The following is a 62,631-nucleotide window of genomic DNA, read 5'->3' on the forward strand; positions in this document are numbered from 1 at the left end:
GTGACTCCCAGAACAATGTATAGCATATTCCCATTTTTAAATACAATTGCTACTCCTGAAGCATTGCAGAGGTACGTATCTCACAGCCAGTGCTGCTGTCGATTCCTCTCCTAATAACTTTATTTGTTATACTTCACTCATGGCTGTAAAGTTCTTTATTACGTTACTGAATTTTGTGAAGTAGAGATCTCTAATATGTATTTTTGACAGTGAAGGAGAAAGTGCATCTCTGTCTCGATCTGTCCTGTCCTGCAGTGAACGCACACCCTTTGCTCTCTGGGTAACCAGCTTTTTCTGTGGCTAGACTGTGCTCACTGAGCCTGTACTTGGTCAGGATCCGTCTCTGCTTTGTGTCTGACATTTTGGAGATATTCTTCTAATTCATAATTTAAGAGTTCGATAGAATTGTAATTTACATTGTGTTTTACTTTCCTCATCCCAATGTTCCTGATATGTATTTTTAGATCGTTTGAAAATGTGGTTTATTTTGATGTTTGGATGAGAAGCAGTGCTGGTCTGAGACTGGTTAGTGTTAGTAGAGTTAGTCAGGTTAGTAAGTCTCAGAACCAGCTGACTGAGGGACTTTTTTCAGGGTTCAGTTCTTGGGTTTTAGTAATACCACCTCCTGCTTTTTAAAAGCTATTACTTGTCTTGAAAAAGGTAGTTTCTAAAACTCAAAGTTACAGTTAAGTTTTTGTGTATTGGAGGGTCAGCATAGTGTGCATGACGTGGATTTCGTCAGAAGTGGTACTGTATGTGCACCACCGGAGTTTTGAAACCATGCATACTTTGTGCACGCAGGTCGCACATGCGCATTTAATTGTTTTTGCAGTAATTTATCTACTTGGAGGCGTCGATTCACAAGGTAGTCGAAAAACTGCATAGAACAGACCGGAACGCATGCAAGCTACAGCGACACTGGAGGCCTAAGTAGATGAGAGATTGTGCAAAGAATTTAGAAAGTTTCCTCATTTGTACAACTCTAGCATGAAAGAATACAAATATATTTACATGGGTTGTAACCCGTGGTGAGAAATTGCTCAAAACATGACTGTGCACACGAACTAGTCAAATGAAGTATACTTTGCATGGCTGTGCATTCGACTGTACGCATACACTAGGGTACGCGTAAAAAAACAAAGTATACCCAGGGCTTAACAAGTGGCTAAATGGGACTCCAGAGGTCACCAAACAGGTAAACTCATCTACTTACTAGTCACTTTTACAGCCTCATTGTTTTTAATCGTGCTCTTGCATCTTATTCTAACTCAAACTTTCAGAGAAATTTTTTTTTTTTTTTTTTTTTTTAATTAAAGACTGAAAGAGTTGACTGAAGCTTAATGGTGCTGATGTTGAAGTCATGTGACCATGGTGCTCATGTGACCTGTTTAGCTTTTTTACTTCTGCCGTTTGTTAGTCACAGAGCTTATTTTCTGCAACAATCCAGAAGTTATTGGAAAAATTCTATTAGTTTTTTTTTTTTTTTTTTTGGTCAAAAAACTTCTGGGTTGGCCTACAAAAATACATAATCACTGCAGCACTCTATATTTTAATTGAGTTCATTGGAGGGTGCTTAGTGAATCACACTGATTCTCTCCATGTTTGACGCAGTTCGCTATTCAGGTCACACTTTCAGGTGCACATGCTATTGAGTTAGTTACAAACTCTGGATGAAATCCTGAGGTAGTTTATTCCAAGTGTTGTGAGGCCACTGAACCCCATTTAAACCGGGTTTGATTCATCTGGTTTTGTCAACTCAATAACAACAACTTCGTAAAACAGGCTTGTGCAGGCCTAGTGTGGGTTTTTACTCAACAGGGATGTATGTTGATATCTTTATTCTATCTTTACAAGGATAAAAAGTATTTAGGCTAGCTAAAGCTGATCCCGTATCAGAGTTTAAAACCAACCCCCCACCCAAGTTAAGGGAGGGCAGGCCTCTGGGCCGAGCCTGAGCAGTCAAGACAATCACATTAAGACTTGCTGATCCGCAGGAAAGACGCCCGGATCAGAGGTCAGCTGACAATGGAATTCTTCACTGTGGGACTGAGACTGTTTGTGAAGGTTTGGCCCCTTGAGGGAAGTTTAATAAGACAGTCTTAACTGTGCAGTTTCCACCGCGCTCGGGTCCCCGAAGGCCTGCAAAAGCCTGGGGCGAATGTGAAGGGCCGATTCAGGCAGCAGGGCACCCGAAATCCCTCTGATTACCCTCTCATTAGTGTACGGCTCCCAGCCAGGTGAAATTACTGAAGAGTGGGATGGTGGGGAAGTAGAGGAAAAACAGGCCAAATTACCGCAGGTGGACAGAGGGAGGATAGGAAAACAGATTGATGAGGTGGATGTGTGGACAAGGAAGACAGATTGAGGAAGTGAAAACAAATGGAGTGATATGAAAGAGGACAAATAGACTGGGCTTTAAAGCTAAGACAGACTGATTGAAAGAATGATAGAGGTCGGCAAACACTAAACCGTACACAGACTGAGGGAGGCATGGACAGATTGATGGAGAGAAGGAAAGATAACCTCAGGCTGAGAGTGAAGTGAAACAGCTGAGCATGGTCTGCTGTTCTTGAAATGCATGCGGTGTTGGTTTGGACTTGTCCTCTGTGTGTGATGGGCTACTGTGCGATGTAACCACCATAGACACAGGGGGACAAGGTCCTAACAGTAATCAGATGGGACAAATTGTCCTCCCAATATATAATGTTCTTGAAACTGCTGTGCTGCATTAAATTTGCAAAACTCAGTTTGTTGTTAGGATGACAAAACACATTTTAGGATCTCGGTGGTTTATGAGCGCTTGTCAATGTCAAACTGAGATGGCCGATCAAATCAAAGAAGGCTGGGCTTAATGTTCACAGGAGCTAAAGGTGAATTCCAGCATGACAATTCAGTTTTAATGGTGAAAGAGTGCAAGGTGAGATGTAAGTAGCTAAACATTTAGTATTAGCAACTGTTTCATGAAATAAATGTTAAATGACCAACAGTAATATCCAGCGATGCAAAGTATTCAAATTTTGCCTTTTTGAAAGCACACATTTCACAGACTGTGATAAGTTTCCACAGTCATTAACCTCATAAATCTAACAAAGTTTCTTTAAATTTAAATTTTTTTAAAAAATAAAATAATGTACATTTATAACACATTGTACATTGAATGCACTGGTTATCTGACAAATGTAATCAGTCTCTTGGTATTTTTTCCTCTTTTGTAAAGTCAGAGAAACACTCTTGTGGGTTTTTGCTGTAGTTTTCGTTCACAAGTTTACCCTACTATGATGACTTCTACTTCTGAAAATATAAGCCATTATTTACGTGATTCATGTAATACATAATTAAATGTGACGAGACAAGAAATATTCATGGAGCTATTTTAGCATATTAAGCATTCGATTAAGAGTGAACGTGTATATATTTTAAAATAAAAACTTGGTTTGGTTATCCCAATGTTCAAGACGTGCTTACGGCCTCGAGTTGTGGATATGACTTGATATAGCAGCACCTCTGTCCATTACCAGCGAACATTATTTTGACTCGACTCTCAGTTTCTGAAAACGAACTAAAGACGTGTCGCAATAATGCACTTTCGATGGACATCTATCATGCAAGTACAGGAGGGTTTAAAAGTAGAAATGTGCAGTTTATATTTAAATAATGTTAAATAATACTGAAAAGTTGTCTATGAGCTCAAGAGCAAACATCTTTGAACAAAACCAATTTTTTAGATTAGTTTGGAAGTGTGAGTACCATCTCTTGCTTTTCGGACCAAGCATGGACTTTCTTGCCTTCCTCATCACAAAATCATTAATTAATAGGGGTGTAATGGTACATGTATTCATCCCGAACCGTCACAATTCTGTGAATACAGTCAGTCACAGGCGCTCCACTCTCCAAACCAGAAGGGGGTGCATGTGGTAATGCAATGCTGTTTCTTCTTTTACAGATAAAGTGCAAAAGAAGAAGAACAGAATCTATACATAGATATGTTTATATGTGATCTCTCAACCATTGTTTCAACCGCGGAAAGACAGCTTAAAAATAATATCTCATGTAACATTACATTTACCTCAGGCAAGTCATTTAGTGTCCACAGCATGTTAGTTCACTAGAGAAATGAAGCATTTTACTAAATATATGCACTATATTAGCTTATATATTTATTATATTTACTTTACCTGTTATTAATGTCTTAATTATTTATCGCATGCTTAAGTAAATTTGCCATGAAAACAAGTAATTGCAATAACTGTGTAAATGATCCATATTTCAAAAAACTAATTGGAGAAGAAAAACAACTGAAAAATAATTTTAGAATTTGATTTAGAATTTAATGCAAAACCTGCCTTATGTGCAATTGAAAAAGTTAATTCTAACTGAATTTATTTCAAGAGAGATACAGTTTGTTCAATAAACCACTGTTAAAAAGAAGAAAAAGAAGCAATTTTATGTTTAGTTTTCGCCCCCCTGCTGTACTGAACCCATACCGAACCGAACTATCGATTAGTATGCTGAAGTTTACCTGGTCACTTAGCGCTACATACTCTGGGGGACCTTGGAGCCCATGTGGTCAACTCACACTGTTATGGCTTAGGGTCATTTTGTTCAGCTGCCTTTGGCAGTCTCGGCAGAGAGGTTTGAGACTTTGTTGGATCCTGGCAGTGTGAAAGCTTGGGGCACTTTTTCAAGTAGGACTACTTCTCTAGGTAGATTAATTATTGACTATATATTAACAACATGGTGAACTTTTCTCTGTATTACACAGCAACATTGTACATAAATTACAAGTTGCAATTGTTTCTGTGTCAGTCAACAGTGTCACAGATGCTGTCCACAAAGCTTAACTTGTATTCAAACCGGAACATTATTTTAATCCTTATAATGACCAACAAATACCCCTAAAGCATGGAATGTTAATAATGCACAGACCATTCAAACACACACACACACACACACACACACACCTTATGGAGTGTCTGGCTTTATATCACTCTTATCTATGCCCCCTCTCCAGTCAGGTCCACCCATATGCTTCACTGCACACAAGAATGAACTAGACATAAAGAGCTGAGTGTTCACACACACACACAGCTCTCTAATAGGACAGACCTCTGTCCTTATCTTCCCCGTCATTCTATAATGGATGGCCATTCACACAAAGGTCACATACACACTCTGTCAACACTCAGGCACCAGAGACGTCCCTCTGACAAGTGTGTCACACACAGAAGTATACACTAAATACACACTAAAGCACAAAAGAATGACCTCCTATAAAACAGAGCAATAAAACAAAGAGATTTCAAAAACACTATTACAGCTCTTCAGTTTGTTTGTCAACGAGAATGCTTTTTTAGTCACATTTTGATGTGAAAAAATGGATTTGCTACGTTTGGAGGATATAAAAGGCTTAAAACTGCAAAACAGAGTTATCTGTCATTATGTAAAGAACATAGAGTTTGTCCAATTATGTGAAAACTTTATTTAAAAAAATAGTGATATTATATAAAAAGTAATCTACTCAATTTACAAAAGTGTGCTTGGCAAAGAAACTGGTACTTCCCAATCATCTTATTTTTGTGTATGAGCAAGGAATTTTTGAGAATGATTTCAATTCCATTAGCTTTCTAGTTTGAGCCACAATACTCCTGTTAAAGACCTGAACCTGAAATGGTTTGGGGAATACAATTTTCTTTCCTGTGTTGATGTAGTCAGGGTCAAAGCACCAAAAGTGCGTAGCCCCTATAGCATCCGGTTGTTTTCTTCTTCTTCTTTCCCTGTCATGTGAGTCTATGGGACCTATTAGAACCGCTTGTATGAAAATTATGAAATTTGGCACACTTAATGGGGTGGACATGAATAAACCCCTGGCCAACTTTAGCATCTCTAGAACAAACTCTACAGCGCCACCATCAGTTTAAATATTCACCTTTCTTTTGATTTTAACTTTTCAACCCTTTGAAAAAAAATTAAAACTTGGTATCTTGGAGTCATTCGAACCATGATTTGAGGGCACATTTGACGACAGCGTCACCTACATGTCAATAAATCTGAAAAATCTGCTATTTTTGCTTAATTTATAGTTTGCCAGAAAATGTGAATTCCTTGGGTCATGCTAAATCTCTTGATACCAATTTTGCCAGAACTGGTCTTAAACATTTTATGTAAATATTGATTTATTTTAAACACTTTGACATACTGGCACGAAATGTGGTATGGATCATCAACAGCATGACCTGAAGGTACCTGAGAAGTTCAATGTCAGCGTCACCTAGTGTTCCAAAGATATAAGGCTTTTTCCTCAACCCTTCAAAATATTGTCCATAATTTGTTTTCTTGGTGTTGACATGTTTCTTGGCTCCTGTATGGATTATTTTGAAGAACAACTGTCATTGTCATTGATCATAACAAGAAGTTTGTGAATAGCAAACCATATATTTTTGTATTTGAGCAAGGAATTTTTGAGAATGATTTTAGTTTCTAGTTTGAGCCACACTAGTCCTATTAAAGACCTGAACCTGAACCTGAAATGGTTTGGGAATACAATTTTCTTTCCTGTGTTGATGTAGTCAGGGTCAAAGCACCAAAAGTGCGTAGCCCCTATTGCATCCGGTAGTTTTCTTCTTCTTCTTCCTCTGCCATATGTGTCAATGTCAGGTCTTATAATCAATTGTAGGAAAACAATGAAATTTGGCACACTTAATAGGGTGGACATGAATAAACTCTTGGCCAACTTTAGGGTCTCTAGAACAAACTCTATAGCGCCACCATCAGTTTAAATATTCACTTTTCTTTTGGTTATAACTTTTCAACTCTTTGTCCTAAAATTAAAAACTTGGTATGCTTCGTTAGTACCATGATTTGAGGGCACATGCTAAATTTGACGACAGCACCACCTTCATGAAAATGGCGATTTTTGCTTATAGCTTGTGAAATGTTTGCCAGTAAATGTGAATTCCTTGGGTTATGCTGAATCTGTTGATACCAATTTTGCCAGAACTGGTCAAATCCATCCACCATTTAAACATTTTATGTAAATATTGATTTATTTTAAACGCTTTGACATACTGGCAAGAAATGTGGTAGGGATCATCAACAGCATGACCTGAAGGTATCTGAGAAGTACAAGCTCAGCGCCACCTAGTGTTCCAAAGATATAAGGCTTTTTACCACAACGCTTCAAAATATTGTCCATAATTTGTTTACTTGGTGTTGAAATGTTCCTTAGCTCCTGTATAGATTATTTTGGAGAACTACAACTATGTCATTGTCATTGATCATAACAATAACTTTGTAAATAACAAACCATCCACCAGTAAGACTTTAAAGCATACCTTTATGAATGCTGCTTTCATAATCTCAGAAAACAATAAAGATGAGCCTTATGAAATCTAATCACTCATTTTTACACTTAAACCATGTCTTTCGGTTTCATACACTGACCATTATACCAAGCTTACCTAACTAATAAATGACTTCAAACTTCAAGCAACAAAAGCCACACAATTCTAATTTAATTTTGAAGGCTTCATGTTTTTTCCTAGCCTACAGTCTCTCATCTGAAATTGACAATGTATTACTGTCCCTTTTTAAATGTATTTTGGCAAATAAAACATACTTGATTGCTTATTGTTTTAACATGAGAGTTAAGAACACAACCTTATACACAGACACTTCATCTGGACAGCTTATTAAAGATGGGATGTTCAGCTTTTTGGCTTGAGTAATGACTGAGAAAGATGATAAATCCATATGTGAAGGAAGAGAGGAGTGTGCTGACTTCTGTCTTTTGTCCTGCAAAGGGATGCATGGTAAGAGAAGAGGCTGGCAGGCATTGTTTAAAGACAAAGATTGGAGTAGGGGGTGGGGTGGGACACTTGAGGAATGTGCTTTGTGTTCTTCCTCAAAAGATAAAGGCTCCTGGAGCAAACAGACATACAACTAAGACAGACAATCATACACCCCAAAAACTCAGCACAGCAACATATAATTTACTGAAGCATTCAGAAGACCTTAGCACAATAAGGACAATCATAATCTCTTAACCACTCTCCCGCCCTAATAATACGGACCCAACATTAAATCTATTTGTTTTTGACAATAGCTTCTAATGTATGCTCCTTGTTTCAGTTTCTTACAGAAGAACGACTTGGACCACATAAGTTTCAAACGCAGCCTCAAAAATGCTATTTAATGTCAAAAATGCTGTCAGAAGTCATATTTCATTCCAAAATCAAAATAAGAAAATAACATAATTTTCATGGCAACTACCCAACCCCCATCTTATTAATGTGATGCAATATATATATAAATAAATAAACTGATATATATAAAAAGTGTGAATATCATTTGAAAAAAGATTCAGCTAATTATTGGTGTGTGTTTAGTCAGGACACAATGATTTTCATTATTCTATTTTAGTAACGAGAGTCTAAGGATAGTTATCTTTGAGAACGGAGATACCTATGAAAATCAGAAAGTAAAACATTAAGGCAAATAATAGAATTTCGGGGGAAATGCTTATAATTGTCTATAAAAATATGTAAGCAATCTTAACTGTTCTAAATTACTACATATTGACTTTATGCAAAATTTAGTATCTTTTGATTCTAGGAATAAAAAGTGTACCTGGACACGAGTTTTACCAAATACCACTGCATCCCAGATGAGTTTGCAAAGATGAGATAGATAAACTTACAAACAGACATGGAAGGAAACTGCAAGATGGGAGGAAAAAGAGAGGAGGCGAAGTCAAAAGAAGGTTTAAGTCAAGGACGTTTTCAAGGAGTCTTGGGAAAGAACTGGTTCTTTCTTCTGAAGGGATTGGGGACAAGAGATCCATTGGTGAAGAGACACAGACGGGGGGGAGGGGAACTCTAAGCCCCATTCCCAAATCTCACTCGCACCTCTGCCGAGCAGAGAAGGTCATTGTATCTTCAGGGAGGAATGCTTAAAACAAGAATGTCCAAGAAATCGGATCACCCTAAAACAATTATGGAAATATGCATCCAGCAGGTGTGTGCGGACCGCAGCATAGTCAGTCACAGATAAAAGGATCAAGAAGGATCCCGGGAGAACGGGAAGACTGGAAGAAAGCAAGAATTAAAAGGGTCATATACATTTATTATTTATTTAGATTTTTCTCTGAGGTCGACTTATAATGTTTATGTGCCAAAAACAGGCATATTTAGTTTGTCACGACCATTTTCCACAGTCTCTCTGAACCTTAGAATTAAACAGGCTTCTTAAGTCAAGTTTATTTTTCTGCCGTGCCTTGAAAACATATGTAAATGTGCTCTTCAACTTCACCTTGAGTTTGCTGCAGAGTCCCAAATAGCGTTGGCCCATCTTTCAATTTTTTACTATATAGTGACTATTAATTTGGAGGAAGAGAAACTGGGGGAGTGACTTTATTCCGTTGGATGTGTCAGTGTCACTTTGCTCACATCCGATTGGTTTGAGATCTCTTAAGCAGAACAAAACTTGCCCCGGAGAAGGTTAGCCATAGAGCGTAAGTTACTATTGTGATGAACACTGCTAAAAGCCAAGTCGTTTTCATGGCACCTAAAAAAACAGGATCGGCGCAAACTAATCTGAAACTTGTGTTTTAATCTGTCTCTTTTGTCCAATTTCAACCACTTCTGTCCTGATTTCTTTGAGGGGAGAGTCTATGGGTGGGTAAATGTATGTTTTTTTCAGATCTTTCAATCTAATGGACAAAATAAGCTAATGCAATTTACATATGAACATGATTGGAGATGATGGAAAAACAGATGGGATCATCAGCTTTAGTTTCTGCTCTGACAGCCACAAGACCGGCTGAAGGCAGTGAGTGTGTGTTAGAAATCAGGAATGGTGAGAGAACATTGTGCTTGGTACATTTTCATCTTCAAACTGAACTTGGGTCTTCATCCAACAAAGTTTAAATCCCTTCTGGCAAGTGCGCTTCCCATAATGTTTACGCATTAGGTCAGTAGGAGGAGAGTAGACGGTCTTTTATGACTGTTCGAATGCATTTGACCACATGAGCGTCTACACTACAAAAGCAATCTGGTCAAATGTATTTTCGACCAGCTCTGGAAGTGGTCGAAAGTGGACAAGCTCAAAACATTTTCGTTCACTTGTGATTTGATCGACCAAAACGCATCGTAACAGGGCCTTAATGAACTCTTTCTTAAACAAGAGAAATTCGATTCCTTGTCTAATTAAAAGAGAAGCAAGCAAGAAAGAAATTTTAAAACTAGACTAAATGTATACTTTTTATTGTAACAGAAACACAGATTACACTGACAAAGAAAATGAATCTTTTTACATAAATCAAGATATATTTATACAAAAAAACAAAAAAAGAGGCAACAGAATAAAAGTCCCTGGTTTGTTCTTGTGGATCTCCAATGTGAAGACCACATCCTCCTACCCCTAAACCCACTCGTGGTATGAAAGGGTGGCTTTTGAATCTTGTGGTTTAGTTGATGATGAACACCAGCTTCAAGTTGGTGAGTCAAACCAGCACAACATTCCCGTAATAAACAAAACAGTATGGCACACGTTCAAAGGTTGTTTCGAGTCTTTCAGCCACTCATAAAACAACAGAGTGTCTTTTATTTGGTCTCTTTTTAGTGCCAGTCAAGTGTTGCAGATCTCTACATGTGTATGTGTGCGTGTGTTTGTATAAGCATGTATGTTTCGCATATTTAGTTCACCAATGGAAACTCTGCTTCATTCATGTCTTTCTCCTCTGAAAAAAGTGCTAAGACTTTTGTGCTAATTTTCTTATTGCTGCTCACACACACACACACACAGAGTGCATCATTTAAAAACAATACCTTTTTTTTTTTTAGCACTTTAGCCACGTAATGTGTATCTGACCGTTTGTGCACAACGCATCCTTAAAATGAAGGATGAAGAAGTTGTCATTAATAATCTGATACTTGTATCCACATTCTTGCATTATAAAGGTCTTACGCTCAATCCTCTTCAGTGCGAAAGTCTCCTTTAGAAAAATACTCTGCAAAAATGGAAATACTTCAATGTCTTTGCATTACGATGTCAGAGTAAGTCTTTCCTTCTGGATTACATCATGTGGCTCCCCGAAATGTGGAAAAGGGTGAAGTAACATCCCTATGAGACCCGTTTGATATCACAAATGAAGCTTTGTAATATTAGTAGTATTACGTTGAAGTTTCCGACATGTTCCTGGACTGGTCCACTTTAGGTAGTCTTGGAAGCAAATAAGCAATCTTGATCCTCAAGTGACCCAGTAAAAAGGAAGTAGAAATGTTCCTGATTGTGAGTGGATAGGTTACATGAAGGTTCTCTGGCAAACTCAACAAGCGTTTGCATGTGTGTGAGTGTGTACGGTTCACTCAGTAGAGCACATTCCCCGGAGTTTTGTTTTGAATCCCAAGAGCCTCAATGCTGGACAGAATCTTCTTCTGATGACCAGCCAGAGTTATTCCCAAACGCAGCAGATCCCTGAGACACGGAAACAGAGAGAGAGAAAGAATTAGACCTTAGCTTTTAATATAATAGCAGACATGAACATAGAAAAGATTATATTATGTTGTTTGCATATGTAAAAAAAATATTTATATATAAAATGTACATTACAGTGACACTGAAGACTGGAGTAATGCTGCTAGAAAACAGGTATTTTAAATTGTAATTACATTTTATAATATTTCTGCTTTTACTGTATTTTTAAACAAATGCAGCCTTGTTGAACATAAGAAACTTATTTCAAAAACACTGTACCAACTTTAAACTTTTGAACAGAATATTATATTATATTATATATTATTTTATATTATAATAAAATATAATATAAAATTATATAATATAAATTAATATTAAATAATATAATTAGTCATTTTATTAAGTTTCTTTGTTTCTATTTAGTAACACTTATTTTATTTTTTATAAATGATTGTGACTTCAATTATTTACTTTTTACTAAAGACAAGTTTTTAATCTTCCTTGTAATTCAGTTTTATTTCAGAATTTGCTGTCTATTATATAAAATTAATATAGTATAATATAATATAATATAGTTTTTTTGTTTCTATTATTTATTTTTATAAATTTTTATAATTTTTTTATAAATGATTTTGAATTTAATTATATACCTTTTACCAAAGACAAGTTTTTAATCTTTCTTGTAATTCAGTTGTATTTCAGAATTTGCTGTCTATAATATAATATAATATAATATAATATAATATAATATAATATAATATAATATAATATAATATAATATAATATAATTAATATAATATAATATAATATAATATAATATAATATAATATAATATAATATAATATAATATAATATAATATAATAATATAATATAATATAATATAATATAATATAATATAATATAATATAATATAATATAATATAATATAATTAATTAGTCCTTTTATTTAGTTTCTTTGTTTCTATTTAGTTACACTTATTATTAATTCTTATAAATTTGATTGTGAACTCAATTATTTATTCTTCAAAGAAGACAAGTTTTTAATCTTCCTTGTAATTCAGTTGTATCTCAGAATTTGCTGTCTATTATACCTGGAATTCAGTATATTGTTGACTGAAGGTGATATTATCTTTACTCACTCTGTGTTGATGTGGGCGAGTAGCTGCATGGACGTGTAACCAGCCTGTAGAAAACTCTCCTCGTAACGCTCCATCTTGATGGCCCTGAGCCATTCGCCCACCGTCCCACAGGATGAGGGCGTCAGTGGGGAACGCTGGTCCAACAGAGGGTGAGAGGGTCTGAGGAGGACGAGAGGGAAGTGTTAAAATGCATGTAATTGCCCATATTAAGGATGATGTCATGAGTCAGCCTGCAGCGACACAAATCTAGAAAGGCTGCCAAAGAGAGGAAGACTCGAACAGCTTTCCCTGGAGGGGAGGGGGAGGGTAGAGGCGAACATGTGACAGACAGATATGTGCTCATACTGAGACTTGATTGACAGACTGACAGGCCAACATGCCGAGAGGGGAGGGGCAAGACTAACATACAAGAGGCCATACTGTGTGGATGAGAGCCAAGCTAATGAAATGATGGACGGAATGAGAGTGACTAAACCTAAAACAGGAACCTCTATGTTCTTGATTGACAAGCATTGTTGGGCTAAATGCATTACTGTAATCACATTACGTCTCCTGTGAAGAAGGAACTATTTTTCTGCCCAACATTAATTGTTTTAGTCAACACGGCAACATAAAACCAATAGAAATACAATTGAAATATGGGTTACACTTTATTTTGATAGTCCACTTTAGACATTCTACTAACTATAAGTAACTACATGTCAACTAGCAGTCATTAGAGTATTAGTAGACTGTCTGCTTAATATCTGCTAATATTTTATTTTGATGCTCCCCAACAGGCATTCTATTGACTATAAGTAACTTTGCAACTACATGTCAACTTATTATACTAACCTAAACCCAAAAAATCTACTAACAGTCTAAAGAAAGTTTGTTGACATGTATGTTACTTATAGTTAGTAGAATGTCTAAAGTAGACTATCAAAATAAAGTGTAACTGAAATATAAGTGTCCCAGAATTTATTTGATCCTAAAAATCAAGAAATCAGTGGGCAATTTGATGCATGCTTTCCACAGTAATTCTGTGTAAAAACAGAAATTGTTTATAAGCTTTAAAAAAGGTCTTTGTGGTTCTTTTGCTGTGTTAGGCTGCAATGCTCTTTGAAATAACTGGAATAATAATGTTATAGAACTGTAACGGATGTGAAACTTACCCTGCCCCCTCTTGGGCGGTGATTTTAAGTGAGGCGGGGTTGCGAATTAGCTTGTCGAGCGCCGAGACAATGTTGGAAAAGCGTGGCCGTGCCGTCCGCTCCTTCTGCCAGCAGTCCAACATCAGCTGGTGCAGGTATGTGGGACAGTCAGGGGGAGGCGGCAGCCGGTAATCCTGCTCAATGGCATTGATCACCTGATTGGGTAAAACAGGTTATGTTAATGAGGGGGGGATGAAACTCAGAAAGTGAACTGACAATGTTTTAGGGACGAAGGATGTATTAGTGAAGATATATGTATAATGACAATATTAGCACTTCTAAGATGTTATTTTTAGTTTCGGCCAGATATTGGAAATATCTTTTGTAATGTACACTATCATTCAAGTAAGTTTTTTTTTTTTTTTTTAAAATATGCTCACCAAGGCTGCATTTATTTGATCAAAAATACAGTAAAAACAGTAATATTGTAAAATATTGCTACAATTTAAAATAACTTTTTTTGGAAGCTTGTTTACGCCATTGAATAAAAAAAATATAATTGCAACTCTTTTATCTCACAATTGACTTTTTTTTCTCATTTTTTCTTAATTGCGTGATATAAACTTGCAATTGTGAGTTATAAAGTCAGAATTGTGAGATATAAACTCGCGATTCTGAGGAAAAAGTCTTTATAGCTTGCAATTGCGAGTTTATATCTCAGTTGCGAGAAAACAAGTCAGAATTGCAAGGAAAAAAGACAGAATCGCAAGTTTTTATCATGAGTTGTGAGATAATTACCTTCTTTTTTTTATTATTCAGTTGCGGAAACAAGCTTCCATAGTTTTTTTATTTGAATATATAGTAAACTGTAATTTATTCCTGTGATCAAAGCTGAATTTTCAGCATCATTACTCATACATGATCTTTCAGAAATCATTCTAATATGATGATTTGCTGCTCAAGAAACATTTCTGGTTATTGTCAATGTTGAAAACAGTTGTGCTGCTCCATATTTTTATGGACACTGCTTTTTTCAGGATTCTTTGATGAACCAAAGTTCAAAAGAACAGCATTTATTTAAAATATGAATCTTTTGTAACATTACTAATGTCTTTACTGTTACTTTTGATCAGTTTAATGCATCCTTGCTTAATAAAAGTATTAATTTCTTAAAAAAAATAAAATAAATCATACTGTTCAAACTTTTGAACAGTAGTGTAACCTAAAGCAATATCTGAAAGCAACATTTTGACTATTGGCAAAACAAAAAAAACTGTCACAATGTTAAACAAAATAAAATGTCAAACATCGCAAAAACTTACATCCTGGTTGCTCATGTCCCAGTATGGTCGCTCTCCAAACGACATCACTTCCCACATGACTATTCCGTAACTCCATACATCAGATGCGGAAGTAAATTTACGGAATGCAATGGCCTCGGGAGCCGTCCAACGGATTGGAATTTTTCCACCCTGAAAGAAGCAGATCAGTTATGTTCTGATAAATAATGGAGATTAAGATCATGATACATGAGTTGAAAATAATACTTGGTTGCATTTTTTCCCTTAAAAATATTGAGTGCGTGTGAAGTGCCGAAGCATTTGCTCTTACCAGTGAGCTGGTGTATGTAGGATCAGACGAATTCTCTTGCAGGAATCTAGACAGACCGAAGTCGGACACCTTGCAGACCAGGTTACTGTTGACAAGAATGTTCCGTGCGGCAAGATCCCGATGTACGTAACTCATTTCGGAGAGATATTTCATTCCCGATGCGATGCCGCGCAGCATCCCGACTAACTGTATTGGAGTAAACTGGCCATCGTTGAGCTGCAGAGAGAGAAGGGTCTATGTCAGAGAGTCCTTGAGATGGTTATGTCAACAAACATGCACCACTAGATCCTACGCATACTTACTCTCAGGAACGAGTCCAGAGCTCCATTCTCCATGAACTCTGTGAGGATCATGACGGGGCAGCTGGCTGTAATTATGCCTTCCAGGTGAATAATGTTGGGGTGCTGGAACTGGCCCATGATTGAGGCCTCGGACAGGAAGTCCCGCCTTTGCTTGTCTGTGTATCCACCCTTAAGGGTCTTGATGGCAACATAGTTCTCCTTCTTACCAGGAATCCTCAGCCTTCCCCGACAGACTTCGCCAAATTCGCCTAAAATGGCAAAATAAAGCACTCAAGTTTTAACCATTTTTTTAACCAGGTTGTGACTGTATTAAGTGATAAGCATCAAGAAAAAACTTAGTGGTATGTTAAATATCAAAGACAAATGACTGAAACCGAATATGTGACTGCACCGTCTAAAAATAAATTATGTGTCCAAAAGAAATAAATGTTGTGAGGGAGGAAGACTTGCCTGCTCCAATAACCTCTTCGATTTTGACAAATGAGACATCAATCTCCTTAGCAAACTCTCTCACGGCCTCATTAGGGTCTTCGTAAGTGAATGGATCGATGTAAACTTTCACTCCTTGGAGAGAAAAAATGTCAGTTACTCCACTAATCAAAGAAGCCACAACTTAACCAGAATGCATAATTTAATAAGATGTTGCAGTGCTCACCTTGACCCATGAGATACTGGCCATTTTTGTCACTCAGTTCTGGATCTTTGAAATGATTTTGCTTCCTGTGAACAGAAAAGGGACAGTGAAAGTGAATAAGTATATTTTGCCAGAGTAGGTCTTCTTTCAATGATAAGATTGGTAAACCACGGGTGAACAGTGTAATATGCACAAACAACAAAACATGTTTGAGGTTTTTAGACATCAATGCCCTGCAAAACTGTAATTACATTTTAAAGGATTGGGGAAAATCCCATAGCAGCATGACGCTTCAAGCTATTAGCAATTTCACAGCTGAGTGAGTTAAAGTTTGACTTTAAGTGTTTAGCTTTTCAGTTCAGTCTTTATCCACATCCCAAGTCACCAATTGCCCAGCGCTTCATGTTAACTGCTGGTTTGCTACTAATTTAGCGGATTGAACATGTTGTTGGCCACTTAGTAAGGTATATTTTTGGCTGCTTGACCACAGACGTCTAGCTGGTTGAGCTAGTTAACAAGCACTAGCATCCAAAACATCCAAAACATATGCTTGTCTCTTCAGCAAAATTGTAGAAGTTTGATAACTTTACACTAAAAAATGTTGGCTTGAAAGTTGGGTTGAAAATGGACAAACCCAGCGGTTGGGTTAAATGTTTTCCCAATGTGCTGTGTAGTTATATTTAACCCAACTATTGTTTAAAAATTACTGTATGGCTGACTTAAAATGAACCCAAATAATTCCTAAAATGGACAAACCCAGAGATTGGGTTAAATGTTTTATTTAACTCAATTATTGTTTAAAAATGACTGTATTGCTTGCTTAAAATGATCCCAAAATATGTTGGAAATTAACATTTATTACACTCTAAAAAATGTTGGGTTGAAATGGACAAACCCAGCAATTGGGTTGTTTTAACCTAGTGGTTGGGTTAAATGTTTGCCCAACCTGCTGGGTAGTTTTATTTAACCCAACTACTGATTAAAAATGACTATATGTCTGGCTTAAAATGAATCCAAAATAGGTGAGAAATAAAAATCAGACACATAATTACTAGAGGCAACAATAATAATCAGAAGGTGTACATTTATTAATAAGCAATTTAATACATATTATTCAATTTAACATTGTTTATTATTCATTATCTTATTAATAAATACTCATTTATTAAACATATTAATAAATGTTAATTTCCAGCATATTTTGGGTTCATTTTAAGCAAGCAATACAGTATTTTTTATACAACAGTTGAGTTAAATAAAACTACCCAGCACGTTGGGCAAATATTTAACCCAACCACTGGGTTAAAACAACCCAATTGCTGGGTTTGTCCATTTTCAACCCAACTTGGGTTGTTTTTTAACCCAGCATTTTTTAGAGTGTAGTACTAATAAAAACTTGAATCAACTTGAATTATTTTAAAAAATAAAAACATTAATTTACTTGCATGTCATGCACCATTAACCACTGTAAGAAAATGCAAGTGTATACAAGGATATATGCAAGTGTGTCGTTAAAATATTGAATTATTAACTTAAAATCTCAGAGGATACGTTGTAAGGGGTTAAAACGTCCTTTCTTTTGGCTAAACTCTAAGACTGGCATGTAAAAAACAGCATGCATAGTGAAAAAGCTTAATCCAAAATGTTAATCAGTTGATAGAAACGTTAATCAAACATATATTTAATTCAATATTAAAACATAAATGTGTTGTTAGCTTAACAGTGTGCTAATGTCAAATTGTTCAATTGTGAGTCAGCGCAAGTTTTTTAGTGAGCTCGCAAAAGTACTTGACACTGGAAACTTGTTGTGTCATGCCTGGTTTGGGCTCGGTGTGAGGCTTTGTGCTTGTTGTGTTTCATGTTTTTGTTTTTCGTCCTGTGTTGTAATATTACTCTGAGCAAAGAATGAACTGAATGCACACTAAATCCCTCTCTCCACCCCACTCTTCCTCTTCCTGTGTCTTTGTCTTTTACCTCAGGCTCTTGTTCCTTATTCAGACATTTTCATTGTGTATTATACTCTAACGCAGTCTTAAATTACTCAAGTCGTTCTCCTTGTTATTCTTGTTATTTTCTTCTCTCTCGTTTTCACTGTATGTCCTTCTCACTGAATGAATGGAGACTTTGCTTAAAAGTCTTTGAAATCTTAAAAGAATTGAGTTTATTTTTTTACCCTAAAGACACTCAAGTCTGTATTCTGACATTTAGAGTCAATGTCAACAAGTTAATATTAACTATTATTATTAACTATAATTATTAACTGTTATATATACTAACATTAAATTGATACTTGGATAAAATCATAACTGAGAACTTCAGAGCTTGGAAATGGCAACTAAATTTTCCAAGTCTATCTTTCTCCCTGATTTCCCAGGACTAAAATAGCCCCGTTAGTCCCACCCAGTGCTGATGGCAGGTCTGGACCGGAGGCTCCCGGTGTGTGTGTGTGTGTGTGAGATTGATTGTAGGGACTCTCCGTTTAACTGGGTGTGAAAGTTTATGTACGTAATGAGTGCAAATGTGAACAATAATGTAAACCTCCATTCGTGCGCGCTCCTTTAATCTTAGCTGTTGGTACGTGGGCACATATACGGCCCGTTTATCAGCAATATCTGAGTTTGCATGTACACTGGAGTGTATGTTCATTGTGTAAACACACTTGCGCTTAAAGAAGTGTGTGTATGTGTGTGCTACCCCAGGGTCACGACTATTGTTCTGCTGATTTGGCCTGTGGAGACTGGGGTGGGACAACTGTATCCTGTCTCCACTTCCCTTTCGCTCTCTCTCTCTCTCTGTTCCCACAAATTCATGCATCTAAAAATGACTGTTAGGAGAGTCTGATCACTTTGGAAAGCTATGTCAGCTCCTTCAGCTCAAACTGGCTGATGTATGCAAAGCCACAGGCACATTAAGACATTGTCACTTAATTAGACCCACACACAATTCATTTTTACCACTTTTTCTGCAATTGTTGTGAGGAATAATCTGTGCAATTCTGCACTGAAGTGATGTAAAGGTGAAGTGTGTCATTTGATGTGTTATTATATTAGTATTTATATACTATTGTAGTATTTATTGATATTTTTAATTAGTTTTTATGAATTGTTTTTCTTATATTTTAGTAATTTTATTATGTGCTTTTGTCACCGTACTTTTTATATTTGTATTTATATTTTTTTTTTCAGTTGTAATTTTCTACTTAAACTTAAACTTAAACAGCTAACTGACATAAAATAATTTTAAGTATTTAATCAAATTTTTATATTTTATTTTTATTTCAGCTTTATTTTACTGAAAATTAATTTTAATAGTTTTAGTCAGTGTTGTTTTAGTATGATTGATATACTATTATAGTTTTTGTTCATATTTTGAATTTGATTTTTAGTGTTCATTTTAATATTTAAGTGTTTATATTTTTATGTGCTTTTGTAAATTTCTATTTAACTTTATTTCTATTTTAGCTGTAGTTTTAGTAATTGTAGTACTTCTACTTAAAATTATTTTATTTCAGTTGCTAACTAAAGTTTTTTAAGTTTAAGCATTTAATCAAATTTTTATTTTGGCTTTATTTTAGTTACTGAAAATGATTTTTAATAGTTTTAGCCAATGTTGTTTTAGTATCATTGATATACTATTATAGTTTTTGTTCATATTTTGAATTACATTTTTTTAAAATATTTTTTAGTATTCAATTTAATATTTAAGTTATGTGCTTTTGTCAATTTTATTTTTTTTTTATACTTCAATTTACCTTTCATTTATTTTTATTTCAGTTTTAGTATTGTAGTGACTGTTTCCGAACAGGTTTCCCAAACACTCCTTCTATATTCAGTGCTCAATAAAACAAGTAGTCCAAAACTTGTACTATTGATTGAATCAGAATTTATGTTGTTTGACCCAACAAACAACCAAACAAAGAGCTTACTTGCTTAAAACTTACATACAGTTGCCTTTTATTAAGCCAGGCCACGAGAAAGTCTCATAACAGCACCTTAAACAGTGCTGAGATTTCTACAGTTTTATTGCTTGCTGATTGGCAGCATTATTAAAAATAGCCAAATTATTTAATAAACAAGCATGCAAGGGACAGGGCATGTGTGAATGACGGCTGTACGAATTGTGTGGAAATCTCTGGAGCTTTCTGCAGGCATGCATGCCCAATTATAACAACCTCACACTCTCTTTTGCTTGTTGGTCTCTTGTTGTACCTTATACAGTAGATTGCAGCGGCAATGACGATGATGAGGAGCAGCATGCCCATGGCTATAAGGATCCCAGTAACAAGCAGCGGAGATGAGGAATCATCTTCTAGGGAAATAGAGAGAGGCAGACAGCCAAAGTAAGAGAGAGAGGGTTTAAAAAAGGCAAAAGGTGTGATACAATCTCAAAAAAATAAATAAATAAATAAATAAATAAATAATGTTTCGATCTGCACAAGGAAAGAAAAAAAAAAAAAAAGTCAATAAAATGCCTTCTCTAGGGCACAAAAAGTTGGGCACTAATAAAGTACCACAACACTAAGCTAGACCTTTTCTTACCGTCGGGCAGAGTTCGAAAGACGATAGCTTGACCGAAGCTGCCATAGCCGGCAAAGGTGCGGGCGCGGACTTGAACCTCGTACTGCGTCGCCCTGCGCAAGTCGCTCAGCACAACCTCATTGACATTGCTCTCCATATAATGACAGGAGTTCTCCTCAAAGCCACGCTCCTTTCAAAAGAACACACACAGATATCTTCCATTAAAATCATTTAGCTGATTCTTCACGTACCATTTCTGAGCTGTTTGAATATATTAATTGTTAATTAGTCTGGCAGGTTTGTAGTGTAAACAGTGAACAGCTGTGCCACAGAGAGAGATCAATATGACACAAGCGGTGAGAAAAATGGAGCAAGTGAGGAGGATGGAGAAAGAGAAATAGGGAGAGGTCATAAAAATAGACTGTCTGTATTTCAAGCTGAGGAGAGCAGAGGAAATGGAGGTATGAAAACAATACTGAATTACAATATGAGGAGAATTCACATTTTCCTGAGCAAAAGCTTTGTGCTCTTATTCACTGTAACCAATGTGAGAAATCCTGAATGTAAGCAAGACAGGTATTACTTTTATACTTTTAAAAAGCGTACTTGTTACGGAAATAATATACTTAAGTGCAAACTGGATGTGACATTTTCAGACACTTAAATGCATGTTTATTGCAATAAAATGAGAATGTATTATAGTTTAATTTGGTTTTAAATAGGGATGCACCGATATGAAAATTTTGGCCAATACGATAACCGATAATTCCTTATATTTGAAAGCTGAAAAAATCAAATTTTTGATGTAATTTTTGAGAGCCTGATTACAAAAACAAAAGTCTCACTATTAAAAGCCATGTCCCAAACACACAATTATAATGTTTTTATATTATAATTTGATGTACCCTATATGACAGACTTGCGCTTCACATGTTGAACTTAACTGTATTTTCCTTTTTGAAGTGATTTCAATCATATTTCAAGCAATTCAAGAGCATAATGGTGAACGGTGTGCATTTGAAGTGTCTCAGCTGAAGGAATTAATCCTTTATTAATCAGCCTTAATTTATCAGCCAAATTTTCTTATCGAGCCGATAACGATGACATTAAAAATAAACATATCGGCCAATACCGATATGGTGGCCAATATATCATGCATCCCTAGAATTAAATTAAATTAGCTGAAATTTAGAGTGCTTTTTGACCCACTTTGGTAGTACATACTTGTACTCACACTTTAGTTTGGGGTTCAATTCTCACTATCAACTATGACTTTTGCCTCGATAAACTCCTAATTACTGCTCATTAATAGATAGTAAGGTAGTTGTTAAGTTTAGGTATAGGATTAAGGGATATAGAATATGGTCATGCATTAATATAAGTCCTAATAAAACAGCCAATACTGGACTGGACCATAAACATTAAGTGTTACCTACATCTTTATATGTAATTCATAATTACTACTAGTATTTTGAATATACGAATATACCAGACTAGTATAGTGTAGTATAGTTTACCTTCTCACAGTAGCGTAGTTGATACTGTAGGATCCTGTAGTGCGAATGGGTCGGTGTGTTCCAGTGCAGCGTCAGGCTGGATTCTGTGGCTGTGCTCTTCCTCAAACCCGACACCAGCACAGGAACTGCTCAACACACACACATACATGAGCAATGAAAACATTCACTGATCACAAGTTTCATTCATAAGCAGCTGCAGTGTCTCTGCGTCTCACCGTTGGGGCTGGTGGTGATGTTGATGGTCTCCCCCGCGGGCCCCTGCAGACTCAGAGAAGAGACCCCGTTGAGGGCCATCACGGTGAAGCTGTAGGTGGTGTGAGGTCGGAGTCCCCAAATGCTCACACGTCGGCCCTGGATCCCAGTTTGGGAGGGCCGATAATTCACACCGTCCCCACATAGTGCACAGGGGCTCCTGGGGGTCAAGCAAATTCGACACTCCACACTGTAGGTGAGGTCCGAGCGGCCCCCGTTGTCTAACGGTTCACTCCATTCCAGCGTGAGAGACGTGTCATTGACCTGAGGAACGGGGCTGCGAGGGGACGAGGGCGGACCTGAACAGGACAACTGTCAATTATTCATCTGTTTGAAATGTCTGCAATACCCAGAATGCAATATAAAAGCCAGAATAGCCAATAGCTATGTTTCCATCCAAAGCTGCGAATTTATCTTTGGAATATCGCATAAAACATTTGAGAATAATGCATTGTTTTCATCCCATGTGTTTAACAGAAAAAAAGAAAAGAAAAAAAAAATCACCACATCCTGGAAAAATATGTGCAAAATAGTTGCTGCAATGGGGGAAGCCACTGTGTCAAAGGAGCACACAGACGAAACGCAATAAACGCTGTCATGTTTCATGACCTAATACATAAACTACGGGAAGACAGACGGGATTTAAACTTTGTGCTTGGTACGTTTTTCATCTTCAAACCAAATTGGGTCTTCAGCCAACAATGTTCTCTCACCATTCCTGATTTCTAACACACACTCTCAGCGCTCGTTGTGGTCTTGCGGGCAAAAATGAAAGCTGATGCTCTCCGTGTGTTTTTCCATCATAGTTTATGTGCATGTCTTCAATTCGGATAAAAAAAAAATAATAATCCACCTCAATTGAGCACTTATGTTTTTATGACTTATGAGCATCTTGCTATTTCTATACAGCGTTTTTTATTCAATATCCGCATAAAATTGGCATAAGAAAAAGTGGATGGAAACATAATGTAGACCAGAATGAAAAGATGAAGGAAAGTGCATATGACCCTGGACCACAAAACCAGCCATAAGGGTCAGTTTATTTTTTGAAATTGAGATTTATCTGAAAGCTGAATAAATAAGCTTTCCATCGTGTATTGTTAGGATAGGACAATATTTGGTCAAGATACAACTATTTGAAAATCTGGAATCTGAAGGTACAAAAAGATCTAAATATTGAGAAAATCACCTCTAAAGTTGTCAATAGCAATAACTCCATTTTGATTGATTTGAGTAAAAAGGTGTTTTCTTTACCAAGAAAGTGGCAAGATGAAAACCACTATTTTCTGTTTCAAACTTTCACATAGCATCTTTTGGTTATAAAAACATAAACATTCAAATCTAAATTTTGATTTTAAAAAGTTTATTATAAAAACATATTATACAGTTTTTTTTTTTTTTCCAAAATGCAATTAATCCATCAATATAAAAGTTATTTTTCAAATTGAAAATACACAACAAAGTAAGTAGATTCACATACATAGAGTCTAAACTTTGCCAATCTTATATACAGGCATTTTACTAAAAATACATTCAGCCGTCGCTCCCATAATGAATTCAACGGATCATCTTGTTAATGTTATAAATTCATTATTTGTTATTACCGATTAAAGAGTATCGGGCGCCACCGCACGGTTAAATGAACACATTTGCCGAGTACATTAATATTAAAAACAGCTTTTTAAAAAAGCCTTCAGTGTTTACAGTGGGTGGAATGGTGCGCTGTGATTGGTTGAGCGGATATATTCAATTTTTTTGAAAATGCCGCTTAACGCGTTTTGGAGCCAAACTCTTCATATATTTACGATAGGAAATTTACAAAATATCTTCATGAAACATGATCTTTACTTAATATCCTAATGATTTTTGGCATAAAAGAAAAGATCATTTTGATCCATACAATGTATAGTTGGCTATTGCTACAGATATACCTGTGCGACTTATGACTAGTTTTGTGCTCCAGGGTCACATATATATCAGTTGAATCTCTCAATAATGTCTTAGTGAGATAATATTTAAATGCTTCGTTTTATGATCAAAGCTCTGTAGTTTTAAAACACATAATTCAATGCAATAGAATGATGACTGAGAGATGAACAAATAAGCCTTCCTCAAAAGCCTGATGTATTATTTTTGATACTGACACTTTAAGATGATTTTTCTAAAAAAAAATGTATGGATAATCATGTTAACCTAAGCTGTTTCAGTCCAGTAAATGTTCATCTTGAAATATCACTATAAATATATGTTATTCTTATGACTTGATAAAAATCAGTCAAGATTTCACAACAAAAAGATACATGTATCATGACCTAAGGGGGATGTTTTTACAATTATATTAAAAGGACTTTTACTTGCTAAAAAAGTGTGGACTATAAATCGGACGGCTTGTAATAGATTGTGTACAACAGTTTTTTTCAGCAGTTTTGATCATGTTGATAATTTAGGCCTTAGAAATTTGCAAATTTGTTACAATATGATTTAGAAGGGATGGGAGGAGCTGTACTCACGTGTGCAGGGTGTATCTGGACTGTCGGTGGGAGCGCGGTGGAAACCAGGGCGACACACGCATGAGGCAGAGCCCGTCTCTCCTGTGTGACTGGAGTCAGGACACGCAGAACACGGACCAGGACCAGAACCCATCTTAAAATGACCCGCAGGACACGCTGGACAGACACAGAGACACAACATTTATATAATCAGCTTTACCCACTAATTTTCCCATGGCTTTGCTGGTTTTCTAGCTAAACCAGCATAAACCAGCCTATTTAGTACAGCAGAGAAACAACATATTTTGAGAAAATAAGCACTGTATGATTAAACAAACATACTTTCCCATCAAATAAACACACACACACACACTCTCTCAAGAACTTGCTGTCTTAAGCACAAACCTCATTTGTCCTTATGTGTCAACATTAAACAATCATTTAGACAACAATCCAAACAAGCGCCGGTGTCTATTTCAGTTGATGCTGCTTTAATTTAGGATTTAAACCGCTTCTGAATCTCTGTGTGGCAAACGTCTGCTGTACGATATGGAAAATGACCATGTTCTTCTACGTGTTTAGCTACTCAATCATTTGATTTATAGCTGTTCGACTGACACGGCAGATAAAACCCACACACATTCAGGCTGCACAAGAAACTTGAGTCATATGTACTCACATCACTACACACATACAGACACACACATGTATACATGAGCAATGCAGAGTCTCATGAGACAGGAAAAGACGGGCCTACAGACCAGTTTCATTTCATAATCAGCTCTCCACAACCCCTGTATTGATGGAAACACATCTGGATTTGATTAACATCAGTTTCACTCAGACCAAAACATATGGTCTGAATTATCCTCCTAGTTAAAGCAGCTTTACACTGGTGGGTGGGTGTGTGTGTTTCATTTGAAACATTTCCATAATGAACGATAAAGATCTTTCTAACTTCAGCCCTCTGGTGGTTTTACAGACATAAAGTTGCCATTACTGTTCACATCTATAGAGATGGACCGATATAGAAATGCATTAATTATGAATCTATACTGTTTTTAAACAAAACATTTTAGCCTATTTTTAAACCGTGAGTAAAATCAGTAATCAAAACATAAGTATACACTTCCCTTTAAAAGTTTGGGAAGTCTCTTCTGCTCACCAAGGCTGCATTTATTTGATCAAAAATACGGAAAAAACAGGAATATTGTGAAATATTTTTACAATTTAAAATAACTGTTCTGTATGTGAATATATTGTAAAGTGTAATTTATTCCTGTGATCAAAGCTGAATTTTCAGCATCATTACTCCAGTCTTCAGTGTCACATGATCCTTCAGAAATCATTCTGATATGCTGATTTGCTGATCAATAAACATTTCTGATTATTAATATCAATGTTGAAAACAGTTGTGCTGCTTCATGCTTTATATTTTTGTGGAAACCGTGATACTTTGATGAATATAAAGTTCGATAGAACAGCATTTATTTGAATCTTTTGTAACATTATAAATGTCTTTACTGTCACTTTTGATCAATCTAATGCATCCTTACTGAATAAAAAACTAATTTCTAAAAAAAAATTAAAAATCTTAACCCCAAACTTTTGAACAGTAGTTTATAACTTTTGAGTACTTTTGACCTGCCACAAGCCCAAGGCATATCTGTGTTTCATAGACACACACTGTGATTTAAATCCCATCTAAATTGAACATGTCTGTTTTTCTCGCACAACCTCAGGAAAAAAAAAATTCTGAGCAAATTACTTATGTTTTTTTCATTCCAGAGGGTCCTTTGAGAAAACTAATCTTGTCCAGATAGGAATCTCTGTGATTGCAGTATGTTATTGTTTTTCACAACTCTTCCCCTCATTTATTTGAAACCTATACTACACTATAACTAAAGCAAATTTCCTTGTTAAACTGCCTGGAGAACCATTTTTTGCCAACTTTCTGGGTTAGAGGTACTGCTGGTGCTGCTGGCATTTCATCCGATGTAAAAACACAATTACATCAATTACACTGCAAGTCTGATCTCAGAAACCTTGCCCACTGTACCAGCAGTGTCAGGTATGATCATTATCTTAATGCATTCTTTCCCTTAATTATATACATAATGATATAATTATAGAATTAATTAATTGGGTTTCGTGATCCGACGGACACTCCCATTTTAGAAACAACCACAAATATTCCAACCCCATCCAACTCTATATCAAAGCTTCCTCAAACATCGAATCCCATTCAAATTGAGCTATAGAAAAGCTATTCCGTTTGAATTAGAAAAATGTCTTATATTATCTGCTTCCATTGTTAGCCTAAAGTGATTATTAAAAACTATTTTAAGGTGACATTTTTACAGTGTAATTATGCAAATAAGTACTGAGTAATATTAATTAGCTAAATGTACTTACAAAAGAGTTATGGTTAGTGTTAGTTAGTTGTAATTATGCACAATTTACTGTTATTACTATAGTAAGTACATGTAGCACGTGTAACTACGTCACCTAATAATATCGTGTCCTAACAAGACGCGATGCGACGCCGCGACGCCGCGACGCCGCGACACGCGAAAAAATTTATCTTTACAATGTTAATCAGAGTTTTTGTCCTAACTAGAGACGATGGCGACATGCGCCGATTTTTATAGAAATATTATATTTCTGATGCCTTGGCTGCAACAACAACACAAAGTATGATAATGATAATGTCATGTGCTTTATTTAATGTTAAAAGCATCTAATGTGAGTTTGAATATCATTGTGTGTCTTTTATAGCCGTACTGAAAGCAACAATAGACAATTCACCTCAGATCGTCAAAATAAATGAAAGGGAACAAGAACTCAACTCACTGTGAACTGACAAGTGTATTCTATGACATTATTTTAGTAACTCAGTATGTATTTTTTATAATGTTAAAGTGGTATAATGTTAAAGCCCGCCCACACGCTCTTCTGATTGGCTGTGATTTTTGATTGACTTTATCACGTCTCAAAGTTGCATCGTGTCTGGTGTGGACAGACAAATTGTTTGACGCTGGAATCTTGGAATTAGGACACGGTTTGAAGCGTTATAAAAACTGCTAATCGGCTGAAAACTATTTGGTCACCCATTAATGTACTAATCGAACATTAGTAATTGTATTCTTTGAAGTAGCTTGGAGTAACATTTACACTATTGTTCAAAAGTTTGGGGTCAGTAATATATATAAGAAATTAATACTTTTATTCAGCAAGGAAACACTAAATTGATCGAAAGTGACAGTAAAGACGTTTATAATATTACAAAAGGTTTCTATTTCAAATAAATGCTGTTCTTTTGAGCTTTCTACTCAAAAGAAGAATCACAAAAATATGAAGCAGCACAGCTGTTTTCAACACTGATTTTGAGCAGCAAATCATCACATTAGAATGATTTCTGAAGGATCATGTGATACTGAAGACTGGAGTAATGATGCTGAAAATTCAGAATAAATGACATATTATTTACAGTTATTTTAAATTGTAATAATATTTCACAATATTCTGCGGCATACCATCACTGATACCACCACAGTTGTTTCACAGCCAAATAAGAAGAGATTGTCCGTGTGAATCTGTATGTGGCTAATTAGAGTCATTAGTACCATTAACCCCACCCACACACACACACACACACACACACACACCTTTTCTGCTCTTTCAGCCCTTCACCTGTGACCCTGTGACCACACACTCTCCATTTGGCCTTTCACCTGCCCAATAAACTGCAGTATTCTCTTTTTCTTTCTTTCTCTTTTTCTCTCTGCCCATACTCAATTGGTCATGTCATTAGAGTGCCTTTGTACTGGACACATCCCTGCCCGCAGGCGCCACTATTATGGCTTTGCGCTGCCTTTGTGTGTGTGGGTGTGTGAAAGAAAGGGATGAACAGCAGATGTAGTGTGTTAGAGTGGATGAATGCTGAGTAAGTCATTGAGTGTGTGTGTGTGTGTGTGTGTGTGTGAACGCCAGGGGTTCACGCCCACAGAAAGCACAGCTGCAGTGTTTAACAGACAAGCACGGCCTTTAACACTCAGCAGCCCGCTCTTCACATGCACACGCACCCCACCCAACCGAGAGAACATCATTAAAGAGATGAAGTCATATTTGAAAACGGGGAGGATTTGGACTGATCCACTCCACGGAGAGACGGCGATTACTTGAATTAAAGAAGATCAGTCATGTTCTTAAATGATTTTCCTGGTTAAAGCCTTTTCCCGGTCAACTTAAGCTAAACCTACACGCATGCAACATATGCAGTCGATTACCACAGAAAATCATGGCTGAACCTTGTAAAAATGAAGGAAAATCATGTTTGCAGTAACTAACTTATATTCGAGTTCATTGTGCAATCGCACCTGAGGGTCTAAAAGCAGAAATGTGAAGTGTGGTTTTGTTCACGTACTTAATAAAAATGAGTTTTATGAGTGTAAAGCTGTCTTGTCATTTTTGAAGTCGGACTATTTTCTATTTTCATTTTTACATATCTATCTATCTATCTATCTATCTATCTATCTATCTATCTATCTATCTATCTATCTATCTATCTATCTATCTATCTATCTATCTATCTATCTATCTATCTATCTATCTATCTATCTATCTATCTATCCATCCATCCATCCATCCATCCATCCATCCATCCATCCATCCATCCATCCATCCATCCATCCATCAATCCATCCACACACACATACTAATACGTATATATCGGTGTTGCCAAACAATTAATCACGTATACTGTGTATATTTATTTTGTATATATACATATATACTGTAAATACAGACACATGCATGTATATATTTAACAAAAATATATTATATTTATTTATAAAATATTTATATATATAAATATACATTATATGTAAATATAAATATACATGTAAATATTTCTTAAATACATGTATGCGTGTATTTATATATACATAATAAATATACACAGTACATGCACATATATTATGAAAACACAATCCTTTATTTTGGATGCTATTAAGTGTGATTAAATGTTGACAGCACTAATATTGTATATATATATGTATGTGTAAGTGACAGGTAAGACAAAATTTGCATTTTATCATGCAATAATCAATTTAAAATAAATGCTGTTCTTTCTTTAACTTTCTATTCATCAAAGAATTCAAAAAAAATATCATTTTTCCACAAAAATATGAAGCAGCACAACTATTGTCAACATTGATAATAATCAGAAATGTTTCTTGAGTTTCAAATCATCATATTACAATGATTTCTGAAGGATCATGTGACACTGAAGACTGGAGTAATGATGCTGTAAATTCAGCTTTGATCACAGGAATAAATTACATTTGAAATATATTCAAACAGAAAACAGCAGTTTTAATAATATTCCACAATATTACTGTTTTTCCTGTATTTTTGATCTAATAAATGCAGCCTTGGTGGGCAGAAGAGACTTCTTTCAAAAACATCTTACCAAAAATCTTACCAAACCCAAACTTTTGAACATAGGTTATGTCTCATCTATATTTCTGTGGTCTAATTCATTCTTTAACAGATGGCAGTCGCAGGTGCAATCACACTGCAAGACCCAAAATTTTGGATACATTGGAGACTAAAATAAAATTTATCAGGAAGACAATTAATCTGCCATGTCATATTAAACGATCAAAGACTAAGACTTTTGCCCTATGATGAAAGAAATCTTTTGTAATTTCACCATGAAACTTGTGCAGTCGCTTTTGGATAAAAGTGTCTGCCACGTGCAGAACTGTAAATGTACCCAGGATGCACAGCACTGTAATGTAATAGCGAATGAAAATGTGTCCAGCCGTAGGACACTGATGAAATTCACAGTAATCCTCTCCTGATCTCTCCACTTCCTGCCTCTTTTCTCTAGTTTGTAGGCAAGACCTTCATCTCACCTCTCTCACTCTGCCTTGTGTTCAGTCACTGTTTTCTCTCCTTCTCAGTGTCACAGTCTTTGTCTAATTCAGTCCCATCTGTCCTGTACCGTCTCTCTCTATCCAGTGCTGAAGCTGCAGCCGTTGGCAATATAAACTTCCTCAACACTTATACTTCAAGTAGAAGTGTTTGTGTGCATTCAAAATATTCTGTACTCCACATTCTCTCAGTTTCATACATTTGTGATAGTTAGTATATAGATGGAAGCAGGGCTTGACATTCACAACCGCCAACCTTCTGCGCTTTCTCTCTCTCTCTCGTCTCTCCAACAGACACACAAACCCTCCTCCCCTCACTCACTCGTTTCATTTGCTCCGGATGAATATTGTTGGTGTTACAGGGACTGAATTTTGCCTTGGGATTGCATGTGTTGCACATCATTTACTCATTCCCGCAGATTTTGTGCTCACACCCAAAGTGCGCACACATAAAGCCACCTCTCAGGTCTAAACTTAGTTCTTTTTTGCTGCTTAATGTGATTAAACAGTCAAATACACACAAAATAATGTCAAAATGGCAGTCGAGTGATGTTTTAAAGGTGCCCTAGATTCAAAAATTGAATTTACCTCGGCATAGTTGAATAACAAGAGTTCAGTACATGGCGACCTCCGAGGAACAGGCGAATCTCAACATAACACCGGCTGTTACGTAACAGTCGGGATCATTAATATGTATGCCCACAATATTTGCATATGCCAGCCCATGTTCAAAGCATAAGACGTCTGGATGAGCACAGCTGAATCAGACTAGGTAAGCAAGCAAGAACAATAGTGAAAAATGGCAGATGGAGCAAAAATAACTGACATGATCCATGATAACATGATATTTTTAGTGATATTAGTCTTTCTAAATGTTTTGTTAGCATGTTGCTAATGTACTGTTAAATGTGGTTAAAGTTACCATCGTTTCTTACTGCATTCACGGTATTATTTTCATTATTAAACACTTGCAGTCTGTATAATTCATAAACACAACTTCATTCTTTATAAATCTCTCCAACAGTGTGTAATGTTAGCTTTAGCCACGGAGCACTATCAAACTCATTCAGAATCAAATGTAAACATCCAAATAAATACTATACTTGCGTGATTAGACATGCTGCATGACGAACACTTTGTAAAGATCCATTTTGAGAGTTATATTAGCTGTGTGAACTTTGTTTATGGTGTTTAAGGCAAGCGCGAGCTCTTGGGGCGTGGAGCAGGAGATTTAAAGGGGCCGCGTACCCTGAATCGGTGCATTTATAATGATAGGCAGTTAAAAAAAACAACAAAAAAAACTATGGGGTATTTTGAGCTGAAACTCCACAGACACATTCAGGGGACACCTTAGACTTATATTACATCTTTTGAAAACATGTTCTTCGGCACATTTAAGTGAACGTAAACAGTTGAGAAAGAAAACGCTTGTGTAACAGTATAGTGGATCTGTGCGTCAGGTCTTAAAGTGACAGCAGCCTAATATACCTGCTGTCAAATTATGAGATAATATTAAAAACATCTATATAGCAGTTTTATAGCAGAGCTCAAACTAGCTTCAGAGAAGTCTGTTGTCTCTCACTCACCTCTACACTCCAGCTCTCCATGGCTGGCCTCAAAGCCCGGCAGGCAAGTGCAGGTGGTGGTGGGCTGGTCCACCCACTGTCCATCTTCTCCACAGAACATCTTGGGCGGTCTGGGATTTGGTCCAGTCTGCGCTGCGTTGGCCACACACTGGCCCACTGCCTCCTGCACCAGCGAGCGAGGAACTGTCTCCGGGAAGACGGATAGTGAGCGCGTGAGAGCCGGACACTTCTTAAAGAAGACACGCACAGACAGAAGGGCCATGCACGCTCCCTGGGCCTGGAACGCCAAGTAGAATCCACGTTTGGTCAATGGGCCCAGACGCAGCGTTTTCACATTAACCTTCTTGTCTCCATCTTTACGGAGCAGGAAGTCTGCGGCCACCGTGTCAACCTAATGGAAAAAGAGATATAGAAAAGACTGTTGAGATTCACAGAAGAGAAAATTCACAAATGTGACTTCTTTTACATCTCGAGTCATTACCTCAACTGTCATTAATTTGTGCTTTAGAACAACTTCTCATTACTCTATAATATATTCAGATGACCTTCATTAACTTTTAAAGAGTTCATCAATACTTCAAAATGTACAGATTTGCCAAAGTCAGAGATCTCAGTATGAACTCAAACATTTCTTATTAATGTCTCCCAAACCCAAATAATGTGCACTTTAAGTGCACTTAAATGTATTCAGTGTGCACTTGTAGTGTACTTCAGATCTTAACATTATATTTTCAAAAACGATACTTGCAGATAATAATATTATTGAAATAAAAGGCCACTTAAGTGTACTTAAAGTATACTTTCTTAACACCTTAAGTACACTTTAAAAAGTGCACTTTTATAATAATGTCAAAATAAAAGTTATACTGTAAAGTACATTTTAAATCATTGTTTTAATTGTTGTGCTTTAATGAAGTACACTTATTTTGATGTGTTGACTAACATACTAAAGCACTTGTAAAGTACAAGATTATAATTTTAACTAAAATTAATTGTATAGACAATAGAAGTAATTATTAAATTACATTCTTAGATGTCCTAATTAATAGGGTCAAAAAAGCACTCTAAAATTCTTTAATTGCATTTAATATCGATTTAATCTATAGTAATTTTTTTTTTTTTAATCTAATTGCAACTAACATGCAAATAAAAGTTCACACTTTTTTTAAAGTATATCATTTTTTAAATAAGTACTCGTTTTAAAAATATGCTAAAGTGAACTTCATTTTCAGAAGCCTAAAATTGATATGTAAACAATGACATTATCCTTTCAGTAATGTGAATAATTCCTTGTCTATTTATGCAGTTTCACATATAATTGGGTGTGTGCATGATTGTCTGCATGTGAGCACCTTGGTATAGGGGTTCTCCATCCACGCGGGGTGGGTTGCTGTCGCGTCATCCGTGTCAGTCTGGTAGTAGTAAAGGTTAAAGGTCTCTTTGCAGGACCGGTGATGTGTGTTCCGTGCTGAACATTCGACAATGGTGAAAAGCAGCTCCACGTACACCTGCGACGCCCCTCGCCGCTCGATGAGCTTACTGCGCAGCCAGTGACTGCTCGAGCCGTCAGTCTGGCAGATTTCATAGGTCCTCACGCTGTTGTTCTCCTCATCTAGGCCACTGACCTCTTCCCACTGCGCACATAGAGGAGGAAGGCTTGATTGGTCACTGGAGATCAGTTGTAATAATATACAGTTTGCACTGAGCATTTGCTCTACATGTAGGGTGAAATGCTGGAGCTGCAGGTCTCACCTCAGGTTTAGATCGAGAGTATATCGTCCACTTCAGATCTGATGTCGCGGTCTTTGTATTCATCAGGACCTCTGTCAAACACACAACACAGAAAGAGGGGCTAGTTCAAAAAATAAACACATAAATGAGATCACAGTCTTTAAAGTGTGCATAATTGTGCACTTGTAGTGCACTTCGAAGTGTACTCTTTATCTGTTAAATAGAGAGAAATGAAGACAGCCTTGCAGAAAACTATGTGATTGTGCATCACATTAAGTCAATATTTCAAACTATACAGAGATTTGAACTCAGCAAAGTTTCAAAAGCCCAAATGATGTTCTGCTATCCATGTTCATTTTATAATTATACTCTTTCTCTCTGTACATATTGTAAAAAAAGAAGTGCACTTAATTGTATTGAATGTGCCCTTGTAATGAACTTCAAATCTTAAAGTATGTTTTTACAAAACTGTACTTGCAGATAATATAATATTAAAGGCCACTTAAGTGTACTTAAAGAGAGTACACTTTCATGACAATGCATAAGTACGTTTTTAAAAAAAGTGCACTTAAAATGTTGACTTTAAATGTTTACATTTGTTTTAGCTAATGCTCTTTTTTCGTGATTTAAAATAAGTGCACTTGTACTGACCAACATACTAAAGCAAATGTAAAGCAATTGACTATAATTTTAACAGTATTGTGCTATTACATACAGTCCACATCATGCTTTTTAACTAGTGTGGCTAAACCAGAAAGACTTCCTTTAGCCCAAAGTAGCCTACACTTCGGGCGTCCACGTCCATGTACCATCCGCATGACATCATTTTCATCATCGGGAGGGTCCACGGACGTCCGCGTACAACAGCACATGTGCGAGAGACTTGAGTGCTTGAAAACAAAATCCACTATATCAAAGGCCAAAAGGTTCGAAAACACGTGAACATGAAGTATATACCCGGGCCTTTAATCAACCAGCTTCACCAGAGTATTTGTTTTTGCTGATGAACAGCATAACTACACTAGTCCACCAGCAAAAGCAGCAGCAAACATCATAACCAATTGAAATTCATGCAGATCTACACTGTTTTTTTCAGCACGGTATGACAGAGCAACAACTGAGCAATAACATTTTTCCTCCGAGCACAAGGGAAGTTCCCTGAGGTTTGATGGTTTGGTTATCGAATCATGGCCAACAGAAGCTTTAGCAAAAACAACTAGAGACTGTGGATGATTTTCTCTCACACTGGCTCGCATAGCTCAAGGGAAAAGGACGGACATGGGAACAAGAGCACAGCCTAATTTTACACTCGCACACATATACAGTGACAATATAAAATCACTATATAGAGTTTCAACCCAGCGGTGAATGATGGTCATTTAATTTCCAGTGAACATCCTTCCTTTCCATTTCCACACTCTCTCCGTCTCTCTGCTCTTGATTGCGTTTTTGCTTGATCTGGCTGTTGGTCATTACTTATTGATGGTGGTGATGGGTTTTAATCAGGCATTCATTCAGTCACCCCCTCCAGGCTTCCGCGCACGTATCTGGCCCCGGGGTTCTGGCTATGGGAGCTGCGCTGCTCATGTGACCACCCGAAGCCACCACACGGTTCAAACCAGCTCCAATCACAAAGATCCTTTGATCTAAAAATACTAACACAGAATACATTTCTGGTCTATCTCTCTCTCTCCTACTGCTATTTGTTCAAACTTCTTTCTTATTCTTGTCTCTAAGGAAAAACACCTTTATTGCTCTTTTTTTCTTTTCTTTTTTTTTTTTTTGCATGTGCTTTCCCCATGAGTGCTGGAGTTTAGCATACAGAGATTGAATCAATATGTCTCTGTCTGTATGTATCTGGGTCGAGACTTGTCTTGGGGACTGGAAGCTTCCTGTTAGTTTAAACCTCAGAAAAGCATCAATAAAAAGAAAAAAAATTATGTTTAAGCCCAGATGGCCTCAGAGTGATCACTGGATATGTTCAGTATGGATATTACATACTGCGCACTATATACTTTATGATATTGAGATATTGTTAAACAGTCAAACTTTAGTATGCTACACTTTCATTACATGGCATCACTATGATGAAAAATATCTTCATTTGTGTTCTGAAGATGAATGAAGGTCTTACGGGTTTGGAATGACATGAGGGTGAGTAAGTAATGAAAGAATTTTCATTTTGGGGTGAACTAACCGTTTGAGAGGACTAAATGATTGGAGAAGTCTGGCAACATCACCAGTAAGAAGTCAGAATTTATAGCATTTTGATTAAAAACACAAGGTCAAAACAAAAAAAATAAAAACAAACATATGCATGGATGAATCATTCACAATTTCAATGAGATGCATTTAGAAAAAAATAGACTTTTTGTAAAATTGTGTGTTAAATTGCTTCTGTCTTATTTGTCACACTGAAAATATAAGTGTGCTGCATTGTGGGACAATATTCAATAGTGTGCTCTGGTCAGGATTATTTAAAACTTGAAATAAAATAAAGATGAACTAAATAAAATCTAAAAATAAATAACACTTATTTATTTTTATTTTATTACTATTATTATATATTTTATCTAATTGGCAAAGGCAATATCTGTAATTTTCTTTTAGTTTAAGTACTAAAATAACTCAAAATAAATAAACCAAAAACTAAAACTATAGACACATTTCATAAATATATAAAAATGTCAAAAACACAAAATGATTGAAACTTCAACTAAAATGAAAATGAAAACAGAAAATATAAAAACAAATATTTAATTTAAAATCAATGATACTACACTCTAAAAAAAAAAAAAAATGTTGGATTAAAAATAATCCAAGTTTCCAGCAGTTGGGTTAAATGTTTGCTCAATCCACTGGGTAGTTTTATTTAACTCAACTATTGTTTAAAATTTACTATATGGCTGGCTTAAAAAAGGTTGGAATTTAAAAATCAGACACATAATTACTAGAGGCAACACTAATAATCAAAAGGTGAGCATTTATTAATAAGCAATTTAATAAACGTTGACTGTTTAATTATTATTCATTAAACATATTAATAAATGTTAATTTCCAACATATATTGCATTCAATATATTAACAATAACAATAGTTGACTTATATAAAACTATCCAGCAGGATGGGCAAACATTTAACCCAACCACTGGGTCAAAACAACTCAGTCGCTGGTTTTGTCTATTTTCAATCCAACTTGGGTTGATTTTAACACAGCATTTATTTTTTTGTAAAATAACACTGGCTCTGGTTGTATGTTGCGAGTATTTTGTATGTACAGAAAATTAGCATGCTGCACGGAATATTTACAGCACAACAAGTATGAGTAGTATACTAGTACAGCATCCCTCCAAACACCTGATGTGCCTCGATCTGTATGTATCTGGGTCGGAACTTGTCTTAGAGACTGGAAGCTTCCTGTTGTTGGTTTTCACCCTTAGCGTCGCATCAATATTAAAAATCAAACTCAAAAACTGATATTTAAGCCTGTATGGCCTGAGGGAGAACACTGACATGTGCTCTGTCTCTCACTCAGTGACACCTACACACTCCTCCCTAACGCCATCCATCTTCCAGACACTTCTCCCTCTCGCTTTCATTATTTTCCCCATCACTTTTGCTTTTCCTGCTTTCAGATTTCACATTCCTTTCTTGTCATCCGTCCATTTTCATTTCTCCTCTCAATAACTCCATATGTCTCCGTCACACTCTTTATCTCTCCGCGCTTCCCTCTATCCTTCTCCCGCCCGTCTCTCTCCCTCTGATGTCGAGAGGCTGCGGACGGCTGATAACCGCCGTCCAGCTCTGAGAATCAAAGCGAGCGACGCCCGGGAGGCTGGAGGGGAGGATGAAAGAGGGATGAGAGGAGAAGAGTGCCGGGCGAGGGAGGACACAGGGCAGGAGCTTTTGGAAAAGAGGGCAAAAAAGAGCAAGAGAGAGAGAGGGATGAGACAGGACAGATATCTGACGGTGATTTCCCACTGTGAGTTTTGCTCCGAGTTCAGAGGAAAAACAAATTACAGGCTCATCTACATTAAAATGCACACACACACACACACACACACACACACACACACACACACACACACACACAGGTGAATCTCATGAAACCTGTCCAACAGCATCCCAAGGTTATATTTCACTCCACAAATCAAAAAAGATTGGTCCTAAAGAATAGTATTCATTTTCTTAAAGTGCCCATATTATGCTTTTTGTAGGTTTGTAATACATTTACATAATGTCCATCTATGGTTTTGATTGGCAGCCAATCAAACCCCGCCCTCAAACACTGTAGCTGAAATTCAAATATGGTAATGGGTGTGGTAATCACAACAGACTGGGCCATCTGACCAATCAGAGCAGAGCAGGCTCTCAGCAAGGCGGGGTTTAGAGAGACCAAATCCTTTATCGAACCGTTTCAGACGCTGAGAAAAGAGAGCTGATGCTTCTTTGTATATTATGAGAAAAACAAAGTGTTTTTTGACCTTGGATGCATGTAGGAGACCTGCAAAACTAAATTAGGAGCCTTTAAAATAGCATAATAGGGGCACTTTTTTCTTTTCTTGTTGGTGTGAAATATGACCTAGACATTCATCCATGAAGTTTGTGTGTATGAACACCAGGTTACTGAGGACTGTGATGTGATAGATTATGGTCTGTTTCGCTGTGTGTGAGTGCCTGTATGTAATTACAGTGGTCTATATCCTGCTGTCTGCTCTATCATTACTTATAATGGGCCAGGAAAAAGTGTACGCGTGTTTCTCCTTATGGCTCGCCTCAAAAAAATAGGTTAGACACAGCGAGACTCCAAAGTTGACACCAGGATTATCATTCACCTGACACACACATACACACACCTGCACATCTGTCAGTGAGTCTTGGGCCTGATATCATCAGTACTGGCTGCTGTTCTGATGGATTAAGCTCTCGGTGGGCGATTTCTGTCCGAGCTTGTTTTTTTGACCCGTTTAATGCAGTGGTCCCGTTTAGACTCACACGGCTCTTACACTCAATTCCACCTTAATGTGCTTTAGTGATAAACCTGCAGCATATTCACTTTTAGATCTCAACTGTGTCTCCTAGAAAGCAACGAGATTAAATCACCATTAGCTCTCTGTTTAAAGTCAATGTTTGGGGAAAAGACCCCAATAGTCTCATATGGAGTTTCAGAGATTTTAATGTCTCAAACTACACTCAAATTTGCAAACATGCCAAGGTCTGCAGTCAAAAAAACCCTCCATTTCCATATAAACATTTGTCATCAAGTTATCCAAGATACGTTATCCAAACAATCCAACAAATGTCGCTTATTTATACTAAAGAAGTTTAATAGAAAGATCTGAGAAACTCTATAATCTCTCCTGAGCTCTGAAAGAGCAACCTCTGAGCAATTTAATGTCAGGAAATAACAGGGAACCTGTTATACTACTATACAAAAGATTTTTTACATGTGTTTGCAATAGGTCTCACTGTTCTCTATTTGAATAATGCAATTTATTCCTGTGATCAAAGCTGAATTTTCAGCATCATTACTCCAGTCTTCAGTGTCACATGATCCTTCAGAAATCATTCATATATGATGATTTGATGCTCCAGAAATATTTCTGATTATTATCAATGTTCAAAACAGTTTAATATTTTTGTGGAAACTGTGATACATTTGTCTTTAGGATTCTTTGACAAATAGAAAGTTCAAAAGAACAGAATTTATTTGAAATATAAATCTTTTGTAACATTATAAATGTCTTTACTGTCACTTTTGATCAATTTAATGCATTCATATTAAATAAAAGTATTCATTTCTTTCAAATACACACACACAAATTCTTTGAACAGTACTGTGTCTGTTTGAATAATCTGATATATCCTGACTTTGATAATATGAGTAAAGGCAAACAGGACTCTGGATTTGTGTCTGAGCGTGATGGCATGTTAAGACGCGTGTATGTGAGTCTCATTTGTTTCTCAACTCTGCAGGTAAGTATGAGTGTTTGTCTGCTTCACGTTTCTGTCTAGTTTATGACTGTTTCCTGTATGAGTGTGTGTCTAGAAAACACTATCCCATGGAAACTGTATTGCTCAGAGGTGGCTTTTCACCGCATGGGAGACTTAAAGGATTAGTTCACTTCAGAATTAAAATGTCCTGAATTTCCTCACCCCCATGTCCTCCAAGATGTTCATGTCTTTCTTTCTTCAGTTGAAAAGAAATTAAGGTTTTAGGAAAACATTCCAGGATTTTTCTCCATATAGTGGACTTCAATAGTTACCAACTTGCAAAAAAATAATTTTCTAATTTTCTGCTCCAACTTTAAATTCATCCGACATTGCTGTTTTACCTTTTTTTTTTGGTAAAGTGTGTTTGATTTAATCTTTGCAAGTTCACTTTGTGAACACTTGCTTGGTACATCACATGTGACCTTTCCAAAGTGATTGCGTAATGCGTGGCACATCACAGAGCAGTGCAAGATGAGCATTTTTGGTTAAAAATTTGTGTTTTTTTTAGAAAATGGCAATTGTTCCTCTAGACAAGACTCATATTCCTCGTCTGGGATCATGTAGAGCTCTTTGAAGCTGCTGAAACTGATTTGGACCTTCAACCCTTCAACTCCACTATATGGAGAATAATCCTGGAATGTTTTCCTCAAAAACCTTCATTTCTTTTTGACTGAAGAAAGAAGACATGCACATCTTGGATGACATGGGGGTGAGTAAATTATCAGGAAATTTGAATTCTAAAGTGAACTTATCCTTTAATGGAGCTCTCAAAATATTTTAAGTAGCAACTTTTACAATCAAACAATTGTTGCTATACAGTAGAAGTATAGAGCTGCTGACATAAAATAAGAGCTCATTAAAGGGTTAGTTCACCCAAAAATGAAAATTATGTCATTAATTACTTACCCTCATGTCATTCCAAACCCGTAAGACCTCCGTTTTAATGTTATGAGAATCATTTTTGTGTGCAAAAACCAAAGTCAACTGCATAGGAGAATGACCAGGGAGAGAAGAAATTGTTCAATATAGTAAGTATTTTTATTTTTATTTTAACACAAAAAGTATTCTTCTCTCTTCATAAAAGTGAAAGTGAAAATTAAATTGCTGTCTATAGAGGTGTCAGTAAGCTCTCAGATTTCATCAAATAATATCTTAATTTGTGTTCTGAAGATGAAAGAAAGTCTTACGGGTGTGGAAAGACATGAATTTTCATTTTTGGGTGAACTAACCCTTTAAGTCCTGGGAGACTTTTATCAAAAATTTCAAATCAAAGTCTCCAGACCTTGGTATTTTGTGAGATCTGAGCACATAAACATAATTGAGATGAAGTTACTTGTGAGATTACTAGGATTTTTTATCCCAAGACTTATGTAAAAGTCTCCATTTGCTCTCTACTTAATCTCCTAGCTATCCTAGAGAAATTTACAGTTTTTTCTTACAGGAATTTCTGATTGTAAAAACCACTGTGGTACGTGACCTTGAGCTGGATATCATGCCTTGAGTGTTTCCTGTCTGCACTCCAAACCTCTTTAATTATAGACACATCCTCACTTTCTCTCAAAGGTAAATGACAGAAGACCAGCACCGGGCTACAATTAGTCTTTCACTTTAATTAAGGAAAAGAGACGGTGCCAATTACTGAAAGAGAGAGAGAGAGAGAGGGAGAGAGGAGGGGGAGGGATGTAAAATGAAAAGGGAGTGAAAAAAAGAGGCCAAGGAGAAAGAGTGGCAGAGGGGAGATGAAAGGGAAAACAGGGATTAGGAAGAGATGGATGGAGATGAACAGATAGTGAAGAGAGATGAGCATTTAATATGAGTACTGTAGCGTGACAGCATGTTTGTGTGTCTAATCGTTTATTACTGAAGCACACCTGGACTACAGATGCCTCTGCCAGGGATGTACAAAACTACACATTTGCAAAATTGCTGTCTAAAAGATTAGTCGTGTTAAAGTCAACAGGAGATCAAAATGGTATTTACTTTCTCTGTAAACATTCCTCAACTTATTGTGAACAATTCATCAGTTCACATTATTCCAAAGAAAACAAAAGTTCGTCCTTGTAATCTTTCATCAAGTGCAATAACTTGTTCAGCCTCTCAAAGGACTTTGCTTTCTGGCTAACATAATCAAAGCCCTCTTATTTTTCATCTACCAGGCTTATTTCATATGTAACATCCAGGGATGCATGATATTTCGGCCACCATATCGGTATTGACCGATATATTTTCATTTTTAAAGTTACCGTTATCGGCACGGTAAGAAAATTTGCCCGATATATTAAAGCCGATAAATAATGGATTATTTCCTTCAGCTGAGACGCTTTCACCATGATGGTTTTGAATGGCTTGAAATATGACTGAAAGCACTTCAAAAAGGAAAATACAGTTAAGTTCAACATGCGCAGCGCAAGTCTGTCATATAGTCTACATGAAATTATAATGAGAATATCATAATTATGTGCACATTGTTTTTGTAATCAGGCTTTCAAAAATTATATCAGATTTTGATTTATCAGCCAATATATCGGTTATCATTTTTCAAATATAAAGAATAATCGGTTATCGGTATCAGCCAAAATTGTCATATCACTGCATTCCTGGTAACATCCATTTTTCACATTTCAATGATTAATAAAATCAAGTCCTGCCATACAGTTTTGTACATACGTCAGATAACAGAAATACCTTTGTGACATTTTAGCATACTAAAAGAATACTTAATACATAAATAATATACTTAACTGTTAAATGCAATTAAATGAAAATGTATTCTAGATTAAATTTATATTAAATGCAATTACCTGGACTAGTGTTTTTTGACCTACAAAAGTAGGACATCTTAAGTAATTTCATATTTACTTCTATTGTCTTTGAAATATGGTTCAAGTGTTCCGCTGAATGTACTGACAATCATTTATGGTAAACTAAAATATACTTTAAATGTCATGTCTTTTCTATCATTTCTTGCAATTTAGTACATTTGAAAAATATTAACTTTAATTGTAATATGGAGTAACATTAAAATACGGTTTTAGCATGCTAAAAAAACAACGTACGTCTGCAGATTCATCTAAGACTAATAGTCAATATGATTAATATATCTCACAAGTCAACTTTAGTAATCATCAATTATCCAGGTATTAAACAAAAAGTTGACCATCTGATTGTTAGCTTCTACACCCCTAAGAAAGAGTTCCAGTATCTTTAATATTTTAATTGGCTACTGAGCTATTCACTGGTCAGCATTTGAAAGAAAAAGAAAAAAAAAATGCACCAAAATATAATCTTTCACTACATAAGCAGATAAGCCGACCTGCTTAACTCACTGAAAGTGATGAAACATCTGCAACTTGCACAGACAAAATCCAACTCTCAAGCTATCTTATGAAAACACGGCTTTGTCTCTGAGACCACCATGAGAAATGATTTGCTTCTGTTACTACAGCGTTGTTGGACAGGGATATGTGAAAGAAAAGAGGACCACTCCTAAGTCCACGCTAAACAAATGAACAATACTTTTCTCGTCTCAACTCGTTTACATACTTCATCTGGGCCGACGCATCTTTGAATGTGGATTCGTTTCCTAGCAGTCAGCCTATGAGCAAATACACACTAGACAGTGTTTGCACTTGTATTGCTGTTGGAAAAAAATGACAAAGAGAGGAGGGGAGAGAGAGAAATTGTTTGCCTTTTGACACACACAAAAAAAAATTGTAAAGCCTGAAACATACTCTATGCGATTGTGTATATGCCAATGTTTGCAGAGTGCATTGAAAGTGTATGTCCTCTTTGTTCATATTTAACTCGAGTTATTGTGTTACTGTGGCAGTGGCAAACTTCAGTACATAAGGGGCAATACAGCGCAGCAGCGACGTTTATTTTTTAAGCTGACCCGGAAGTTGGCATCACCCTGCGGTTCCCTTGAGAAAAAAACCCAAAAGGGTTTTTCCTTTGGCTTTTAGATTAAAATCTGTGACCAACAAAAGTTTAGGATTCTTACATGTTTTGTTCATCATGATAATCTTCATAAATTCACACATCTTTTATGAATTTTGAAGCCTAAATACAATCGCCAGAAGTCAAAAGCTAAATGTAGGCTATGAACAAACTAAACCACGGTCACATGACTTCAACATCACCACCATTAAAGGGATAGTTCACCCAAAAATGAACATTCTGTCATCATTTACTCACCCGCATATTGTTCCAAACACGTACGAGTTTCTTTCTTCTGCTGATCACAGAAGGACGGTAGCCATTGGTTTTGATAGTATGGAGAAAAATAATACTCAATGGTTACCGTCAACTGTCTAGTTACCAACATTGTCAAACGGGTTTGGAACAACTTGAGGATGAGTAAGGGTGCGTTCATACTTGTCATGTTTGGTTCGATTAAAACAAACCCTGGTGCGATTGCTCTGTTAGTGCGGTTCATTTGAACACATGTGAACGCTGCTATCCGAATCCTGGTGCGCACCAAACAAGCTGAAAACATGGGTCTCGGTCCACTTCCAAATGAACTCTGGTGCGGTTCGAATGATATATGAACGTAACACAGACCAAAGACATGTGAACGAACCAAAAACAGGAAGATGAGACCCTAAAAAGGACAGAATCCTCACACATATCGTTTTCTCGTCATAGTGGCGAGTTTGCCCATCACAGGCATCAGACGCGCGTCTCCACGCAGCAGATTGTTTGTGTGTGTGACGCCGCTGTTTTGACTCCTTCACACATTTTATAAGCTCTTCACGAGTTCCCAGCTGGCCAAAATACCATCATATTTAGGCTACGCACACACAACAAGCACATTTACCTCAGCGGTGTACAGACTTTATTTCAGGCATTTAACCAAAAACCCATTTTAAAAAGATGGAACCGCCCGGAACTGCTAAAATTCCAACTCGAGTTTTGTCTTACAAAAATACATCATTCCTGCAGCACTATGTACGTGTTTGTAATGCTAGTGTATGATCTGAAAGAGAAAACTGAAAGCTGTTGAAGAAGAATCTCTTGTGGCAACACAAAGAATGCTGTGTGTACTTGCACTGCATTGAGAATTTCATTCAGAAGGAAGATGCTTAAAATCAAGCTTGAGTAGCTACACTCTAAAAAATGCTGGGTTAAAAACAACCCTAATTTTGGGTTGAAAATGGACAAACACAGCAATTGGGTTGTTTTAACCCAGTGGTTGGGTTAAATGTTCACCCAACCTGCTGGGTAGTTTTATTTAATTCAACTATTGTTTAAACATTACTGTATTTCTTGCTTAAAATGAATCCAAAGTTTGTTGGAAATGAGCATTTATTAATATGTTATATTAAAAGTATAATAAATAATACTTAATAAACATTTATTAAAATGCTTAGTAATAAATGTTCACCTTTTGCCTCTAATAATAATGTGTCTGATTTTTAATTTCCAACATATTTTGGGTTCATTTTAATTTTTAAACAATAGTTGAGTTAAATAAAACTACCCAGCAGGTTGGGTGAACATTTAACCCAACCACTGGGTTAAAACAACCCAGTTGCTGGGTTTGTTCATTTTCAACCCAACTTGCAAGCAAATTTTATTTATATAGCACTTTTCTAAACAAATTATTGCAATTCAAAGTGCTTGACAAGGAATGCAAGGATAAGGACAAGGATATAGCAATTAATAAAATTAAAAAGAACAATTAAAAAGTAAAATAGACCCATTAAGATACATGAGGAGAATAAAATGTATGAAAATCAAAATATGAAAAATAAAATGCAACATTATAAACAAAGCAAAACACAAAATATAAAAAGGTTTTATAAGATTTTACAGGAAGGCCTGACTGAAAATATACGTTTTTAATTTAGATTTAAAGCTATTAATGTTTTCAGCACATCTTATGTTCTCTGGAAGGTTGATCCAGAGGTGAGGAGCATAACAGCTAAAAGCAGCATCACCGATTTTTTTAGTTCTACTATGAGGTACCTTTAGAAGAAAAGAATCAGAAGATCTAACAGTCCTTCTCGGTTCATATGCTGTAATCATATTTGAAAGATAGTCTGGAGCAAGTCCGTGCAACACCTTATAAACTATTAAAAGATTTTTAAAATCAATACGAAAACTAACAGGTAACCAGTGTAATGACTTTAATACTGGTGTACAACAACTTGGGTTGTTTTTAACCCAGGTTTTGGACCTTAAATGTTTTTCTTATTCAAAACAGCACCCATGTCCAAAAATATGTCATCATACCAACTACTCATACTATTATTGTAGCATATATTTACTGTGCACAGCATCTGTTGGCAAAAAGTATCTGTATAACCATCTACATTTACCTAAATGTGTATATATACACTATGCCAAACGGCAATGCACTGAACTTGACCTTCCATTTCCTGTGACGCACAAACCAGAAGCAACATTGACCATTTGTAACACCTATTTATAAATTAATAAACTGATAAACGATAAAATAGTGAAAACTATACCAGACAATATACAGTGTATTCTGCACAGTATGCTGTAAGCTAATATTTCATTCCCAACATAGCCAAGGACTTCCTTTGCAATCTGTTGAACTCTATTGATGTGCAGGCCATCAGCTACCATCACAGCTTTTATTATCATTACATCCCCATATGGCTGCTCACACGGTACATCATGAACACACATACACAAAAACTGACCCTTAATCATATCCACTCCAACACACACACACACACACTCATTGAGTAAGTGTCAGTGGAAGCCAGAAGCCATGCTGGTTTGATTGGTGTGTGAATAGAGAAAGCAGACTGTTCCTGTCTGTTGCACACACACACACACACACACACACACACACACACACACACACTGGCCCAGCATAACCCCAGCAGATATCGGATACATAATACACTCTCTGCATGACTCTCCTCTTTCAATCTTTTGTTTCCTCCATCTCCTTTCTTTCCTGATCCTTCAATTTCTTACCCAGCTCTCACTGAAGATCAGAGAGTGGGAGCATGATGACAACATATGTGCTTACACAGAGCAAATCTATAATCTCATACTCATAAAAACACATTATGCATTATGACTTCATACTGACCTCTTTAAGTCATGTGTATGTGTTTATTCTGTGGGGACAAATTTGTTCCCAGAAGTGATCTAAATATGACAAAACCTCCCCCTTTGGGGACATTCTAATAAAAACAATGTTTTTAATAATGAATTGAAAATGGGATATTACTTTGGTGAGTTACTCCGTAGAATTCATAATTAAGTGCATATAAAAACAATTCTGACATGCCCTTATTCAGCTAAATAAATGAGTATAAAAGTCCAAGTGGTAGCGTTTCTGAACTATAAAAAAAGCAACTACATATTTGCCTGTTTATGGGACCTTTTGGGACACAAAAATTAATAAATAGGAGTAAACTACATAAAAAACACTATTAGACTGATGGCTACCAAAATAATACATCAATTGTTACTAATTGAAAATTTCCTAAACATGAAATCTGTAGCTGCCTTGATTATATTTATTGGATGAATGAGGCATTTTGCTTTTAGTATTCAAACAAATTAAAATGACAAAAAAGTAGTGTTACTTATGACTAGTAAGACAGTAGTAACCTAAAAATCTGAATGAATCATGTTGAGTTGAATGATCTCTCAACAAGCATGTCCACCACACCGGACTCTGTGTATGGAAACACAAGCCTCCATGCTTTTGTCATCTGCTCCACACACACCTGACCTGTTTTAAAAGCGCCTAGAGACCTAAGCGCAGATCTTTTAATAATGTGTCTCATCTCTGTTTTTCATTATCTGTCTAAACAAAGGGTCTTCATGATTAAATTATGCCTGCGGTTTATCTGTGAATGCATTAATCAGTGTTATTAATTCACAAGGGCCCATGTTCATAGTGTTTAATGTGATTTACCAGAATAGGATGTGTACAACATTCATATCAACTAATCATTTTTTTCCATTAAGTTTCGGGACAGTTAAGACTTTAAGGCAAGACAAAACATGTGAATAAGGTTAAAAAATAAAATAACTAATAGAAATCACCATACTTTCCGCAGTTGATTAATCACATTAAGACATTTTTTGTTTTACAAGTTTTCTGAAATGTTATTTAAATATGCAAATTATGCGTTTTTAATTAACTGTTTCCCTGCCACTGACGGAATTTTCCATCATTTATGAGACAATTGCAGCATCCGAAATCGAATACTTCTCTACTATATAGTACACGAAAAACAGTATGCGAACAGAGTAGTATGTCCGAGTTCATAGTATTCGAAAAACAGTACGCGAAAAGTACCTGGATGACTTACTTTCTGCCATTGACAGAATATTCCAGTCTTCCGTGTTTTCATTGTTATACGGTAGGGGGCTCTATTACACATCTTCTGAATGAGTACAGAAATAACACAGATTGAAATACAAACACAGATGAAAAAGAAGCAGAAACAAGCAATAAAAAGCATTGCTTATGCACGCTGTAGTCTTTGACAAAAAAAAAAAACCTTGATTTTCTCAGCTTTTTGTTCAAAATATTGCTTTTTTTAATTAAACTCCCATTCAAATGTTGATTAAAAAATGCATGAAGGTAGGAAAAAAGGTTTTGTTTCTTGTTTTATGTTTGTGTAAAAGCAGATACTCTGTTCTTTCTTTTGATATAATGCATGCTCAGATGTTCATACAACAAAATATTCTGAATATTGTGGAAATGGTCAAAAATGCTGGCAGTGGCTGGAAACTATTTAAAAAAAACGCTAGAAAAAGGTAAATATGTACTAATTTGCATATACTTTCAGAACAGAAATATGAACATTGGATAAAGCCAGGTTGTTGATACATTAGAGTTAAAGGTCTATTATCTCTTATTATCACTCCACAAATCAGAAAATACTGTCAACAGCCAGAAAAAAACAGCATCATTTTAGGAATAAAGTGTGAGTGTTATATGAAAACCCCTTCTGTAAAAACCTTCAGACTATAGATAGGAATAAAACTGTAAAGTTTGGCGTGAATTGTAAAGCACCGCTGAAGTGGGGATTTCTGGCTCAGTGCAGGAGAAACAAACTCACTATGAAAAAAATGCAGATGCAAATAAATAAAGTGTAGTAAAATAAACAAACAGATGTGGATTTTTGGATGTCTTCTTTCCACTAGTCTAAAAGAAGATAAGTTATGGAAGCAAGATAGCCCAAATTGGCACAAAACTGACCAGTGCCTGAAAAAACAATGGCTTTGCCTGTTGGGATCTTGCCTTAATTAGCATTCTTATCATACACCAATCACAAAACGCAACCAGTAAGGATGCAGGTATGCAGGATGGAGTAAAAAGGGAAGGAGAGCGCAGAAGCAGGAGGCACGTGCTGTGAACTGCAGACAAGACGAATGGCTTTGAATGTGCGGTCACCAACGGGGGGCGAGTGGGGGAGTGCGAGCTCTGGAGAAGCACAGAATCTGGCTCATTTTTTGGGGGGATAACAGATTTCACACTGGGCCCTAATGGGAGAACTAACACATGGTTCAGACAAGAAAGCCTATGTTGTGTTTGAAAAGTATACTGTGATATATGACAAGATTAGTGGAAAGGTTCATATTCTTTACTTGTTTCTCTACATATGAAACTTCCTCCAAAGCGTGACTGGTTTGCAGATTTGTTGATGTACGTGATACAATTCTTGGAGAAAATTGGTCAGCGAGTAATTTGTTCATCCCACAGGCAACCGGTTGAAAGATGTCAAGAATTCTTTAGAGCTCTTGCAAAGGGCCAGCGTTTAATGGATACTAAACAGAATACTGGAGTAGCAATGTAAATATGTCTTACAGTAAATCTGCAGATTGTATAGCCCATATATATATATATATATATATATATACACACATAGGATTTTCATAATTAAAACTGCTTTTTTAGTTTGATGTAAGAAAAGTGTTTGGCAATTAAGCTAAATGCGAGGTTTTGTTTTTGGAAAGAACAAATTCAGAGTACTGATTTCTTTGAATGAGCACCTAAACACAAACTCATTTTGGTGTACTGTCAAATATCACGCCACACAAGCCAAGCGTTTCACGCAGGTATATTTCAGGAGCAGCAGAACTGCCTGAGCTGCTCAACTAATTAATACCAGAGCCAACAGTTAATTTCTATGAAGTATCTGACAGACTGAAAATGGGAAAGTGAAGGGATTATTTCAGGCTGGCAAAACAGCACTCCTTAGGGTGAGAAAGACAAACAGTGCAGCATCTGACTGTGGGTTCAAGAACAACAAACATCTTATCAAAAATTCTAATCATACTATCAAACATTCATAGTTTCAATCCCAATTATGACCCTAGCAATACCACAAACCTTATGGGTAGTAGTTCCAGCTGTCTGAACTCAAAATACCTTTTTGATAAGAATGATGTTTCAGGACTGACAAGGAATCTATGGTATACTTAACTTAATGGTGTTAAAGGGTTAGTTCAACCAAAAAAGAAAATTCTGTCATCAAATACCCACAAGTGTCATTACAAACCCATAAGACTTTAGTTCATCTTCAGAACACAGTAAAGGAGTGGTTGATTATGATTTCAATTTTTTATCTTTAGTTAGTGTGTAATGTTGCTGTTGCAAAAACAACATCTGCAAAGTTACAACGCTCAAAGTTCAATGCAAAGAGAGATTTTTTTTTTAAAGAATTCTCTGTTTAAAGACTACAACAAACGGCTGGTAGGGACTACAAAGAGCTTCTTCCAGGGTTGGTGACATCACTAACCCTAAAATTACACACAACAAAGGGGATGAGGCCATATTATTGCAATACAGTACATAAGACAAATGACAACATGACAAGTTATAACCATAATTAAACTAAACTATACCTGTTCTATCTTCATGCAGCATGTATTCTCTGGCTCTGTACTAGGATCTTACAACAGTTCCCACACGAGCGATTTATAGATTATCATGACAGAATATGCTAATGAATGACTTTAGGATAGTTAACTCTATGTCATTCATCAACTAACCATTCAGAAACGTCCTGTTGCATTCTACATGTTGTCGCTTGTTCTTGAATCTCTCCATCATCGTCTGACTCCAGTTTGAACATAAAAGGCTGAACAGTTTTTGAAATTTTCAGTGAGTCTGAGGTAATCGGCAGCAGCTTAAATTTAAAGGGACACACAAAAATGGAGCGTTTTTGCTCACACTTAAAACGTGATAAATTTAGCATGCTATAAAAATGATCTGTGGGGTATTTTGAGCTAAAACTTCACATAAATGCTCTGGGGACATCAGAGACTTATTTTACATCTTGAAAAAGGGGCATTATATGACCCCCTTCAATATATTTTAATGAAACCTGAGGTTTCTGTCCATCCATTAAAAGTCCATTCACCCAAAACTTTCACACTTTAATAGGTTTATAAAGAGTAAAAGTAATGCATGTGAATAAGCAGTTGAATCCAAGTATTCGATGTGATTGCTTTATATAATGAACAGATTTAATTTAGGCTTTAATTCACATATAAATATTGATCAACACACATGAGCATATCAAAATTTTCGTATTTAATGAGCACTATGCATGTGGGTTGATCAATGGAATAAACTGCTCAATACATATTGATTTCTTTTATAATCTCTTTATGAACTTTTTGAAATGTCAAAGTTTTGGTGGAATAGACTTTCATTGGAGGGACAGAAATCTCTCAGGTTTCATTCAAAAGTCTTTATTTGTGTTTCAAAGACGAACAAATTTCTTCTAGGTTTGTAACCACATCAAGGTGAGTAAATGATTTCGGAATATACTTAAACGTTTTGAGAGAACGAACCTTTTAAGTCTGGCACAAGTTGATTTGGTTTACACAACTAGCTGAAACAGACCTGAGGCAGAAATAACCAGCAGCAGCACCCCTACCTGTAACAAATAATATTTTCCAAATATCTACAACAAGACAACACGGTTTTGCTCCTCAGCTAAATTTATCTTGCTTCAAGGATATTTAATCATTTTTACTATAAACAAGCTCGGAAAAAAAAAAAATATTTAACTTTTTTTTTTTTTTTTTTTTTGCAGAGTGCAAGACTTGCCAAGAATCCAATCAGGGCTGTAAAGGGTCTCTAATCGGCTCTATAGGATGGTTCGAATATTCCTGGACAACTGTTGGAAGACTGAGGCAAGTTGTAATTGGTTGAATTACATGACCATGATCCTTCCGAACCTTTCTTTGCAACTCTATTATGAAATGTGTCACCACACAAATGCCTGTCCACTTACAATAATGAGCCACTACATCATTAGAGTTCCTCCGTCACCTGATCGGTTCCCTTCCTTCGGCGCTGATTGTGTCTGCCTCTGTAAGGTCAAAGGTCTCCTCTCATGCTAAATGGTGATTCTCAACCGCTTTTAGAGGAGTGTAGGAGGGAATGATGGAGACAGAGAGAAAAAAGATAAAACGAGAGACTCTCATGCTGTCAGCCCCTCATCCATCAGGGCCGTATTGACACTGATGCACTGGCTGAAGAGACATGAAAGCGAGAGAGGGAGTCCAATCCCAACAAGAGCTGCTTGAGCGCTGTTATCATCCTATCAATCTGCACAGTGTTTGGATCAGCAACCGAGGCAATGCAGACCACACACTCAAACACAAAAAACACACATGAAAGAATGAAAGTTGAAAAAGGATTCCTTCCACATGAGATCCGCCATGCATACACACTCAGGAAGCTCTCTGGGTTTGAAACAAACATACTGTGGAAACTCTGTAGAGAGTAAAGGTGCGGGATTGATGATTAGAGATGAGACGCAGAGCTGCAGTTTAAATCTTCAAGCGGCTAATCACAGGATTAACAGCCAAAGAGAGAGAGAGGAGCGGGGGAGAGAGGAGAGCGCTGCTTTAAATGCAAATCCCAGTCTTATAAAAATCAGTTCCATTTAATAGGATTTCTGAGGAGGGATGTGCATTTCTGCAGTGGGAGAGGAGTAGAGGAAACTTCACTATGGCAAAAAGGAATGAGTGAAGCGCAAAAAGAAGAGAAAAGAATTAAAAAAGCACCCTGTGTCGTCATAGATTTATGGAAGCTTGTTTCCGCCACTGAATAAAAAAAAATTTAAAAAAGGTAATTGCGACATTTTATCTCACAATTCTGGCTTTTTTTCTTGCAATTGAGTGTTATAAAGTCAGAATTGCAAGAATTAGCCTAAACTCACAATTCTGCCTTTTTTTCTCAGAATTGCATAAAGTCAGAATTGTAAGATACAATCTCACAAATGTGAGGAAAAAAAAGTCATTGGTTTAATTTAAAAAAAAGTAATTGCGACATTTTCTCTCACAATTCTGACTTTTTTTCCTCGCAATTGCAAGTTTTAAAGTCAAAACTGCGAGATATATACTCGCAATTCTGAAAAAAAAAAAAGTATTTTATATATAACTCACAATCGTGAGAAAAAGAGTCAGAAGTTTATATCCTGCAATTCTGACACTATTAACTTAAAAAAGTCAGAAGAGAGAAAAAAGTCGCAATTATCTTATCAAAGTTTCATTTACTACTTAGAAAAATCTTCTTTCTAAAATCTTTTGACCATGTGTTTGACCGTGTTAAATTCTCATTCTCACATTTGAAACACCCACATAAAATGCCACTTAACATTTATGTTGAGAAGGGCACATGGCAACTCTTCTTCTTATTACTGCAATATGAATACTGTGAACAGTAAGCAAGTTTCTTGTATGCCTTTATTACAACCTGCTACTTGTAAAACTGAAGCTAAATCACATGATTGAATTGCCGAAATTGGATTAAAAAAGGAAATTAACTGTTGCTTGTAGTGTGATAAAGAGTGTAGCACGCTACTGCTTGATCATTTCATTGTATACTGCTTCACATGCCATTTAAAAAACAGAAGACAGTATACACTGCATAGAATGCTAGCATTCCATTCCAAACATTGCAAATCCATGAACATGTGCGTATAACACAGAGAGAGACACCGATGAGATGAGTGAGACAGTGAGAAATAAGTGAATAAGTGACAGAAGGTGAAATGGATAAGCTCTTTTTTGCTCCAGGGTAACAGAAGACGGAAGACAGAAGAGTTCCTGAGCTCTGACCTCACATGAAAGCCATTGTTACCTCTCTCTCTCTTTTTTAGCTGATATTTCTTCACAAAAGGAATTAGAGATCAGTGCAGTGATCCTCACAGATCTGGCATTAGTTTAATCTCACGCAGGGGTTTGAGTTACTACAGAATCAAATCCAATCTCCCCCCTGCTGCTTCTGTTACTGACTTCACCATATTAGTCTTTACAACTGCCAAAGCAACCCCTACCCAACCTCAGCGAATTACTGGGTACAGTTAGTTGAAGTCAGAGTTATCAATTTTAGCAAAATTCTGGTATGAAACAAGGGCTAAAATGGAAACTTGCCAAATGAGAGTAAAAATGACAATAAAAGAGTTGGTTTTCTTTGACAAACAACAATCAAATCAGAGATGGGGCTTACAAACAGTCAAAACATGAGTAGTTTTAAAATTTGCTTGTCTTCAAACTACACTTAGGAAGTTAACATTTCCCAAAAAAAAAAAAAAAAAAAAAAAAAGTAAAAGAATTTACCAGAGAAGCAATGGGGGAAAAACCCAAAATTGTGAGAACTACAAACAAACACCAACAAAGTAAAGAAAAATTATGTAGTTGCTTTTTTAAAGGTAACAAACTAAACGTTTTCCCTTGGAAAACAACCGTTTCCTTTTACTGTTACAATTCTAAGTAGAGACACCAAGACAAATAGGCCTATTCGAAGAGCTAAATAGACCCTTTTCAGATGTCTGGGTTTCTCGAAGCAGAAGTTGTGATAGTTGGGTAAAATTCTATGGTGGTGAATGAGATAATACATTAAATATATTTTTTTGTGTCCCCGTTTTCTCAAATAGCAAAAGAAAAATTCAATAACGTTTTCACAAAAGAGGAAAATAGAGAGATTTTTTTTATTTGATGAAAATGTAATACAATACTAAGTATAGTGTTGTAAATGTACATGCACTTAAAAAAAATTACCATATAAAAAACTTTGCAAGATGCTGATGACCATTAAAACGCGTCATCACAGTCTGCAAAAAGGGTCCATAAAAGATGTTTCATTTTACCGTGAAAAAGGCCTGACGAAAGCGCTACGACGCAAAAGGGATGGGAACATGTTTCTGCCCTACATGAAAATATAGCTAAGTAATGCAAAATACTGCTTCGTGGACAGTACATTAAAGTTACTCAAATATCATAAACAGATCTCTTCTACTGATCCAGACAGTGTCTCTGTTCCGGACTGAAACGCTTTATCACCTTCTCACTTGAGAGCGCAAGCTGCGGTATTTCTGACACTCCTCAGCTAATTACCCCGACAGAAATGCGTCAATAACTCATTAATTGGACCCAGCGTTGCTGTTGGAGGAGCATCACCTGCGCGTGTCTGTCACACAGGTCGGTTAATTGATTTCGGCAAGCGGGGAGCAGGTGTGTGAACAGCGCCATGTAATGCGGAACTAATCCGAATCGTCCGTCCGCTATCGATTAAGCAGCCTGAGACAAACTGATAAGACTCAGGCTACAACAGGTATGCAGTCACCTTTACCACATCTCCTCAAATCTACCACATTACACCTTTCTCGGTCTTTCCCACTGCAACCTCCATAACCAGCCATTCATCATTCTATTGATCAGAATGACTACTTATTGAGGTTACTGGACGGAATGTCCCCTGACAATTACAGGACTCAAATTTCTATCGACCGATATATCGCCCATCCTCTTTGTAATTTAACATTTGCGTGTTACTTGAGCTGCACTTATTGTGCCTCTGTTTGATCCACCCCAACGGCAATTTTCAGAGAGAAAAGAAGACAAAGGAATGGCTTAAGAATGAAATCAATGTTATTAAGTGCATAGTCTATAGTGATTACAGGAGCATAGTAATTATATTGATTATTAAAGAGCACTTTAAACGGTAAGATGCGAAAACAGGGGCGTAGCGACAATTGTGTGCACTTCTTCGTTGTCTCCACTTTTTATTCGCCCTTATTTCTTGGGGATAATTATTACTTTTCAAGTAGTAAGACCCGGAACCAACCCGTTTAGAAGAGTTCCTTTGTAAAAACGGATTCATTTAAGAAAAACAATAACAAATCCAGTCTATTCAATTGCTCCCTGCACCAATAAAGCTAAACAAACACGCCAGATGCAATAAGCAGATGCGTTTTTACAAAAGGAATAGCTCTCAATCTCGCAGTGCCACCAACAAGTTAATGAACCAGACCATTTATGCGTAATAAATTCAATATTTAGTAGGCTATACGTAACCCAGAATGCTACAAGCCACTGGGGCCACTGAGCTTGATAAACATCAGATCTTAATGGCCAGACAAAACATTGCATGCATAGTGCATACATTAAAATCGCACTTGTTTTATATAGGGTTAGATCACGCGTATGTTAAAACATTTTTATATGGAGCAACCCGTCTTTATCTTTAAGAAGACAACAGGTAGTTGCGTTGAATAAAATGATTGAGTTACCTTCCTCCGCCACTGATTTGAGCAAGAACTCCAGCAGGATAATCCAGAGCGCGGCCACATTCCTGGAAAAGAGCTCCATCGTGGAATCACGAGTGTTGTTTTACTGGTGAATGTTTACAAAGATGGGCAAACAGTGTAAAGGTTCAAGAATCGTCAGCTGGATGTTGTACCCATCAGGAACAACCAATTGCACGGTGGGAGTCGTCACAGTACAGGGAAAAGCCACCAAGTCATGAGAGAAAAAACTTATAAGACTAAAAAAGTTGAATTATATGGAGAAAATCAACTGTATCAATGAAGTTTGTTATACAAACCCAAATTCAGTTGATCAACATATAAAGCGATAGTCTGGTAACGTGGACAAATGAGTTTTAACAAAAAATAACAACTTTCTATGCTACTATAATGGCAAAACAATGTCCATATCTTTAAAACCAAATAAAATCTCCCAAAAGACTTCTTTATTCACGCACAAACATGTGCCAGTTTTGCCAAAAACATATGGAGCAACAACATGCCGCACGCTCGGCTGCGTGGAACCCCTTTGTGAGGGGTGTAGGTCGACTTGTCCTAATTTTCCCCTCTGAAATGGGATGGCTTTTTAAAAATCCACCTAATAAAACAAATCCGGCAGGCCACTTCGTTCACGAGCAGTGCGAAAATAAATGTTCGGTTTAAATCACACCGACGTCCGCATCCAACGACCGAATTCTGATTTCTGTCAGTGAATCCACCGCGTCCTTTGTATCTTTTAAAACATAAATATCCTGCGAATTAAAAGCGATGCTTGAATGCAATCATTTGCCAACTCAACGAACGAACATCGTGCTGTTTATCCAATGGCAAATGCAGGAAAATCGCGGAGTAGTTCGTTAAAATAATAGCAAAACCCGCGGCGTGCGCGTTCGAGGTGAGGAAAAATCTCGGCAAATCCAAGAAGTTGGTACGAAGCGTTCAGTCTTCAGCCGCTCGCAGCAGATGTGAGGTGGTCAATGCGACTGGAGGAGCAGTCTCCTCCTCTCAAAGCACCTCCTCCACAAGCACCCCTCTACTATAGGCCAATACACCATGCCGGTCAAAAAAGCCAATCTAGGACGAAAAATAATATAATTATTTTTCCGTCTTCTTTGGCCAGTTAGTTAGATCGATGTTTTTAAGTTGTTTAATGTTACACATTTGTTCATCTTGAAGTTCTGCTCTGTAATAATTAGCGAAGTGTTTAGGAAAATCTTTAAATGGACTTTTCCCTTTTGACAAAATGAATAATGTTGAATAGTGTTTTTAAGAAAAAGTCCAATATTGATATCCATTGCTTCCTTGCCTTATCTAATCATAGCTGTATTGGACATGTTACCTACCATTGTATTCTTTGAAGTAGTCTACTTACAGGGTTCACTTGGACAATTTAGTAATATGAGGGAAATTTTTAAAATGGTGATATCCATTGTCCAGGGCTAGAAAAAGTAATGGGAATTATGGAATATATCTCTACAAAAATCAATCTCTGTTCATGATTGGTGAATAAAAATATGGAAAAGTCTACTCTAAGTGCCTTGGAGTAAATGGCATTGTACAGTAAATAATCACTATCTGATATCATCACTGTATGCACTCTTAAAAAAACACTGGCTTAAAAGCAGCCAAATTTTTATCTTTTTCTTTTCTTTTTACTTCATACATAAATTATGGATAAACTAAAATGTTCTAAACTTTTTTTTTTAAAATACTCCACACAACCACTGGTTTGCATGATAATTTCTTTATTTTCAATCACATTTTATAGTATAGCATATTTTATATATTTTATTTTTATATTTTACAAATATTAGAAGTAAAAATGAAACATTTAGAAGTAATCGAGTGTAATCGATCAGTCTCTGTTGTCCTGTTTCCGCCATAACAGCGCTGGATCTCATGCCGGAGATGACTCGCGTTCGGCGGGGGAACTGCTAACTTCAGACCGCCACCCTGTGTTTCACTCGTAGCCGTAAATGTTGTGACTGACTCCATAACCTGTCCATAAATAATCAGTGTACAATTCTGAGAACATATTTTAACATCCTAAGTATTTATATTCTGTATCTTTTTTAATAAACTCATAAAATTTTACACAAGGCATCAGGTGTTTCCATCATGCGAAAATGACGACACGACACTCGTTTAGGTGACTCACATTGTGACCCTGTATGTTGTTTTGCATAAAATTAAACAATATACAGAACAATAACAAATTTTTAGATAAACGCATACAAACCAGTATTTTGCCGAAGACATGCACCCATTTGACGGAGCTGCACTGCTCTCTCCTGAAGAGGGCGTAAAAACTACCCAAAAACTGGATTGTTACGTATGACCCAGGATCTGGGTAACACAAAAACTACCCAAAAACTGGGTTGTTACGTCTGACCCAGGATCTGGGTAACACAAAAACTACCCAAACACTGGAAAAATAACCCCAAAAAATTACCCAAAAGGCTCAACCCAGGACTTGGATAGAAAAAATAACTCAGGATTTTTTAGAGAGTGGAACCACTAGTACTTTTTGTAAAGCAGTAACTCTTATCAGCGCTTAGATCAGCTCTTTCTGTTGAAAACCCAGACCACAGCATCCACTGACTTTAGAGCATACAATCTTCAAATAAGCTGTCACAACCTTTTTTCTTTAAAAAGTAAGATGAAACCACACATGGGGAGCTTCCCCCCCCCCCCCCCCCCTTTTAATTCCAATGCTAATGCATCTCTGGAGCCCTCTTCATCACACCTATGTGGATTGGCGTGTTATTTGGCTCAAGGATTGCACATTGACTCGGGTTCTTGTCATGCTAATTCAAGCACTTGTCTTCTCGCTGTAAACCATTAGCTGCTGCAGGAAGGGCATAAAGGAAAAGCGTGAGACTTGAAAAGCTTGGAGGGAGAAAGTGTGAGGGCCTTTGAGAGAAGAGCTACTGGAAGTCATGCCGTGGCATGTTTTATTTTATGTTTGACAAGTTTTGAATGCAGATGAAGACGATACTATCAAGTGTGAGAAATTTGAGGCTACCTCTCCTCATGTAATGTGTATGAGGTTCTTCTTTTGAGTTAATGATATTCTTATGTGATACAAGACAGAAATGACCATTACAGTAAATTTGAAAAACTGTGGAAAAAAGGCCAATGTGCAATGCATTTAAACATGCCAGTACAGAGTTGAATACCGTGTTTGGATATATTCTATGGTCTGATATGTATCCAACAATGAAGTTAGGGGTTAGGGTTATCACATCTGAATGTGGCTACTGTCATGGATCTTCTGTAAGCTGCTTCTGTGGCTGACGTATAGCTAAAGTGTCTTGGAACAAACCTGATATGTCTGAGCTTCCTTGTCCTCCTTAAAAAACAATTTATAATTATAATTTTAGTGAGTATATGTGTCAAAACTATCCTAGTGGAGTATATGGATTGTGGTAGATTTTTTTCCCCTACGCACCTGACTTAAGTTTACCTGGGGCGTCTCCACTCAATAATATTTCTGTCAACGTCTTGACCCCTAACTTGCAGCGCAGCAATAACCAGAAAGACTCCAGACTATGCCTTAGAATATGCTTTATTCATGGCTGGAGGACCTCGTATCAATCAAAGAGAATCCCAACAGTTTGTATAGAATAGGGGCATGGTAAAGCATTCTACAATATGATTGGTTCTTCATATGTCAAAACCTCATGTTACTAGGTAAAGCAAGATCAGCCTAAATCATGTGTTTATTAGTTCATTGGTTGCTCAATATCATGGAGCTGTCACTAAGTTTCATTTCCCCCTTTCTTATATTTGGACATGATTCAGACACACAGTGACTAAGGCCCATGCAAGGTTTGAGGACATTTAGGTTTCAAAAGCATATAAATGTTATTCCTACAAGGAAAATTTGTTTTATTTATGATTAATTAAAAAAATTCATGGAATCCAGGATCTAAACCTGCAATGTCGAGGAAAGGCACTGAGTTTTTTAAATGGACCGACAGTGAGGTGGAGTTGTTGCTGCAAGTAACACAGATGGGCAAGCGAGAATGTAGACTGGGAGACATGCCAAAACAAATATGGCGAAATATCGGACTGCTTCAAAGAGCAATATCCTGCAGATGACGTCGATTACCCCCACAGTAAGGACATATGTACAAACTGACATTAATTTTTAACAAGGCTGTCAAAACGGAGAGCATCCAAAACAACTGCTGTACAATGTCGTTCAGCATCTTGGCTGAATTGGTCATATGACTGCATCACATGACTAAAAATGCATCATCGTATTCAAAAGCCTCCGTTTTCACAGTCTACACTACGACGCGAAGACTGCATTTTCAAATTTATCCGCTTTGGAGAGCGTTTTACAAAAGCTATGTTTTCGTTGACTTAAAACTCCGTCTCAGTGTGGACGGAAGGCCAAAACCGAGAGAAAAATATACGTCTCAATTAGGCCAGTTTAAATCAAAATCATCACATATTACTACAGGTGTCCCTCAGGGATCAGTTCTGGGTCCTTTATAATTTATCTTTTTTTGCCACTTGGAACCATTTTTAGGAAATATGGAATCAATTTTCACTGTTACACTGATGACACCCAGCTTTATCTTCAAAACCTACTTCTGAACTTCCTCCATCCTCTCTTTCTAACTGTTTGTCTGAAGTTAAATCTTGGTTTTCAAGTAATTTTCTTAAGCTTAACAGTATTAAAACAGAAATAATACTTGTAGGTACAAATAATTATCTGTCAAAGTCCAACAATTGCTCCTTCAACACAGGTTAAAAGCTTGGGTGTTATCCTTGACTACTGTGCTTATTAACAAGTTTACTCAGATGGCTTACTAACACATCCGTAACATTAATCGCTTCCACCCAGCAACGAGGAGCACTGCCATTTTGGTTCATGATCTTACCTCACGTATAGACAACTGCAATGCTCTTTTCAATGGTCTTCCCCTCAAACCCTTACACAAGTTACAGTTAGTGCAGAACTCAGCTGCACAAATAATTACTACAACTCCTAAGATGGAACACATATATTTCCTGTTCTTCAACAACATCACTAATATCACTTAAACACTAACATAAACTAACAACATCTTGCCCTTTACTGAAAAACACAAAAAACAACACTTTAATCCCTTAATTTACTCTCCTAATGCAGTCCCTTGCAAAGCATGCTGGGAACTACGGATCCAATGCACAGTTAGCTATGTCAACAATAATGTGTGCGTTTCACACAGCAGTGTTAAGTTAACTGAACAAACACTTACTCAGTAAAGCTGACAATACTCAATTTTAGTAGAAACAACGCAGTTAAATTACATTCATGTAGTTACATGAGTTTTTTAAGTAATGTGAACAAGGGTGGTTTGAGTGAAACTAACAACAGTGAAAGTTTTGAGTGTATTGAATTCAAAATTTTGCTTCCTGTTTACAAAACACTGCATAACCTGGCTCCTTCATAACTATCTGACCCATTTTCAACATATATTTCCTCTCGAACTCTTAGATCTTAGATCATCTAGCTACATTCTTCCTCACATGCGTTTGGCTCATATGGGATCTCGAGCTTTTAGCTACGCTGCTCCCAATCTGTGGAATTTGCATCCACAAGACATTCGCAATAGACTCTCCCCAGGTGGAAAAAAAGTACACTTCCAAAATGTGCTTAAAGTGCTCTATTTTTGTGCACTAATTTTGTACTTTATAAATAACCTTAAGAAGATCTAAGTGTACTCAACTGTGCTATTTTGAGACACCATGATTATGAACT

At 36.5% G+C, this 62,631-nt stretch overlaps 1 protein-coding gene across 2 annotated transcripts; it reads right to left on the reverse strand.

Annotated features, from left to right (window-relative positions):
• Positions 1-10,289: 10,289 nt before the first annotated feature.
• On the reverse strand, positions 10,290-57,843 carry ephb4a (eph receptor B4a). Of its 2 annotated transcripts, none has more exons than XM_067408357.1 (17): positions 56,859-57,843; positions 34,345-34,415; positions 33,945-34,226; positions 32,593-32,983; positions 25,089-25,244; positions 22,542-22,877; positions 22,327-22,451; positions 20,831-20,999; positions 20,501-20,597; positions 16,314-16,378; positions 16,109-16,222; positions 15,659-15,906; positions 15,357-15,572; positions 15,068-15,217; positions 13,767-13,960; positions 12,613-12,771; positions 10,290-11,472 (listed from the first exon to the last, which is right to left on the reverse strand). In XM_067408357.1, exons 1-17 carry the CDS (start codon positions 56,935-56,937, stop codon positions 11,364-11,366), a joined length of 2,961 nt encoding a protein of 986 aa, XP_067264458.1. In that variant the 5' UTR covers positions 56,938-57,843; the 3' UTR covers positions 10,290-11,363. The 2 variants fall into 2 exon arrangements, with proteins under 2 accessions (XP_067264458.1, XP_067264457.1); XM_067408356.1 differs by having other exon boundaries at positions 20,501-20,600.
• Positions 57,844-62,631: the final 4,788 nt, after the last annotated feature.

Source organism: Chanodichthys erythropterus, chromosome 13 (assembly GCF_024489055.1).
Source record: "Chanodichthys erythropterus isolate Z2021 chromosome 13, ASM2448905v1, whole genome shotgun sequence".
Taxonomy (NCBI): Eukaryota; Metazoa; Chordata; class Actinopteri; order Cypriniformes; family Xenocyprididae; genus Chanodichthys; species Chanodichthys erythropterus.

Excerpts from the sequence above, each read along its gene's own strand:
- ephb4a (XM_067408356.1), bottom strand. The coding sequence starts at position 56,937 with ATGGAGCTCTTTTCCAGGAATGTGGCCGCGCTCTGGATTATCCTGCTG. Across the intron at positions 32,984-33,944 it reads TGGAGAACCCCTATACCAAG|GTTGACACGGTGGCCGCAGA; the intron begins GTGCTCACATGC and ends TTTTTCCATTAG. Across the intron at positions 15,218-15,356 it reads CTACATACACCAGCTCACTG|GGTGGAAAAATTCCAATCCG; the intron begins GTAAGAGCAAAT and ends TGCTTCTTTCAG.